Here is a 64,940-nt window from a genome sequence, read left to right on the forward strand (position 1 = left end):
CTATAGTAGTAGTTTGGACTTATAAATATTATCTTTGGTGCACACAACGACAGGCATCAAATTTTGGCGCCGTTGCCGGGGAGGCAATTGTTTAAAATTATTAGTTGTTTTGTTTTTAGTCTTTCTCTTAGTTTAAGGGACATTTATTCCTTAAACTATTCTCATATTCTACTTGTAGTTTCCTCTTCTGCACAGGTCACAGGGTGGTGAATTATTACCGTTCAATCCTGAGATTGAGAAGACTTTGCGTTAGTTGAGACGATCATCTAGAGTATTGCCGACAGAGGAAGAGCTGAGTACTCTGTCTAGTTACTACGAGAACGAGCTGTTTGAGGAGGATCCACCTTCATCACCTATTTCTACTTCTTCAGCAGAGACCGTCACATCTCCGGACATGGCTGAAGAAGCAAGTATAGCCAGTCACTCTGAGCCGACAGCTGAGAATCTCTATAAGGGATTCGCATTACCAGAGACGGATAGAAAATTCGAGCCGAAACCGTCTTATATCAACTTGGTTGAGAGGAACCAATTTGGGGGAGCTGCAAATGAAGATGCAGCTAAACATATGGAGACATTCATTGACTACTGTTGTTCCATACCCCCACCAACCGGTGTGACCCAGGACCAGGTGAAGGAGACGATGTTCATATTCTCTCTTCGTGATGCTGCAAGGGAGTGGTACCGAGACCTGGATCGAGCTGCTAACGGGATCACTGATTGGAAGTCGCTGGCCCTGGTATTCTACAAAAAATATTTCTCTGCCTCGAAGACAAATGCCATTAGAGCTCAGATCACGAGCTTTAAACAAGGTCCTGATGAGAATTTTCATGAGGCATGGGTCCGTTTCAAGAAGCTGGTGCGAACTATTCCGCACCATGGGTTTGAGAAATGGAGTCTATGCAATCAATTTTATAATGGGCTCTATGACGATCAGTGGGCTATCCTGGATGCGGCAGCTAATGGTAGATTCAAGGAGAATGTTGGAGAAACTAAGGGGTGGAAAATTATTGATGATTTGGCCACCCATAAAGCTGATTATGGAAATTCCAGGGGAAATCAAAGGAGAAGTACTGAATCCCCTTCTGTAGCTGCATTAGAGGCTCTTACGGCGAGATTTGATAAGTACGAGTTGGGAGGAGCTTCAAAAGGAGGGATCTATCATGTGAATGCTGTTTCAGACGGTCCTTTCGTCTGCAAGAGATGTGGAGGAGAAGGACATGTTGCATACAACTGCAGCAGTCCCTATGAGTCTTGTGCTGCTTTTCAACATTATAGGCAGACAAACACTTATTTTGAGCCGAATATCCATCCAAACTTGAGGTGGAGCAGCCAGAATGTCCAAAATCCGACTCCACCTCCACAGCAGCAGCAGCAGCAGAATTATGTGCCTCCTCATAAGCAGCAGCAGCCATATCAAAAGCCTCTGTATGTCCCTCAGCAGCAGTACCATGGCTCCAATTTTGCCGAGTTGAAAAATTTGTTGCTGAAAGAGTCTCAAGCTAGAGAGGCCGGGATGAAAATGTTGGAGAGCCAAATCGCTCAATTGGCTAGCAAGAGTGCAACTCGAGCTCCGGGGCATTTACCGTCGCAGACGGATCAAAAAGAGACTCTAAATACCATCACTTTGAGGAGCGGGTCCACCCTTGAGGGGCCCGCTATGGTCGAGGATGTCACTGAAAAAGATGAGGCGGAACCAAGTAAGAAGAAGGCTGTAACGAATAATAGCAAGAAGAAGACGATCAGCAGGTATATCAGTCGATCGACTGACATACCCAGTCGATCGACCAGTTCGCGAAGTGACACAGCTACTGTTCCTGTAGAAGTCAGTCGATTGACTGACATGTATGGTCGATCGACTGACTACGCTGTTGATGCTGAATCTTTTCATCCTCCAATGCCAAATAACTTGAGGGACCACTTGTTTCAGGGTACGACTACTCCGAAAATCTTGAGGCAAGACCCAAATGCTGATGGGTCAGTCCCGGTTCCAAAGTATGACCCGATGACGATTAATGGTTCATTTTTGAGACGGTCTGAAGAAGGGTCAAGCTACAACAAGGAGAAGGTAGTGGATTTTCAGCCTAAATCCACCGATGCCGGTGTAAGAGATCTAGAGGAGAGGGCTAAGTTGCTTCTTACAGCCCTCTATCCGAAGAGATTGGTGTCGACGAAGGAACAAGTATCGTTTAACAAATTTGAAAATGTTATTCGTAGCTTAAATGTACAAGTTCCTTTTCTTGAATTAGTTAATCAAGTGTCTGCTTACATGAAATTTATGAAGCAACTTTTGTCTAAAAATAAGTCACTTGAAACTGTGCAATCTGTCGCACTAACTGAGGAGTCATGTTCCTATTTGACCCATACTGCACCTCATAAGCTAGAAGACTCATGTAGCTTTTCAGTCCCATGTAGTATTGGCACCTTCTCTATTGAGAAGCCCTTGTGTGACCTAGGAGCCAGTATTAGTGTAATGCCTTTGAGTCTTGCTAGGAAGTTGAAATTGACTAGGTTTGCAGTTACTAACATGACAGTACAGATGGCTGATCGCTTTGCGGTCCAGCCTATAGGAGTCTTAGAGGACATTCCTGTGCAAATAGGAAAGTTCTTTTTCCCTGTTGACTTCGTTGTGCTTGATATGCCCGAAGATGCTCACATACCTATCATTCTGGGTAGACCATTTCTGCACACTGCTGGTGCAGTTATAGATGTTGGCTCAGGGACATTGACTTTTAAGGTAGGAAAACATTCCATCGTCTTTGCCCAGACAACTAAGAAGAAAGACCCCATGTGGCGAGTCACTTGTAATACGGTTTCTGAAAAGAAATCTTATTTTGTGCTTTTTGATATGCCTGCCCCTATGCCTATTCCTGTTGTAACACCTCCGCCCCGGATTGGGAGCAAACTGGAGGAAGATTCTTCTGTTTTGGATGTTGCAGGAGCTGGTTTGGGGAAGAAAGAGCCGCATGTTGCTCCAGTTGTGAGGGAGCCAATCGTTTAAAGAGGCGGTTTAGGATGTCTTAGCTATGGCACGGATGAGGAGCCCGATGAGGAGCCAGTCAAAGTGACGGAGTCCGATTTGGATTCTGATGAGCCAGACGAGGTCATTGATTGGGAAGATGTTGAAGCTGTTAATCCGTTGAGTTCTGCGGATGTTGGAGTTGAGAAGAGTGCAGCTGAGAAGATGAGCATTGTAGAGGCTACTTCTTGTAGCCAGGAGCCGAGCAAGTGGGCCATTCCGTGGCCATTCTTGATCAACTATTAGTTGATTAAGACTTTACATTCATTTTATTGCTTTTGAACTTTTTATTGTTTTTGTGTGCGCGAGACTTCGCATTTTAATAAGTTTGCTTAGGATTTTAAATACTTTAGACTGTTGCTTTGGATTTTGCGCAATTTTGGTCACGTTATTATGTGCTTTTACAGGTTTATAGACCATGTTGGCTCAATTTATTGAGCTAGTTCGAAGAAAATAAGAAATTACCGCAGGTTTTCCGGTCGATCGACTGCCTCCTATGGTCGGTCGACTGAGCTGCGAATTCCAGGAGCTTCTGTTCCTGTTCACTCTTGTCGATCGACTGGGTGATGTGGTCGATCGACCACCCAGCACTGTTGTACCTGTTTTCGATCATTCCCCTACTGTGTTTGGTCGATTTGCGAAGTTGAGGGAGTCTTTTCTCCACTTTATTCTCCAGCTCATTTCTGTTTTCTTCCGTTTCTTTATTTTACACATAATTTTGCGTTTAATAAATTGTTTTCTCGGATTTACGTGCGGTACTTTTGCTTCGTTTCAGGTACTTATTGGTAGCACTGCTGGCTACTGAAACCTCCTAGCTCACGCTGGTTTGGGGAGGTTTCCCTTTGCTGCGCTTAAAGTCTTGTGAGTTTCCGAGCTTAATTTCATCTCTTCTTTAGTTATTTATCGCAAAATCCCATTTCCTTTTGCTTCTTTATACATGATTTTGCACAATGGGGACATTGTGCGATTTGGTTTGGGGAAGGGTTTTGCATAGCATTCATATGTTTTTGCATTCACGTTTAATTATTTTGTCTTGCATTGTTATTTATTTCTTATATATACCAAAAAATTCAAAAAATTTAAAAATTTCATAAATTCAAAAAAATGCATGTTTATTTTAGCATATAGGTTGAGTCGGAACGGTAGTATTTCAATGATGACATTGCATTTGCATCTATTTATGTCTAAGCCCTGGTAACTGACGTGTTATTTGTAGAATCATTTGCATAGTCTACGAGTTTTCGTTAAATTCTTGCTGGACTTGAGACTTGACTTAAAATTTTGGCAAACTACATCATTTTCTGAGGTTTAGAGCCTATAACTGGTGTCATCTATGACCAGTTTATCTAGGATTGTGAGTAGTTACTCCTTATGAGACATGTTACATCAATTTGCATAAATATGAACTTAATCTGCTTAATACCTGTATGCATTCGGGTTCGTGGTTAGTTGACACATGTGGAAGAGGTCTCTTTTATTCATTTTGCCCATAAGCTCCACACTGCCAAAAATAGCCTTTTTGTCCCGTTACTACATCCTACATTTAGCCTGCCCTTGTCAAGCTAGTAGTTTATGTTTTCGGGATTGTTACTTCATTTTTGGTAGCTAATGCTCATTTTGAGATGATGTTGGGAAGATGAAAAAGAAAGAAAAAAAAGAGAAGAAAAATGATTCGAAAAAAAGAAAAGAGAAAATGAGTGTTGTACTGTAGAGGGCGGTCGGTCGACTGGCCATCTTGGTCGATCGACTGAAGCCCGAGAAAAGAAAGAAAGAAAAAATCAAAGTCATATGGTTGGAGTTTTGATTAGTTGGTAATTTTATTCCCATGCTTTATTATCATCATTTGGGGAATTACAATTATATCGGAGATTGTGAGATTTGTGCTTGCTATTAGCACCGTTCTATCGTTTAATCTTGAGCAAGAAGATGGATGTTGTTATAATTTGGTTTCCTTAGTTACTAGTGATGCGTGTCTTTTATATGATGTTTTACACCTCATTTTACACGCATTTCAGAGCTCATTTGTGTAGTTTAAGCTACCATTTCCCCTATTTCCGTCTACTTTCGTGTTTTTGTACATTATTGCAGAAATGTGAAGAATTCAACGGAAATTGAGCTAAATCCGTCCCCGAGTATCCTGCATTGCATTTGACGTGAAGAATTCACTTAAGGAACGAGCTTGGTGCGCGTTTCAAGGCCCAAAAGACAAATCCACGAGATTATAGAAGCCAACCATCAGCTACTTCAGTCGATCGACCAATGCCTTCAGTCGATCGACCAACCTGCGGGTTCCAGAAGCTACTGTATACTGCAGCCCAGTCGATCGACCACACCGCTACTTCAGACGAGAATTAAAAGATCGAGAAATAGCAAGCCCATTGTGTTTAGGTTTTGATAATAAGTGTTACGCATATTTTCTATATAATGTAACCTAGAACATCAAGTTATTCATTCGGTTTTTTTATCAGTTTACTTCATAAAATAATTAGGGTTCTAAGTTGTTGGGAATTTTATACAATTTATCTTCGTTCGGTTTCTGATTCTTACTCTGCAATTTCGGTACTCTTCTGCTCTTAATTTAGTTCGCTTTATTATCGTTTGTAGGAGAGAATTGCTAGTTAGTTTCCCGAAGCCGTAATTATCATTTTATGCTAATCGTCTGTTTAATCGTTTCAAGCATGAATTCAGTAGAATTATTAGTCGATTTATTCATTGTTGTTATTCCTAGTATGAGTAGCTAAATTAGTTGTGCTAGGATGTAGGGGAATTATAGTGTAGGCGGCACTAGAATTAGGGAGCCCTAATCGCGTGTTGGTCGATCGACCACCCTACCCGGTCGATCGACTGACCACGTGAGGTTTACCTTCGTTTTAATTGATTTAAATGTTGTATTTGACGAATCGAATGCATGCAACTAGTTGAATGCTTAATATATGACTGACCCATTAGATCGAAAGATAGGGAAAGTTGTTAGATCACCAATTAAAATGACTAAACTATGCTGAGATCGAAAGATAGGTAAAGTTAAGATTATAAGTCACTTTTCAGGACGAGAGTCAGTATTAGTGATATTAGGGACTTGTAGCGAGATCGAAAGATGCTATTTGTTAAGAGTGGACCGAGAGGACCTCTTGTTTTCCCGCCTCACGTGTTTGATTTAGACCTGCTTAGTTTGCTGCCGCCGAAACTATAGTGAACCGACCATCCTTACACCCCTTTAAATATCTGTTTTTATCCGTCTTTTTAGTTTATTATCTTTTATCGCCTTAGCTATAGATCAAATCAACTCAAAAACCCCCCACATTTCTGTTACCCCTAGACCGAAATTAAACAACTAAAAATTACGTCTGCCTCTCTGTGGTTCGACCCGACTGCCGCTAGCTATAGTTTTAGTTGGATATTATAAATTTATTTTTGACACCTCACGACGGGTATCAAATTTTGGCGCCGTTGCCGGGGAGGCAATTGTTCTAATTTTTAGTTGTTGTTTTTTTAGTCTGTTTCTTAGTTTAAGGGACATCCGTTCCTTAAACTTTTCTTATATTCTTTTTGTAGTTTCTTCTTATGCGCAGGTCACAGGGTGGTGAATTAGTACCTTTCAATCCTGAGATTGAGAAGACCTTGCGCGAGTTGAGACGATCATCTAGAGTATTGCCGACAGAGGAAGAGCTGAGTACTCTGTCTAGTTACTACGAGAACGAACTGTTCGAAGAAGACCCACCTACATCTCCTGCTTCCACTTCTTCAGCTGAGACAGTCACATCTCCGGAAATTCCAGTCATGGCTGAAGAAGCAACTATAGCAAGTCATTCTGAGCCGACAGCTGAAAATCTTTACAAGGGGTTCGAATTACCTGGAACTGATAGGAAATTCGAACCGAAGCCTTCCTATATCAACTTAGTTGAGAGGAACCAGTTCGGGGGTGCTGCAAATGAAGATGCAGCCAAGCATATGGAGATATTTATCGATTATTGCTGCTCTATACCCCCACCGACCGGTGTGACCCAGGACCAGATAAAGGAGACTATGTTTATATTCTCACTCCGTGATGCTACAAGGGAGTGGTACAGAGATCTGGATCGAGCTGCTCATGGGATCACCGATTGGAATTCTTTGGCCTTGGCATTCTACAAGAAATACTTCTCTGCCTCGAAGGCGAATGCCATTAGAGCTCAGATCACGAGCTTTAAACAGGGACCTGATGAGAACTTTCATGAAGCATGGGTCCGTTTCAAGAAGCTGGTGCGAACTATTCCACGCCATGGGTTCGAAAAATGGAGTCTTTGCAATCAGTTCTATAACGGGCTGTATGACGATCAGAGGGCTATTTTGGATGCTGCTGCCAATGGCCGATTTGCTGAGAATATGGGAGAGACTAAGGGGTGGAAGATCATTGATGACTTAGCCACCCATAAAGTCGAATATGGGAATTCGAGAGGCAATCGGAGGAGGAGTCTTTGAATCCCCTTCGTAGTCGCATTAGAGGCTCTCACGGCAAGGTTTGACAAATACGAGTTGGGAGGAGCTTCAAAAGGAGGGATATATCATGTGAATGCTGTTTCAGACGGTCCTTTCGTCTGTAGAAGATGTGGAGCTGAGGGACATGTCTCAGAAAATTGTCCTAGTCCCTTCGAGTCTTGTGCTGCCTTTCAATATTACAGGCAGACAAACACGTACTATGAGCCGAATGTCCATCCCAACTTGAGGTGGAGTAGCCAGAATGTCCTGAATCCGACTCAACCTCCTCAGCAGCAGCAGCAGCAAGCTTACGTGCCCCCTCACAAGCAACAACCATATCAAAAACCTCCCTATGTGCCGCAGCAGCAACAATATCAAAATTCTGAGTTTGCTGGGTTGAAGAATATGTTGCAAAAGGAGTCCCAAGCTAGAGAGGCCGGAATGAAACTACTAGAGAGCCAAACTGCTCAATTGGCTAGCAAGAATACCACTCGAGCTCCGGGACACTTACCGACTCAAACCGACCAAAAGGAGACCCTTAATGCCATCACTTTGAGGAGCGGGTCTACCCTGGAGGGGCCTGCTATGATTGAGGATGCCCCTGAAAAAGATAAGCCGGAACCGAGTCAAAACAAAGCTGGAACGGACAAAGGAAAGAAAAAGGCGTCTACCAGGTATGTCAGTCAATCGACTGATACACCCAGTCGATCGACTGAAGTGCGAGTTACAGGAGCTTCTGGTACTGTCGAATCCGGTCGATCGACTGAGCAACATGCTCGATCGACCGAGGGCGCTGCTGATATTGAACAATTTCCTCCTCCAATGCCCAATAATCTGAGGGATCACTTGTTTCGGGGTACGACTGCCCCGAAAATATTGAGGCCAGACCCGACTGTTGATGGGTCAGTCCTGGTTCCGAAGTACGACCCAATGTCGATCAATGGTTCATATTTGAGACAGTATGAAGAGGGGTCAAGCTTCAATAAGGAGAAGGTGGTGGACTTTCCGCCTAAGTCCACTGATGCCGGCATGCGAGATTTAGAGGAGAGGGCTAAGTTACTTCTTACAGATCCGGAGAGATTGGTGCCGACGAAGGAACAGGTATCTTTCAATAAATTTGAAAAAGTTATTCGTAGCTTGAATGTACAAGTTCATTTTCTCGAATTAGTAAACCAAGTACCCGCTTATACTAAATTCATGAAACAACTTTTATCTAAAAAGCGGTCACTTGAAACTGTGCATACTGTCGCACTTACTAAAGAGTCATGTTCTTATCTAACCCACACTGCACCCCACAAGCTAGAAGACCCAGGTAGCTTCTCCGTTCCCACTAGCATTGGTACCTTTTCGATTGAGAAGGCATTATGTGACTTAGGAGCTAGTATAAGTGTAATGCCCTTGAGTCTTGCTAGAAAGCTCAAATTAACTAGGTTCGCAGTGACCGACATGACAAGATGAGATGGTCGACCGATCTGCGGTCCAGCCTATAGGAGTCTTAGAAGACATTCCCATGCAAATAGGAAAGTTCTTCTTCCCTGTAGACTTTGTTGTACTTGATATGCCTGAGGATGCCCATAATCCTATCATACTAGGTAGACCATTTCTCGCACACTTTTGGTGCGTGCGCATAGATGTAGGCTCGGGAACCTTGACCTTCAAAGTAGGGAAGCATTCCATTGTTTTTGCTCAACCTGCTAAGAAGAAAGACCCCATGTGGCATGTGACTTGCAATACGGTTTCTGAAAAGAAATCCTACTTTGTGCTTCCTGATATGCCTGTCTCTATTCCTATTCATGTCGTAACCCCTCCGCCCCAGATTGGGAGCAAATTGGAGGAAGATTTGTCTATTTCTGATATTGCAGGAGTTGGTTTGGGGAAGGGAGAGCTGCAAGTTGCTCCAGCTGTGAAGGAGCCGATCATTTCACGAGGCGGTCTTGGTTGCCTTAGCTATGGCACTGATGAGGAGGTTGAAGATGAGCCGGTCAAAGCAACGGAGTCTGATCTGGATTCCGACGAGTCCGAAGAGGTGATTGCTTGGGATGATGTCCGATATGTTGACCAGTTGAGTCCTGCAGACGATGGAAGTGAGAGTGCAGCTGAGAAGATGAGCACTATTGAGACTACTTCTTGTAGCCAGAAGCCAGTCAAGTGGGTCATCCCATGGCCATTCCTGATCAACTATTAGTTGATTGAGACTTCTTTAAAACATTTACATTTTATTTGCTTTCGTTGAACCTTTTTATTTATTGTTTTGTGTGCGCGAAACTTCGCCGTTTACGTTTGCTTAGGATTTTAAACTCTTTAGATGGTTACTTTGGGTTTTGCGCAATTTTTGGGCGCGTATTATTGTGCAATTGCAGGTTTTTAGACCTCATTAGCTCAAGTAATTGAGCAAATACGAAGAAATCAGAAGTTACAGCAGTATTTCCAGTCGATCGACTGTTCTGTATAGTCGATCGACTGGTCTGCGGTTTCCAGGAGATACTGTTCCTTTCACCTTGGTCGATCGACTGAGTGATGTGGTCGATCGACCGCCTTGGACTGCTGTACCTGTTCACGACCTTTCCCCTGCTGTGTTTGGTCGATTTGCGGAATTGAGGGAGTTTTCTACTCCACTTTATCTTCCGTCATTTTATTTATTTCTTCTATTTTCTCAATTGTGCACATAATACCGCTTCAAAATTGTTTTCTCGAACTTACGCGTGATCCTTTTGTCTTTTCAGGTACTTTTTGGTAGCACTGCTAGCTACTGAAACCTCCTAGCTCACGCTGGTTTGGGGAGGTTTCCTTTTGCTGCGCTTAAAGTCTTGTGAGTTCCCGATTTCTACTTCATGTCATATTTCTTTATTTTCTCGCAAATTCCCGTTTCTCTTTTCTTCATTACATGATTTTGCACAATGGGGACATTGTGCGATTTGGTTTGGGGAAGGGTTTTGCGTCGCATATCATTTGCTTGCATTCACGTTTACATTTTTGTTTTGCATTATTTTTTTTCATTTCTCATATATACAGAAAATTCAAAAAAAATTGAAAAATTCGATAAAAATCCACAAAATGCACGTTTATTTTAGCATATAGATCGAGTCAGAACGGTAGTATTTCAATGATGACATTGCATTTGCATCTGTTTTATGCCTAAGCCGTGCTAATTGACATGTTATTAGTAGAATCGTATAAGTTCATATCCACGAGTTTTCGTTAATTATTTGCTGAACTTGAGACTTGACTTAGAATTTTGGCAAGCTACATCATATTTTCTAAGGTTTAGAGCTTATAACTGGTGACATCTATGACCAGTTTATCTAGGATGTGAGTAGTACTCCTTATGAGGCATGTTACATAAATGTGCATAAATATGAACTTGATCTGCTTAATACCTGTATGCATTCGGTTTGTGGTTTGTTGACACATGTGGTAGAGGTTTCCTTTTATTCGTTTTGCCCATAAGCTTCACACTGCCAAAAATAGCCTTTTTGTCCCATTACTACATCCTACATTTAGCCTGCCCTTGTCAAGCTAGTAGTCTATGTTCTTGGGATTGTACTCGGTTTTTGGTAGCATTTGCTCTTATTGAGATTTTGTTGGATAAAAAGAATGAAGGAGGAAAGAAGTTTAAAGAAAAGAAAAAAAATGATTCGAAAAAGGAAAAAAAAGAGTTCTGTACTGTTTACTTCAGTCGATCGACCACTACATCAAGTCGATCAACTGGGTTCCGAAAGAAATCAATTCGCATAAATTCAAAATCCTTATCTTATGGCGATTTTTGCTCCCATGTTGCATTAGTATCTTATGGGGAGTTGGTTGATTACTGTTATACTGGAGATTGTGAGTTTTGTGCTTGCTATAGCACAATATCGATTGAATTTTGAGCAAGAAGAAGCATGTTGTCATATGGTTCCGTTTTGGTACTAGCTTGATCACATGTACCTCCACTTTCCCGTAAATGTTTTGCCTCTTCTTACCCATACCTCACATATCCATATATACCTCGGCATGTTTCATGGTCTTTTGTTGGTTGGAATGCATATGTACGGTCATAGAGATTACTTTCATATTATATTGCAGGCATGTTCTTATAGGTCGTAGTTAGGTGAGAGTCTTTACAAAATGAATTCTTTCTATCCTCTTACATATATTCACCTGTGCTTATGTGTGATATGAGCGATCCGTGAGAGTCCAATTAGATAGGTCTCTATAGTTGATGGTTCAGCAGTTTTTAACGACTTTATAACTCGTTTGCATGATTCACATTGCTGATTGATTGTTGGTTATTGCATTAAATTGGTTTAGGCTTGACAGTTTTCATTTCGCTCTGATATTGAACTCGTTCCATTAGGTAATTAGATCGAGTCTAGTTCTTGCTTGGGGACAAGCAAGGGTTTGGTTTGGGGAAGTTTGATGCGTGTCTTTTATATGATGTTTTACACCTCATTTTACACGCATTTCAGAGCTCATTTGTGTAGTTTAAGCTACCATTTCCCCTATTTCCGTCTACTTTCGTGTTTTTGTACATTATAGCAGAAATGTGAAGAATTCAACGAAAATTGAGCTAAATCCGTCCCCGAGTATCCTGCATTGCATTTGACGTGAAGAATTCACTTAAGGAACGAGCTTGGTGCGCGTTTCAAGGCCCAAAAGACAAATCCACGAGATTATAGAAGCCAACCATCAGCTACTTCAGTCGATCGACCAATGCCTTCAGTCGATCGACCAACCTGCGGGTTCCAGAAGCTACTGTATACTGCAGCCCAGTCGATCGACCACACCGCTACTTCAGACGAGAATTAAAAGATCGATAAATAGCAAGCCCATTGTGTTTAGGTTTTGATAATAAGTGTTACGCATATTTTCTATATAACGTAACCTAGAACATCAAGTCATTCATTCGGTTTTTTTATCAGTTTACTTCATAAAATAATTAGGGTTCTAAGTTGTTGGGAATTTTATACAATTTATCTTCGTTCGGTTTCTGATTCTTGCTCTGCAATTTTGGTACTCTTCTGCTCTTAATTAGTTCGCTTTATTATCGTTTGTAGGAGAGAATTGCTAGTTAGTTTCCCGAAGCCGTAATTATCATTTTATGCTAATCGTTTGTTTAATCGTTTCAAGCATGAATTCAGTAGAATTATTAGTCGATTTATTCATTGTTGTTATTCCTAGTATGAGTAGCTAAATTAGTTGTGCTAGGATGTAGGGGAATTATAGTGTAGGCGGCACTAGAATTAGGGAGCCCTAATCGCGTGTTGGTCGATCGACCACCCTACCCGGTCGATCGACTGACCACGTGAGGTTTACCTTCGTTTTAATTGATTTAAATGTTGTATTTGACGAATCGAATGCATGCGACTAGTTGAATGCTTAATATATGACTGACCCATTAGATCGAAAGATAGGGAAAGTTGTTAGATCACCAATTAAAATGACTAAACTATGCTGAGATCGAAAGATAGGTAGAGTTTAGATTATAAGTCACTTTTCAGGACGAGAGTCAGTATTAGTGATATTAGGGACTTGTAGCGAGATCGAAAGATGATATTTGTTAAGAGTGGACCGAGAGGACCTCTTGTTTTCCCGCCTCACGTGTTTGATTTAGACCTGCTTAGTTTGCTGCCGCCGAAACTATAGTGAACCGACCATCCTTGCACCCCTTTAACTATCTGTTTTTATCCGTCTTTTTAGTTTATTATCTTTTATCGCCTTAGCTATAGATCAAATCAACTCAAAAACCCCCCACATTTCTGTTACCCTTAGACCGAAATTAAACAACTTAAAATTACGTCTGCCTCTCTGTGGTTCGACCCGACTGCCGCTAGCTATAGTTGTAGTTGGAGATTATAAATTTATTTTTGACACCTCACGACGGGTATCAACTAGCTTGGCTTTTAACTCTGTTTTTATCCAAATTTATTTTAGCCTCTTCTTACCCATACCTCACATATCCATATTTACCTTGGCATGTGTCATGGTCATTTGTTTGGTTGGAATGCATATGTACGGTTGTAGAGATTATTTTCATATTATATTGCAGGCATGTTCTTATAGGTCATAGTTAGGTGAGCGTCATTACATTTACTTCTTTCTATCTTACGTATATTCACCTGTGCTTATGTGTGATATGAGCGACCCGTGAGAGTCCATTATGATAAGTCTCTATAGTTGACGGTTCAGCAGTTTTTTAACGACTTCATAACTCGTTTGCATGATTTATATTGCTAATTGATTGTTAGTTATTGCATTAAATTGGTTTAGGCTATTCGGTTAGCATTTCGCTCTGAGATTGAACTCGTTCCATTAGGTTTTAGGATCGAGTCTAGTTCTTGCTTGGGGACAAGCAAGGGTTTGGTTTGGGGAAGTTTTATGCGTGTCTTTTATATGATGTTTTACATCCTATTTTACATGCATTTCAGAGCTCATTTATGTAGTTTAAGCTACCATTTTCCCCATTTTCGTCTACTTTCGTATTTTCTTGTAATATTGCAGATTATTGCGGAAATGAGTAGATATCGAGCTAAATCCGTCCCCGAGTACTAGGCATTGCATTTGACGTGAAGTGTTCACTCTAGAAACGAACTTGGTGCGCGTATCGAGGCCCGAAAGATTAATTCACGATGCTTTTGGAGCCAAGTACCAGTTAATTCAGTCGATCGACTGGTCTTCATGGTCGATCGACCAGAGCACGACATACAGAAGCTTCTGTTCAGCGCAGTCCGGTCGATCGACCGGTCACAGTGGTCGATCGACCAAGCCGTTATTTTGACGTGAAATAATAGAACGAGGATTAGGAAGCCCATTGTGTTTTAGGTTTTGAGAATAAAGTTACGTGATATTTCTATATAACGTAACCTGCTCATTCAGATACATTCATTCAGTTTTTATGAAGTTTTTATCAGGTCTTAGATCATAAAATTAATTAGGGTTCTTTAGTTTAAATTCTCTATCAATAAAGTTTACTTTTGCATTCGGCTTTGATCCTTTCTCTGCAATTCCTTTTACGGTAACTCTTGTTCCATAATTTCAGTTTTACTGCTTTCATCCGTAGTTTAGAATTGCTAGGTTAGACCTCCCGAAGGCAAATTATTGTTTTATGATACTTACTTGTTCAGTTATTTCAATTATGAATTCTTCTGTTTTATTAGTTGATTTTATTATTGTTATTATTTCCAGTATGAGTAGCTAAACCCCTTGTGCTAGGATGTAGGGAATCTGTAGAAGTAGGCGGCATAGAATAGTAGACCTGAAATCGCGCCATGGTTGACCGACCGGCCTATCTGGTCGATCGACCGGCTCCCGTGAGATTACCTTTGTTTTAATTAATTTAATTGTTATATTTGACGAATCGAGTGCACGCGACTAGTTGAATGCTTAGGACTTGACCGACCCGATAAGATCGAAAGATCGGGGAGGAAAATAGACTACCTAATTAAGACGACTAAATTAATAAGATCGAGAGATAAGTTAATTTAGACCTTTTAGTCACTTTTCAGGACGAAAGTTAACATTAGTGATATTAGGGACCTGTAGCGAGATCGAAAGATGCTACCTGTTAGGAATGGACCGAGAGGACTTCTTATTTTCCCGTCTCATGTGTTTGTTTTAGACCTATCTAGTATACTGCCGCCGAAACTGTAGTGAACCGATCATCTTAGCACCCTTTTAATATTTGATTTCATCTTTTAGCGTAAGTTTACTTTTCATTTATTGCCTTTAGTTATAGAACAACTCAAATCAAATCCCCCTCACATTTGTTACCTTAGAATAGAATTAGACAACTAATAATTGCATCGCCTCTCTGTGGTTCGACCCTGACTGCCACTAGCTATAGTAGTAGTTTGGACTTATAAATATTATCTTTGGTGCACACAACGATAGGCATCAGTCATACCAAGCAATCAAACCCTAGTCTGTGGAGAGGTCCGTGCCAAACATGAGTAAGGCCGGTTCCTAATCCATTCCCTCGAGTAGTAAAAGCCCTTGATACAAACATGAGTATGCACCACGGTATGGTTGACGTCAATCGCTATCTATCTTTAGGCCCAGATAAGAATTTAGACAGTCCAGATGGGATGATTGGTCGAATGGGTTGGGTTGGGCCTAGGAAGGCCGAATAACGACCTAAGAAGGTCGAGTAATGAAAACCGACAACTGTCTCGTATAAACTATTCCCTAACCTTGTTCAAATTTCACCCTTGGCAACACGTAAGTGTATTAATCCCCAGCGGAGTCGCCAAACTGTGGACACGGGCCCACGGGGGCGCTTGGGAACAAGCGTTTGCATTTTTGGAGTCGCCACCGATTTTTATGGGAAATTGGAACCTTTCGAATACCTCGTGTTATGTCAAGACACAAACTAGTGACATGAACACTAAGAACTCGTTATCCTTAGCATTCTATGTCTAGAATGACTCTCGTGGATGCCAATGAACACGGATGTTCACAGAGATCTGGAGTAAGGGGTGAGGGTACGTATTAGGAAGTCCTTTTACCGAACACCTGATCCCGCCCGCCTCGATAGCGGCCTTTACTAATAATTAGGGAAATCGTTCGTATTTGATATGTTGTCGGTTATATGCATGCAATGCAGCATCCATCGTTTTGATCCTAACATGTGAAATTAAACTATGTCGGTGAACATGTAATTTAGCACTCATTATTGTCGAATTAGGGTTTAGAATTAATTACGTGTGAAAACGAATAAACATCCATGACGATAAATACAATAAATAAATGACGATAAATAAATTACAATGATTTAACTGATTCACGTCAAAAAATATACTTAAGACGGACAATTTGAAGAAAAGAAAGGAAAATAAAATATAGACAGATTAGGAGGTGATAATACGGTTATTAGTCAATTAATTACGTAAATAAGAGATTAGGTCAAAGCAAGAACGGAAGTTCAGAGACAGAACTCGTCCCAGAACAGGCGCAGCAATGCTGCGTCTCTTGGAAGAGGCGCAGTGGTCACTGTGTCTGTTCCTGGGTTGAGTTCTGGCTGTGAAGTCAGAACTGCGAGTTGTTTACGTTCGTTGGTATATTTAATGATTGATTATCGATATTTGACTCGGATGAAAGTGATTTAGCATGTTAATTACATATAAAACCGTCATAAAAGCAATAAAACACGAGTTAAAACGGATTAAAACTAATTAAAACGAATTATAAACGAGTTAAAATTAATTAGAACTAATTAAAATGAATTAGGTTAAATTATAAAGACGGAAACGAGTTAGACAAACTGGAAATAAACGGTAAAAAGTATATACAAGGGTGAACTTCAGAAACTTGATATGAACGAATCAAGTCCCTAAAATCCGGGTTTGATTTTAATGGCGAAAACCCGCAAATATTGATTATTAGGGACTTAAGCCGGAAATAAAGCATGATAAATATTTAGAATATGTTAGAAGTATATTATATGAATAAAATTAGAAGAAAATAAGAAAAGACGAAATAAAAGAGATGAACTAACAAAGAAGAAGAAGAAGAAGAAGAAGAAGAAGAAGAAGAAGAAGAAGAAGAAGAAGAAGAAGAAGAAGAAGAAGAAGAAGAAGAAGAAGAAGAGCAGGAACGGCGGCAGCCTCAGGAAGAGGCGCAGCAGATGCTACGACTCTTCGAAGAGGCGCAGCAGTTGCTGCGTTTCTTCTCGACTTCTGGTAACTGCTGTTTCGTAAAAACAGTTTTGAATAAAGGTTTTTAAAAGTCGGTTTGGAATGTGTTTTTGACGTGAACCTTACAATATTTGATACAAAAAATAAAATACAATAAAAAAGATGGGATTTACACCCTCAGACTTACATGTTTGATGAAACGAGATTAACTAAGTTAACGTTTTAGTTATTGCTCGACTCGAATGTATGAAGAAAGTGCCCTCGTGAGAGGATTTAGATTAAATTGATTGATGTGTAGTGGTTAAATTGGTCGGTCATGCAAACGTGACTGGTACTCAGAATAATCTGAGCTTACGTGGTCGATTGATCAAGCACGTAGACGTCAAAAGCTTAGAGCGCGGTCTTAGAATGCAAAGGGAAAAGAGAAGGGCGGACACTCGCGTGAAAAATATGTGGGACGGAGGTCCCTATTTATACTAGAAAATACGAAGAGTTATGGAATGACTCAAAATTTGGAAACAAATCACGGAAAAATCTGAAAATACGAAAAGAGTCAAAAGAGGCGCAGCAAGAATGCTGCGATCCTTCGAAGAGGCGCAGCAGGTGTTGCGTCCTTTCTCCAGAGGTTTCCTCCTGCGGAAGAAAGATTTCTGCGTTTCATTTATGGAATTGCGGTAGATCTCAACTTCCTAATAAGATTTTCGAGATATATTTTGCCAAAAGATATAATTTTAATTTATGGAATAAATATTCGGAATATTCTAGGACATTCCGACTCGGCATTTTAAACGGTTTCTTAGAAAAATGAAGCGGTTTTTTACCCGGACTCCAAATGAACTATAATTACGGTCAAAATGACCGTATCGGTGCGTAGATGACGACCAAGGGGTAGACACAAGTATTTGAGCTATCACTTGACGATAAACTTACAAATTGTCATAAATTGTTCCGCGTACCAAACATGCGGTCCAATCATCATCGGGTGGCTTGCGGGAGGTGCAGAAATGAGGTATCTACAACTATTTTCCATATAATTCATATTTTCATATTTTTATTTTTATTTTTTATTTTCTATTTCATTTAATTTCCTTATTTCTTCTATTTTCTTTTATCTCTTTTTTTTCTTTTCTTTTCAAATTATTTTGAGCATGTTTATGATGTAAATTCAAGTTTATCAATTGTAACTTATATTTATTTATTTGTTTGTTCTTTACTTATTATCCTGTATGATTTATTTACTTAGCATTCGCATGTAATTAATCTAACTTCCAACTTCGACCCAATTGAGTGTTAAATTGTTTGTTCACCGACTTAGTCTAATCTCACATGCTAGGATTAACCTAATGGATGCTGCATTGCATGCATACAAATTGACAACATATCGAGTATAAACCACTTCCCTGATCATTAGTAGAGGCCGCTATCGAGGCGGGCGGGATTAGGTGTTCAAATAAACGAGCTTCCTAATACGTACCATCACCCCTTACTCAAGATCTCTGTGAACATCCGTGTTCACTAGCATCACGAGAGTCATTCTAGACATAGAATGCTAAGGGTAACGAATTTCTTAGTGTTCATGTCACTACTTTGTGTCTTGATATGACGCAAAGTATTCGAACGGTTCCAATTTTCCATAAAAATTGGTGGCGACTCCACAAATGCAGGCTTGTCAAACCTTTCACCGATTTCAATGCCTTATAAATCGGTAACGGCCCATGACACGCCTCGGCCTCGCGCCGGAGTTTCGTGGGAGAGGTGCCGCCGCCTCGAAATCAACGCGCGGGTGCGCGCGGCGCGGGTGGTTCTGTGAGAGGAAGCGGTGAAGGTGGGATATTGTGTTGTGGTGGTGGAAAGTGATTGCTCTCAGGCTATTGAAGCGCTCAAGATGCAGAAGACGGGACATAGCATGTGTTTCTCTTGTACTAGATGATATTTTACGTATTTGTAATTCTTTTCATTATGTTATTTGGTCTTTTACTAGTAGATTTAATAATGAGGTGGCTCATGCGCTTGCACATGTGTTACCTATAGGGTCTGGAAAAACGGTTTGGCATGACAAACTACCCCCATTGATCGTCTGATTGTTTTGAACTAATGCATTTACTTGTATGGGTTCAAAAAAAAGTATATAATTACCATCAGTGGCGGATACACGTTGTCACTTGGGGTGTCAGAGGACACCGAAAAAGCTGCAAAAATATGTTCCAAGTTCACTTGTATGGGTGAGAAGACGCCGTAAAATAGAAGATGGGACACCATAAAAAACTTGTCTCCCCTTTGTTGAGTAAGATTTGCAATAAAAAAAATACTACACTTACTGAAATGTGTGGATATAAATTGACATACTCTATATAGCCAGATTAGCAGGAGTAGTTTTTTACTTTTGTTTTATACGGCTAATCTGCAATTTTAAGATGGATATATTTATCACTTATACAACTATACAAGGGTTAAAATTACTCAAATTCCTCATGCCTTATTCTCTAATATGTCTAACTTAACACGTTAATATCCGTCTTAAACTAAAAACGAATTAATATGCCCCAGGCCCATATATCAAGTTGAATCATTTTGGGTCAAATGACGTATCGGATCAGGTGGATCGTATCGGGTCTAGTTAGTTTATTACATCACTTCATTTTTAACCATTAAAATCAGTTTTTTAACCATTCACTACGCCAAATAATAGGTTCAACAAAGGTTAGATAAGGTGATATACCGTTGTAATACAAAACACGGAACCGTTATTACATCGACCGTTGTTATTTTGTGACCACGGTTGTTAAAAAGGCGGAGCCGTTATGAAATGTAAATAACAGGTTCAAATTACCGTAATACAATATTAAGAACGGTTCAAAAACCGTTGTCTATAATATTGAAACCATGGTAGTATTAGTTGGAATGCTCTACGGAAACCTATGACAACGGTTTTACTGAAACACAACCGTTGTAAAATAGTAAATATGACAAAGGTTTATGCTTATTAAACCGTTTTAAATGTCATGAATTCGACAACGGTTTATGCTTATTAGACTGTTATATTATGGATGAATAGGTCAACAGGTTTCTATTTAAATGCGACCGTTTTCAATAGATTTATTGACTACGGTTTTATTTTTGACCGTAATCGAATTTATAAATATTTTTTTTAAAAAATTGTTTTAGCACGTTCAAAGAAATTCTTTGAAATGCTAATTTTTGCAAGATGGGGGTTTCATTTGAAAGGCTACTTGCAAAATAGCATTTCAAAGAAATTGCAAGATTGCAAAATTTCAATCCTGCAACATCAGAATATTACACAGATCGATCTATTTAACCCAGCATCAAAATATTATAAACAGGGTGACCAAAACTAATTACACATGGCTCTATATACACACACATACATAATGAGCAGACTATTGACCATCCGCTAATGAAAGAAAATAAGTGGCCCACTCATTTCTCATGTCAGTTGATTGAAGGTGGGAACTACAAATCAAAATATACTTAATCAAAATAGACAGAATAAGTGGAATATTACACAGAATTAAACCCAAGTTACGTTTGAAATAATTATTGAAACACACTAACCGGTTACTCTATGTTGATATACTTTCGGGTGATAATCTCCCACGTGGACCGACAACAGAAAAAGGCGCATTCTTTGCTGTCTGGTTGTTGTAGAGGAGACTATTATATAAATCACATACAAATAAGCTAAATTAGATCAACCTCTCGCATAAACATAAATTAAATGATAGGTGTAATTATTAAGAATACACTTACTTTTATCGTGACAAAAGTTGGACTTGATGCTCCAATTTCTTGAAACACACTAATTCATAAATATACACAGGAAATTATAATTAGCATTTGGCTCAATAATACTGATGGGACATTAAAAGGAGCCTAGTCTTCAAAGGTCATACAATAACAATTGACATTATAATGTAAGGTTGTAAACTTACTCAGTCATCATCTTTACATATTTCTCAGTGGGACTATGTCCGCCAGAGTCAATCCAGTACACTATGCTTTTTATCACATTGATTGCCGTTAGCAGCCAATGCTTTCTATGAAATATTGAAAATTGAACTGTTAGTTCATATACATGCATGTAAGCGTGTTAATAAATGAATACTATCGTGATTCATTATAATAAAGTACAATACATACTGATTCTCACTGTATGGGGGCAAACCATAGGCTTTTGGGCGTCCTTAACCGTTCATCAATTTTATCGATGTGGTCTCTGTAATTGTATCCAATCACTTTTTGAGAGAAAAATTCAGGTGACACGAATCCGTAGTCATGAGAAACATAGTTCCCCTCAGCTATGTGTGTACACAGGTACCTATTACGTCAAATGGAATGAAGAATGTTATTTTCATTGATGATTTAAATAAACATCCCTATTCGTAAAACCAAATGCCAATTTTTATTAAAAACCTTACTTCATCCAAATTACAATGTGCATAGCATATAACTCGTCAAGGTCGAGAAACTGACACAGTGATTCCCCATCCATAAGAACAGTTGTACCTTTGCCGAAAACATCCTCTCCGATCTCAATAATGAGTACATCCCCGGTAGCTACCTTCCTTTCAGCCAGTTGGTGCAAAGCTACGAACATTGGAGTATTCAATTGTTGCTTATAATCATCGGTGTGATATCTAGGTTTAAGAGAAACACCAGCATTGTGTGCAGCAAAAGTACATGGCTTATATTGTAAGTCGTCTGATTTAACCCCGGTCTACAATTTAGAAAAAAAAAATATATACATTACACGAGACGTCGTATATAATTTAAAAAACCAAAAAAAAGGAAAAACTCACAATCTATTTTTCAAATTATTACTACCTCTTGAATTTTGGGTGGAGAGGCAGTCGAATCAATGACTTTGGGTGTTGACATAGTAGTCCTAATTTCAGCCATAATGGCTTCGTGTAACTCCTGCAAATGTAAAAATTGAAATACTTACTATATGTTAGATAAGATTACCCTAATAAATTTAAAAGGCGTTCATTATATAAAATGTGTTCGCTTTAGCATAACTACCCCGGAGATGTCAACACTAATGAATGCTTCAGGCTATTGCACAATAGAACCCACGAAATCTTGCAAACGCCTATTATCACTAAGTGGTACTATTATAGTACCATACTCCTCCAGATATAAGTCGGTCACTTCCACTTCCTTCCATTCCTCACGGAGGGCAATGTCATGATTGCCTTCAACCTCAACTTCTTGATTCTGGTCGCAATAGAACGCTACTCCCCTAGCAACATCAATTTTGCCCGATGCTACTGCAGGGGCTTTGTAGTAAAGAACACAAGGCTTCTTGAAAATGACCTTCACATTTTTAATTAATTAGTATATATGCATGTACTACTTTAATTAATAAATTTAATTAATTAGTATATATACAGCAATTATAAACTAGTCGTTGTAGCTAATAACTCGTCAAAAGCCGGATTTGGAGATGATAAGAACATGTCTTCGGCTCCCACCTCCACCTCCTTCTCCTCTGCCTTCATGGCTTCCTCTTCTACCCCATCTTGATCCTTTGCCATGTCTTTCTCACTTCGCATGCCCGATTTTTCCTTCTTCTCCTCTGCTTCCTTTATGACTTGCCGAACCATAACCAACTCTTCTTCAGATGGCTTATCCCCCGTTTCAGCCATTCCGAGTATCAACCTGGCCATTGTTTGTAGCTGTGTAGTAGAAATGAATATGATTAAAATAAATAGTATAATTTCAGCATATTATATATATATATATATATATATATATATATATATATATTATGTTGAATAAAATACAGTATTTATATACCCTATCATCACCACTCATTGTCCTTCGAGTAGTTTTCCCAAAATACTTAGTGATACCAACATGCGTCGATACCCCTCTCACACGACCTGGATGCTCTGCTTTGTCGATTGCTCTAGCAAGAATGTCATCACGTCCTTCAGGCTTCCATTTTCCTTCCTCTACCTCCTTCTCACAGATCCTCTACATACACAAAAAACCATTATGCAACTAAATTTTATTTAAACTCGCAATTATATAACCGACCACCAGTGGTAGGAGTGACATATTTATTCAAACTTACAATTTTCTCTTTGATAGCCTTATCATATGGAGATTCTAACTTTCCATTCTTAGGTGAGTGACCGGCCACCCAAGCGTCGTGACGATTGACAGTTCCAAACTTTGGGTTCTATTCATTCATCACATAGATATCCTCTCAAAATATATATATATATATATATATATATATATATATATATATATATATATATATATATATATATATATATATATATATATATATAAAATTAGGATCACATGAGTCCACCCTATCTTTTTGAGTCCCGTGAGTCCACTTATGTATCACACGCTCTACACAAAAATATCACGTTTTTTTTTACAAAAAAAAAAAAAATTAATTTTTTTTTTTTTTTTGTAAAAAAAAGTTGTGATATTGTTTAGTATAACCTGTGATATTACAATATCACAAAAGTTATACTAAACAATATCACGGATCATACTAAACAATATCACTCTTCCGGACCACTTTCGCTACCACCAAATCTTCAATGTCACCTTCAATGCTCTGGTCATCCTACCTTTTTTGTCGACGACCCCCACGCCGGCGAGATCATTGCCGTTCACTACTCCTGTAGTGTGCCCGCTTCTTCTATTTTCGCTGCCATATCTCTCCCTTCTTCAACCTTCGACCTTCGATTGGTATATAGTGCTTTGGTATATAGTGGTTTGGTGAATCGATTGTGGTGGATCTGGTGGCGTCGATGTTATGTGCTGGTTGTGCTGGATATTTGGGAATGGTATGGGTGGCTGGTGGTTTAAGGTCATTGGTAGGACTTGTCTGTGACAGATTTGGCGGTGGGTGTGTTAGTGAGGGTGGTTGTCGTGGTCGTGAGACGGATTGATGGATGGTAGTGTAGTACTAAGCCAGGGGTGGTGGTGCTGGTGGTCGACAAGGTGTGGCGTTTGGTCATGGGGTGGTTGTCGTCGATGATGACGGGGTCCAGATATATAATATCACAAAATTATACAAAATAATATCACTTGGTTATTAAAAAGTATCACGAAAAAACAAAGAAAAAAACAAGGGTTGAGAATATTGTATGTCGGATCGCTCATTGTCTACGATGACCATCGATCCATCATCGCCGGTGACATCTCCAAGCACCCATATGACACCAAAGAAGAGTCGACTACCATCGACGACAACCACCCCATGACCAATATCGAGCCGCATCATCCGGTCGCTAATCAGGGCTCAAATGGCGGCACAAAACCGTTTATCTTATCCCATATCAGAAGCCAACAGTCTTGATGACGCTCCGTCGTCAGTCGCCTCTTCACCAGTCCGGAGTTGGAACGATGGCGATAATACAATTACAAGAGTGATTCCATTCCGTTCCATATTAGAAGAGTATGATTGATTGAAGCTTTCCTTAACAAAAATGAAAAAATCGATCCAGAAGCAAAATAATGGTTGATTGAGGTTTCAATTTTGTGAGAACTGATTAGAAAATCAAAAATCAAGGCAATTTGGGCGTAGGATCAGAAGAAGCAAAATAAAATTTCCTTTACTGGATAAGCCTTTCACGTGACAAATCAAAGCAAATGGCCTACCTCAACTTCTCAACCCGTCATTTAATCAAGTGTGTCTAATATATTCAGTTTTGAGTACACTCTTAACAATGTTTAAGCAACTCTTAGCGCAACATGCAGCTTCAGAGGTTTAATTTTTTTTAAAAAAAAGAATGGTGATATTCTTGTGTATAGCGTGTGATACATAAGTGGACTCACGGGACTCAAAAATATAGGTGGACTCACCGGATCTTGCCTCTATATATATATATATATATATATATATATATATATATATATATATATATATATATATATATATATCATCGGTATAAAACACCTAATAATGTGTGAATTAAGTACTTGCAAGCTTCTTCTTAATCCATCTATAACCACCTCTGAAGCCATGAAAGACGCTCTCTTTCTTTGAAATGTTCTCTAGGTTCTGCTTACTCATAATCTTCATAAAATGAATTGTATCGAGTAACGTAAGCATATTTCATTACTTATTAAGCGATTACTAATAAAGTGATCCCAATGAGTCGCAGATAAATTACCTTAAACTTGTCAGACTGCCTATAAGCAATAAAGTTATACCAATCTTGCTGGCTGACATACCGATACTGGTGGTTTCTTGTTTATCTCCCCAGTCTTCTTGTTGAACAAGTGGTTTCGAGCAACCTTTAACTTCCATGCTCTGAAAGATTCCCCTATTTTTTTTTTAGGTAACCATTATGTTCTTGGGAGACAGTATAAGCTGCCTGCATATATGGTGAGCATATTTGGTTAGTTTCGGCTAATAGCACATATCGAATACTAAGATAATTTCATCTTACTGCATTTATTATTGTATATACATACCTTTATTCTCCCCCATAGCTTTTCCTTCTGGTCTTTACTCAACTGATCGATACGCGGCAAACCGAGAGGCATATACTCTCTTACACAACAACCAATCCAACTCGCGAATTTTGCAGCAAAGATACCATCTGGCAGCCCCATTAATTTATCTCATTCAAGTTTATTAGGTATCCCTCTCTCTATTGCTTCTAGGGAAACCCTATGGCTCCTTCCCCAGTATCTGATTCCAAATTATTCTCATCACCTGAATCTTCTTCGTTTGACTTTTTCCCATCTTTTATTTTCCGCTTTCCACCCATATCTAAACCAGAAATTAATAAACTACTAACTTTAAGCATTAAGTCGACATAGCAGGAGCACCGTCTCAAATAAATGCTCACACAGTATACCTAAAAATATAGGTGTTGTTTAACACATAATATACTTAAAATAATAGGTGTTTTTTAACACACAATAAACCTAAGATAGTTAGGGGATAATATCACAACTAAAAAAGAAAATAAAGACATTAAGTTAATGAGACGAAGGAGTAGGGTTTATTATTACTCCTTCAAAGAGGAGAAGTCGGCCCCGGTATGGCGATGACGGAGGGGACGAAAGAGGCAACGGGGATGGCGACGGCAACGGAGAACCCTAGTGGTTCTATGGAAACTCAGTATTCGAGGGTTTTAAGTGAGCGAGGAGAAGGTTTGCATGTGTGTTGGTTGAAAAATTATTTAATTGAAACTAATAAACACGGGTTAAGCGAAACCGTCTTCAGTCTTTTGCAATATGACCACGGTTGACTATAAACCCGTAATTGTTTTCATTATAATACATCGGTTGATATATAACCGTTGTCATTTATCTTTCATTGTGTCAAGATTTTCCCGCCAAAAAAAAACATCTTCCATATTTGGTACTCCGTATTAAGTTCAAAGCGTCTTGATTGTGACGGACATTATCCATCACAAGCTTATGACGGGTCAAGCAGCTCCCACTTAGCTTGTGTAGATAAGATAAGTCTAGGGAATCACAAAGTGTTTGTTACCTACTCAAGCGGATAATATTTGACCGTCACAAGCTTGTGACGGATATGTCCGTCACAAATGAAAATTTGTGATCCGCCACAAGCTTGTGACGGATATTGCTCCTCTCACAATAAGGCAACTGGGATAGCAAGTGGGGGAAAATGGAAATTCAAGACTAAATTATACACAACCAATGTAATTAATGCATATATTAAAAACTTCTTTCCTCAATTAGTTTCCTAAATACAACCTAATGAGAAATTAATAAACATAAATTAATTAAATGACCCAAAATACACTACGCCATGGACAATATCTTTTCCCATTAATGATGGTGTAGGAGTCTATTTCAACTCTGGTCTTTTCCTCCAAATCCGACATCGCTTTCGATGACCTAAACCACCATTGACGCCAAGCTTTTGTTGCTTCACTCATGGTAGATACATACCAATCACATCTGGGTAATATATACCCCACCATCAAATCCTCAAAGAACCAACTTCGAAAGCCGATGAATTCTCATCTGTACCTTCAAGAATTATATGTGTAGGGGGAACTTAATGAAATGGAAAAGACATTGTTCCTTTAACCTTTCTCGTAACGCATCCATTTTCTTCTCGCTTTCAATATAGCTCGGTTGAAGACGCAATTCCCTTAATCTTTTATTTTCTGCTTCTTCTGACAACTTACAATCCCTCTGCACCCATGGACTCACAATATTTGTCCTATGGTTAACGACCATAATTTTGGAACAAAATTAAAATTATAGAATCACCCACCAATAATCAAACGATGATTCAAACCCACCAATAATGCAACGTTGATTCAATAAAAAAATAACTGAACAGTTCGTGCATTGGTCAAATCAAGAATAATGAGAAATATTAGCCACGGCTTAAAAAATCCCGTATGGTCAAACAATTATTTTTTTTTTTAATATATTGAGTCGTGTGGTCATATCTTACATGTATTTATTTTTTTAATATATTGAGTCGTATGGTCAAACAATTAATAAACGGTGCACGTTGAAGTTAGAACGTCACGATTGACAACGGTTGTAGGTGAACCGTTGTTAATGAACAAATTTGCAATGGTTGTAGGTGAACCTTTGTTGACGAACAAATTGACAACGGTTGTAGATGAACCGTTGTTGATGAGTATTATGTAGCAACAATTTTGATCTTGATTACTGACTGATCTATGGAGTTCAAAAATTGGAAGCAAATCAAACAAGCATAACTTAACACTTTCAAAATGATCATTTCATTTAATTTTAAACCAAATACATTACAACATTTATCAGAAATCAAAAGATATAATAAGCCGGAACAACCCTGGTTAAGCGTAAAAAGCGCTTCTCAACCTGCCACCAATTACGCCACTCTGGTATACCGCTAACTTCCGGGTCATTGGCTTCATATTTTGCAATAACAGATTGAATATATGTAAGGATACGACTTGCATGTGGAGATAAGGTTGGAAGAGTACAACTCAACATATCTCTGGTTGCAACCAAGTTGCGAGTAATAGGCCGACGAGGGTATGAAGATGATGATGATGATGAGGCTTGGTTGACAAGCCGGACTGCTTCACGCCTCTTAATCCAATAATTCCTTTGATGTTCAAGGGATGCTTTGATTAATGGGTGTTGATCGGCGGGAAGCCCGGTGAGAACCTTCTCATCATCTGCAATCGTTTGTGTAAGTCATTTTTCGTTGTTGATAAAATTAGAGTTCATTGCCATGTTGTTTCAAATTTGTGTAATGGGGATGAAATATTGTAATTTGATTAATGAATGTTAGTAAAGGATAGTTTAATATTTAAAGTCACATTTATAATTTTTTTCAAAACCGTTGGTAATTAATTTAATGTAAAAGTTGACTTATTAACAAATATTTTAAACCTATGTAACTTGCAATAAATAATTAGAAAATAAAATACACTACCACGCATATATTCAAGAAAAACACATACATAACAAGAAATTAAAAGACGTGCGGTTTTAACAACATTAATTAGAATAATAATAATAATTAATCAACATAATCATCTTATAATTTCCCTGCGATTGAGATACATATTGAGAATTCAATATGTGGATTATTAGGAGGCACTTGTTCCGCCTCCCATGAACGAGGCAGAGTGTCAATATAGTGCTGATATGTTCTTAATAGATTAATGTCACAATCGGTTGCAATCCATAAATTTTGCGCTTGTAACACATCATCCGTATAATAATTTTTCTTCCTAGCATCATGATCCTCGTATCTTGTCTGGAGTTTTCTCGCTTGACGAAAATATTCCAGCTTCTTCCCAAAACCTTCAAACTCGATCATTGCGTAACCCAGAAAACCATGAACTTTAGTCCAAGCTGGGTAGACCTTTTTAACGTTCGTATAACCACCTTGACGAAGCATATCTCTCATCCAAGTAAAACTTCTCGAAAAAAGCATTACCATTGTCATCATATTTGATTGGAAGGTTGTGTATAATACAGGTAATAAGATGGACATAGCGGGTATTTGATTGTGATTCGGCGGGTGTAGAAGACGATGACGGCATGGTGATCGAAGTGTAATATTTTTAATTAAATTATAGGCTATGATTAATTGAACTTTGAATGGTGAATATGGTTAATTGATCACATTATAAGTGATATTTATAGGAAAATATGTATGCATGTGTGAATATAATAATGGACAGATAGTAATAATGGTCAAACAAAACAATGCATGCAACGGTTTATTATTTATCATACATGCATCGATTGAATATTAAACATTAAAAAAAGTATATAACGGTTATTTTTAACCCGTAAATGATAAATGACAACGGGTATAGAGGAACCGTTCTTTCATAATAGAAAATGATAACGGTTACAAGAAACCCATAGCTATAACATAACAACGGGTATCAAAAACCGTTGCTGGTGTTAATTTAGTAACGGTTTTTGAAACGCCGTTTTCTTAAACTGGTAAAGGTTGTCTAACAACCGTTGATAAGGGTGATTCTATAACGAATTTTTGAAAGAACGGTTTGTTAAACAACCGTTGTCACATTATAATAACGGTTTTCGACGGAAACCGTTATTCTTATTAGCGCGGTCTAGGTTTCCGCCAATATTTTAAAAACGGTAATCTAAGTGTCGCTATTAAATGCATTAAACCGTTGTGATACGCTCCTTATTGATGCTCAGATTTGGCGTAGTGATTATTTGGTTTACTTACTTCATTATTAAGTCAACATATCAAACTAAACACTAAATCGTTTTCATTTTGGTCAATATTAATCTTAATAATTATCGTGTCGGGTCTAGTCGATTTCGGTTTGCAATATTCTTGGATTCTGTCGGGTCGGGTCAGACTTATCATCTCTAGTTGTTCTAAAAAAATCTATCAATTTTAGAATTTGCGAAATAAAATTAAAATTTTAGTTTAACAAATACGCCCATTTTACCAAAAAAGGAAAAAAAGAAAGCTTTTATGAAGTAAAAAATATGAATTTTTCACCTTTTTTTTTATTATGCGTCGACCAAAATATAAAGGACTCCGTAAATTTTTATTCCCTAAATCCGCCAATGATTACCCTATGTGTTGTTTAAAAATAGAATTACCGTGTATAATTTGAAAAAACACAAGTTACCGTGTAGAAAAACCCTAGTCTAATTTATGCCCTCAATTAAGAAAGAAAAAGTAAAAATTTTAAATTAACTGTTGCCTCCTTCACGGTAACGGTACGTGCAATTCCGCGCCAATTTTGAAGTTCAAAGATATTTGATTTACGCTAAAACTTCCAATTTTAAATTTGTAAGCATACTTGTATTAGAATTTAGTACACTTGCATATTTTGCCAGTAGTGTTATATACGTTTTAGGAATGCAGGTAAGGTGTTCGATAAAATGCCCAAATGAATTCCGAATTGCAATGGTGTTCTTGTATCAGTGTTTCAGTGAGTATGTGGCTTTTGGTTGTGGAGGGACGTATGCAAAAATGGGTGGCTGAGGGGTGAACATGTGGAGCTCGGTGACGCCATGTTTAGCATTTTTGTGTAGCATGATGGTTTTCAGAAGGTCCTCAAGAGTCTCAAGAAGCGTGGACTACAATTTTTTCGATTTCAGAGTCGGAATTGGAGAGTTTCTTGGCAGGAAAAAGAGAATGAAGTGAGTGTTAGTAAGTTTCCGTATTAATATTAGTCCTACTCTTTCCTACACTTATGATGTTGCATTTTTCCTACACTTATCAGTGTTTCAAGATTTGCTGAAAGTTTCTTCTCCGGATAAATAATTTTTCTTCTTTTTCTCCCTTCACTATCCTTTCATTGGTTTTCCACTTAATTCCCTCTCATTGGCGTTCTCAATTGATGTTCGCACTAAGGCTTTGCATTTGTTTGCTTACTCCCAAATAGTTTTGATACCAAGTCAATTTGGCGTTAAGGCTTACCTAGCTGCTACAATGTATGGCTTTGTTGTGCCAAAGAAGCCTGCCTGAAAAAGAAACATAGCGAATTAAATACGTCTTATGTATACTCTCATCTATTAGGTTATTAAACATAGCTCCTAGTTTCGTTAAGCTCATAAACCAACTTGTTGCTGCTGCTTCACTGTTATCCGGCAAAAACTAGCATAAAAGATAGTATTCTTTTTATATCCTGCATTTTGCGCACCCTTTGGAATATACTACAAGCTTTATAGGTAGTTCTGGATTCTATTGGATCTTGTACAATAGTTAAGTTATTTTTAAGATCCTGTATCTTGATTGTGAGGAATCTTATCCCTTTGTAAGATGGCCCTTATTCTGGAGTTCACTACCAGATTTCATGCAAGTTGCTGAAATTTGTACTGGATGATTGGTGAAAACATGTTCTGTCTTATCTTTCGATCCCTCTAGTGATTAATCCAACTTTATTTCCCTGTGAAATTATTAAACATTTCAGATATAATGAGAAGGTTTTACAACAGTGAGGCCCAGAATATTCACTAGCATATTTGATTGAGATACACAATCAGTGAAGTTCCGAATGATTAATTGGTGATATGGTTCTTAATTAATTATTTCTTTCATAAAGACAGCCACTCTCATATGTGCTTAATCCACTAACTTGGTGGAAATTATTAAAAAACTCATTATTCTGGTTGATTGAAACATTCATACATTTCAAGGACAGTGAAGTGTAGCTCAAATAGTTTCCACTTTTTACCAGTCTTGTCTACCTGATACGTTCTTTAATATTATTGCTGTTATAAAATTTTCAACATTATGCTGCATTTTGTTGAAGCACAGATTTCTAAAATATATTGCTCATATGTTTTTCTAATCATGGGATATTTATTGTCATCTTGTAATCTACCGCTCCAAGGCAAGGAAAGGTCTTTGACTGCCCCATTTTTGAAAAAAAAAAGAGATTTAACTGTATTAGATATTTATAAGGAATCATTGCACTAATTTTTCAATTATGAAGTTAACTTCATTTTCACAGCAAGTGTTTAGCCTTTTTTGACAAGTGGCCAGAAGTACGCTTGTCTTCGTCACATGATTCGGATCTCTCTATTTTTTTTTTTTTTAATATGCTTGCATGATTGACCCTCTACCTGGAAAGCTTATCCTTTTGTCTGAAATTCTATTATGGTAGTATGGAGTCAGGAGTATGCAACAAATGTTTGATGATAAAATTATGGATTTAGGAGATTGACTATTGACAAATGACATTGAAGTCCTATTGTTTTGCACAACTTTGAGAGTTGTATATATTGAGGTGCTATATTCTCTTATACGAGGATGTCTAATAAGGTTGCAACTTGTGAATCTATAGCTCCATTTAGTATGAGGGAATTAATTTGTAGTGGAAGTATAGCTTTGAAGAACCTTTCCTTGGTTGGTTGTATAAATTTCATTTTGATGAGGGCTCAGACTCACTATTCTTTGGCTTTGAAATATGACTGGATTAGAAATTGGCTCAACAAAATGTACACATTTTTATATTGAGAAGTAGCGGTTAGTCAATGCAATTCTCAAACACAGTTTCATTGTGGGTCATGTGAAAACAAGCTCTTATTCAACACAAGGGATAAGGCTATGGCACTATGCACATGTGATTCCAAAGCTGCCATAGATGGGCAAGTTTGAGGCAAAGGGTGATATTGTTAATTGTACTAAACAAAATAATTGAAAGGTGGGAGGAGAACGAGGTGAAAATTGGACATAGGTTTTTAGTGTATTATAGTCTTACTGATCGATTGGGAAATTAAAGTCTTACTTCTAACTGCCACCCTTGCTTCCTCATTCGTGGAAAAGATAGTTGCCTCATGGTTAAATCAAGGTCGATGTATTTTGGACTACTAATGGGAGGGCATCGATGGGGCGGGTTGTGTATTCTTCTTTTTGATAACTCGTAATGGTTTAGTTATGGCAGCAAGTTTTGAGCGGAAAGTTCTCTTCAAGCTGAGGCGTTGGTGTTAAGGAACGTCTTAGATGGGTGCTGGATAAAAAGCTTCTTCACATTGTTCATTCTAATTGTCAGTAGTTGATCCTCCAAGTGGTTGAATCAGAAGAACCATAATCATATTAAAGAACCATATCATTGCTAAAGGCTTTTTCACAAATTTCAATACCATGAGCCATGTGGGAGTTACGTTTCAATCATGATAGCCAATGCCTTATATTGGCATTTTATGCTCGCCTACGTATGTGCTAAATACATATTTACTGGTGTACTTTAAGTTCTCTTTCTATATTCGATTCCCAGTCATTGCCTCTGCTCTTGCTGCTATATGAGCAGTTCTTGAATATTTACAGTGATTTATATTTAAGAAAAAAATCACAGGCATTAATATTACTATCATGAGTACTGATAACTACTAGTATGAAAATTGAAGATGCATAAATGAGGTACTGCTTCAAATTTCACAAGTGACCTGTAAATGCTGGACTGTGGCAGGTGCCAGTATTTCTGATAAGTGAGAGTAGCGGATTTTCTACATAATTTTCAAAGATATTAAGTGATAATGCTGCTAACTGCCTGCTCTATCTTTTGTCCTTGTCATTGTATTGTTTTTCTAGTTTATTCATAACATTTCACGGTTAGCGTATTATGAATTAATTACTTTTAGATCTTTTATCTGATGACGCAAACATTTCACCATATAGGGGAGAGAAGCCGAGGATTTGCTTTTTTTTTTCTTTTTTTTTTTTCTTTTCTGTTCTAATGATATAAATCAGAGATTCTAAAAGGTAGTGCAAGATTGGTACTTTTTCCTACCTTTTCTGCTGCTCTTTTTAGCTAAGATACTGGCCCAGAATGGAATATACTAAATATCTTCAGTCTTTTGGCGCAAGCGTCACAAAGTGGATACAGCTAATGGTAGCATGACTTTAGTCATACCAGTTCCTTCCCTTATATAAGGAGCTCACATGTCCTATGATTCTATGTGAAGCTTGAGCTTGTATGAAATAATCAATAAAGATCATCCTTTTGTGAATTTATCCTACTTCTTCTCTGCATGATCATTTGATCACTCCATTTTCCTTATTATAAGAAGGTTCGTTTTCTGTTCATTCGTGCTTATACCAGCAATCATCCTTAATTTTATTTGAAGTTTGATGTTTCATGCAGTGACAGAAAATGAGTAACATCCTTGCACTAACTTTTGACTACAAAGGGTTACCAGTTGACAAGTCTAAAACTGGTGGTTGGATCCCTGCGACGTTCGTTTTAGGTATGTAATGCTCATAATTCCTACTTTGTTTATAAGTTCTGCTCTCTTTTACCGTAAATATAGAGGTGTGACTTGTGAGTAGGCGCTAAGCGGGTCATTTGAGTTGGCTGTAGATCGGCTCATTTTAGGTGTTTTATCATTTCATCTGGTCATTTGGGTCATTCCTGGTCATGTTTATTAATGCTTTATCATTTGTTATGTAGATGAACTTGAGTGTAATTTAAAGTATATTTTGGGTCATTTAAAATTTGGTCATTTTCAGTCGGGTTATTTTGGACAAGCTCAATACCAGGCACAACAAAATACAGGCCATTGTTCAATTCAGCTTTCGAGTCATTCTCGAGTTAGCAGTTTGGGTCTAATACAGATCTTGGGTCAAGTTATTTGGTTTGGGTCCGTTTTAAGTTTTAAGCGATCTACTTGTGAGGGAACTTTGTAGCACAGTTACACTTCTTTCATTTCTTTCATCTTTTGATCTGCCATTATTGTTGTCTTCTTTCACTTGAATTTCATAGGAATTGAGTTGTGTGAGAGGCTTTCAACTATGGGCATAGCAGTGAACCTGGTCACATACTTGACAAGGCAAATGCATTTGCCTAGCTCAACGTCTGCCAACATTATCACTGATTTTATGGGCACAGCTTTTTTCTTATGTTTGCTAGGAGGTTTTCTTGCTGATTCCTACCTGGGCAGATACAGAACTGTCGTCATCTCTGCCATTATCCAGACCATGGTACGCTCTGTTATATGCCCTGATATATTGATTATTTTCTTCGTGTTTTTATTGCTTCAAATTAAAGTAATTATTAAGACGAGTTAGGAGAATCTTTGCTGAATCTCTCAACGAAGATGAAGATATATCGCTGTGTTGCTCAACGATTTTAATGTGCAACGCCTTGTTTTTTTAAAATTTAATGATTTTAAATAGATACTTCGCTCAATCACTAAGCTAAGAACAAACCAAATTGCATGTGGACGCTTTTTTCATAAAATAGTTTCATCTCAAAGCCATATTGATAGTTGCTTTTGTATTGAGCATTCAAATATAAAAGTCTCCTTTGATTCATCAGCTAACAAAGTATATTTTGACCAGGGTACTGCCTTGTTAGCAGTATCAACTAGACTGCCAAGCTTGCACCCACAGCCTTGTCTCGACACCAAAACAAACAAATGTGAACCAGCAACCAGCTTCCAGATGGGAGTTCTCTACCTTTCCCTTTACCTCATTGCACTTGGGACTGGTGGCTTGAAATCAAGTGTTTCAGGGTTTGGAGCTGACCAGTTTGACGAGAGTGATGAGAAGGAAAAGGCTACCTTGGCCTGCTTCTTTAACAGGTTCTTCTTCTTTATTAGCACAGGGAGTTTACTAGCAGTAACGGCCCTTGTCTACATCCAGGATGAAGTCAATCGAAGCTTGGCTTATGGAATTTGCTCGATATCAATGCTTATTGCCATCTTCACTTTCTTATGGGTAGCTAAGAGGTATAGATACAAGAGAAGTTTGGGAAGCCCCATTGCACATATCCTCCAAGTGATTGTAGTTGCTATCAAGAAAAGGAAGGTGAACATTCCTGTCAACATAGATATCCTAAATGAAAACTTGAATGTGGCTTCAAGAATATATCACACCAATCAGTTCAGGTCAGGACTTTTCTATCTATATTTTTCTTTCATATGCTTACGATGACATAAAGCAAAATTGTTTACTAAGCTAGATGCGGTTCATTTTATTAGGATGTACCAGTCATCCAATGCAACTGTCGACCTAATTTTGATTAGGTCTTCAGAAACCACCTCTGCATCCGATCCCCCTTACCTATTGTTTTCGGGAGCCCTTATGGAACTGGTGTACTGTGTTATAAGAAGTTGTTTTGACTTTTTTCAGTGGAGCCAAAATCAAATTGTTATGTTATGAGGCCTGTTATTTTATGAATGGTGTCTACTTCTTATGTTATTAAATTTAGTCAATCAATGCAATTCTTGACGCAGTTTTCAGTATTGGCTATCCGGACACAATCTCCTTGTTTTTTCAACGGGGTAAAGTTGCGTACATCTGACCCTTTGTGGCATTTCAGTTATGCTGATATACTAAGCTGTCTGATCTGTTCCACCTTTTGTTTTCTCTTTCCTTAACTTTTATGCCATGTGAAACATGTGAGGGTCTCTATTGTCTTATCTTGACAAAATTTAGTACTCCCTCCGGCTTGCTGTTTTCTTCCCATTTCATTATAATATTCCTCACATGTATTAGAGAAACGGGAAGAAAAATAAAAGTCGGAGGGAGTATCTACACATTCTGTACGTTTTTCCTTCAAACGGTCTTCTCAGTGATGTACTTCTATCTTTTAAAAAATTGTAACCATTGTGAGAGAAAATAATTTTACCAAGTATGTATTGTGAGATAGGATAAATGAGATGGAGGGAGTAGAAAATAAAAGAAACTCTGGTGCAGAGCGAATGACTACGTAGTCTTCCAAAGTGAAAGGAACAAGAGTTTCATGCCCTCATATGGTCATACCCATATACTCTCTTATCACTATCTATGTTACTCTGACTCCGTGCCTCGAGTCAAAATTTTGGAAGTAAATTAATTGTTATTGTGCTTGCCATTTATACAGATTCTTGGATAAAGCTGCAGTCATTGCTGAAGGAGATTATGTGAAAAATGGTATCTTGGATTGCAATCCATGGAAGCTTTGTACAGTTACAAGCGTGGAGGAAGTAAAGGTGATGATCAGACTAATTCCTATATGGGCTACAACAATTCTATTCTGGACTACATATGCTCAAATGCTTACGTTCTCAATTGAACAAGCATCCACCTTGAAAAGATCAATTAGTGGTTTCCAAATACCAGCAGCTTCGCTTTCGGTTTTCGTTGTGCTAGCTGTGTTAATCACGCTGGCAGTTTATGACCGTATGTTTATTCCAATGTGGAAGAAATGGAAAGGAAAGCCTGGTGAGATATCTTTCTGAATATGATCTCTTCTTCCTGTACTTTTCTTTTTTATTACTTGGCTAATCAAGACGTAGTTGCATTTGTCAAGGAAACAATTCATGGGGTTACATGAGTGGTTGTAGTATGGAGGTGGAAGATGTTAAAAATAGTTCATACAACAATTCATCTTATCTCACCTTCAGCATCGCCTAGTCTAGACACCATCCCACGCACCCAATCCTTACAACTATTCGTCCTACTCTACCCACACTCCCAAACACCTTGGAATTGTGAAGAACCAAGTCACCAACCCCCGGTCTCTCCAACCGAGAGCTTTATCCAGATTTGTCAGTCACTTCCCTTCCCACCCACACAAACCAATACAAAGTGCCTGTTTTCTGATGACCCATGATGAAAATTGAGTTGATAATTGCATCGAATGAGTGCCTACATCTCTAAAAAGAATCATAATCGTTGTAGTGATTCATTTTGATTTATTCTATCATATTACAAAACCAAAGAATTGCGAGTCTTTCTTTGCCGGATACAAACCAAATAAAACCCTAGGGGTGCATGGTGAACCCTTTTAAGGTAGGGGTTAAGTTCTGGTGGTGGTGATCTCTTGGTTCAAATAAGCATGCCTTAGAAGAATCTAAGCCAAAGGCCCAGTGAAACACTGGCCAAAACAGCTCGATGCGCCTTGTAGATTAGGCGCATCAAATATACCTTATTTTGTCCCTATTAGTTCTTTTATTATTCCCTCCACTTGATGTGCGCCTTCGCCTCATCGTTATGGGCCTTTGATGCTTCGGTAGGCCTTGCGCCTTTAAAACTAAGGGTGGGTGTGTAACCTCTTCATGCAAAGAGTTTGCAAGTCACTATTAATATTTTTCTGCGACTGACTGGACAGGCTTGACCAACCTTCAAAGAATAGCAGCGGGTCTAGTCCTATCCACCTTGGGAATGACAGCTGCTGCCATTTCTGAAGTGAAACGTCGATCAGTGGCCAGAGAAGTCGGGGAAGCACCGATTCTTCCATTGAGTGTTTTCATTCTGGTCCCACAGTTCCTCCTGGTGGGTGCAGGGGAAGCATTCACATACACCGGGCAATTAGATTTCTTCACAACCCAGTCTCCCAGAGGGATGAAAGGGCTAAGCACGGGGCTCTTCCTAACGACAATCTCGCTCGGTTTCTTTGCGAGTAGCTTCTTGGTTGTCGTTGTTCAGAGGATCACATCGAAGTTTGGGGGGGAAGGGTGGATTGGTGAGAATATTAACAAAGGTAGACTTGATTACTTTTATGGGCTTCTAGCGACTCTGAGCTTAATGAACTTTGGAATGTATATAGTCTGTGCTAAGTGGTACCAGGCACAGATGCATAAGCCTAGTAGACCGACAAACAATGAGAAATGTTCACCAGAACAAGAGTGCTGAGTATTGGACCTAGCAAATGACTTATTCTGAGTCGATTATTTGCAGCGGAAGAAGAATGTTGGAGACTTGGAGTTTGAATTTAGTTAGTAGTCGGATTTGTCTAGAGTTATGGAGTACACAACTGTATCATAGTACAAGTAGTATTTTCATAGCCTACTGCCTACTCAATGAGATTTGAGATTGATAAATTTTGTTTTTTGTTTTTTGTTTTTTAGGGCTTGCTTGGATTGAGGGTAATAGGAGGGGAATGAATAGGGGAGTAATATGTGAGGTGTATTTCTCGTGTTTGGTATGCGGGTAATTATTCACCTCCTGGAATTATTACCCTTGTGAAGGGGTAATACATTACCCACCCTCCCCCCTGGGTAATGATTAAGGGAGTAAAAGATCTACTCAGTAATCATTACTCTTATGCCAAACATATCATCAAGGAACTCATTACCCCACTAATTAATTTCTCCAGTAATTATCGCCCAATAAAACTTACCCCCTTAATAATTCCATGGATTCCAGGCAAGCCCTAAAGATGATGATGCAGTCTTTGTTCGAAATTTATACATCTATGTAAAAATCATTCCAGATAATCTACCGAAATTAAGCCTTAATGTTAAGGTCTACTTTTTTTTTTTTTTTTGGCAGCAGTAAAAAAAGATATTACATTCTCATAGCCCTCTTAGCTAAGCTATGAGCGCGCTTATTAAGGTTTCTAGGAACAAAACTAAAACATAAACAACGGAAAGACGGAAGCAAGAAAGAAATATCTCCAAGCACTCCCTTAGTGAGATGGTGTGTCCTCTCGATCCCCGCAATTAGAAAAAGTACTTGTAGACAAGCAGACGAAATCTCCAGATGGAAAATCCTATTTTAGGATGCCCACTCCAGAGATACCAAGCGCTTCAGCTTGACTAGCCGACTCAGCCTTGAACTTGCTTCCTCCTTCAAAAACAAACTTCTCTTCATTTGTTATATACAACCCATCCTACAGAAGCCTTCAAATTAGCAAACTAGCTAGCATCAACCTTAACGCGAAAAGTAAAGCACGACGATTCCTGCCCAACCAGATAAAAAGGAGAGCTATTTTGACTTCGATCCTTAAGATCATCCCTTAAACATAACTCCTTCCGCCAGGCTCCATCATGGTTCACAATTTCCTTACGACTCGCTTCAAAAGCATAAAAGTACGACTATGACGCCATCCTAAAGAAAACTGTCCGAACGAATTTGGCCCCTCTAAAAATAATATTATTTCTAAGCACCCAAATATTCCATATAATGACCAAATGATTCTATTGTCCGCTTTCTCCATTTTCTCAAGATAGTTAATCCAACCTATGATCCAGTCCCAATATGACAATGTGCAGCATTTGTAGCATTAATACCCATAATTGATCATGCCCAAATCCTAGATATAAAACATTACAATCCCGAAATAAATGCTCCAGCGATTCCACTTCCTTATATTCCATTTCACATAAAGGGCAATGTTGGTCCACATTAATGTTCCTTCTCATAAATTCGTATCCGGCCGGAAGTGTTCCTGTAGTAAGTTTCCAAACTAAATCCCCCATATATGTGGTCCTGGAAGATGCCAAAGCTTGGATTTACAGAACTTTTTACCTATCAGATTAATGCGCAACGAATCCTTCGCCGAGCTCTTCTCCTTAATAAAAGCGTTGTATGCAACCCCATAACCACTTTTAATTGAGAAATCCCCACTAGTAGTATGTTTCCAGAAAATATAGTCTGTTTCTTGTGAGAAACATACAAGTATGGCCAAAATTTTATTTGCCCATTCCTCGGCGAAAATATCTCTAATATACGCTTCATTTCACAATCCATTCCCATGTCGCAGGTCGCTAACCTTGAAATTTGCCAAATGATTATTTGAAGAGTCAATCAAATCTACATTTGGACACACTAAGGATCCTCTATCTCAATTTTGTGTCCCATTGTGTGTCACTTCACTCACCTTTTGACACATCACTTGCTACAAAATAAAATATTGCAATAATTATATTAATTTGTTGATGTGTTAGAAGGTGATTGGAGTGACACACACATTGGGATACCAAATGGGACAGAGGATCCCCACTCATTTGGACAAGGAATTTCGCCATTGACCCAAGGGAAAAATTAAGTCTGATTTAATTACTGGTTTCCATCCTAAATTCTGTCGAATCAACTACATACCATGATAAATACTTCGTATTCCCCATGACCAATTACATTCTTTATTGATTATAGGAGCGTCAGTCCATCTTTTGTTTCCAATAATTTTATCCCGAAAAATTTGACCATAGAAAGATTTATCTCCCAACATAACCTCCATGCATTTTTTTTGCCAACATTGCCTGATTTAGACATTCTAAATTTCTAATTCTTCCACCAGATCTCTTAGGTAAGCTGAGAAAATTCTTGCTACACCAGTGTATACATCTAGTTGATCTACTCCCTGGCTCCCTGCCCACCAAAAATGTGACAACAAAGAATTAATCCTAACTGCCACACTTGCTGGTATTTTAAACACCGATAGAAAGAAATTTGATAAGTGTGATAGAACATAGGAGATCAACGTGAGTCTACCCGCTGAAGACAAAAATAACCCATTCCACGAAGAAATACGCTTCATGACATCATCAACTAAACCTTTAAAAAAGCTCTTCTTTGGAGACTGTCAGTAGAGATACCCAAATACTTTCCAATACCTTTATTGTGTTTAATTTTCAGCACCTAAAGAAATTTACGGGCCTTAGCAAGTCTAGTGCTCGGACTAAACAGAATACCCGACTTATTCTCATTTAAAACTTACCCAGATGCCATACAATACCGTACAAAAATATCTTTCAACTGCTCCACCGAATTGTTCTTATCATGTAGGAAGAAAATTGAATCATCCGCAAAGAACAGATGGGTCAAGGCCTCCGAACGTCTACTTAACTTGATTCCTTTTAATAGTCCCATTTGTTGTGCCTTACAAACATTAGCAGACAGAACTTCCATGCATAAAATAAATAGATGTGGTGATAAAGGATCTCCCTGACGAAGTTCACACCGAGGGCGAAATTGCTCCAGAGGAGCTCCATTAAAAAGAACCTCATAGAAAACAGTATTGACGCAATTCATAACGAGCTTAATAATTTTCCCAGGAAATCCGAAACCCTGCAGATACGCTCTCAAAAAATCTCAACGTATCCTATCGTACGCCTTACTCATATCCGCTTTAAACGCAAACCTCCCATTTACACCCTTTTTATGTGAGTTAATATTGTGAATGGCTTCATGAGCAAGAAGGATATTATCGGTTATCTGCCTTCTTGGAATAAAAGCGTTCTGAAAGTTCCCAACCAAATATTCCATAACTCGCGATAATCTATTAGTGATGCATTTTTTAATAATTCTCATAATAACATTACATAAGCTAATTAGACGATAATCACACCCCTTCCGTATTCTCGCACTTTGGAATGAGCGTGATAAAAGTCCTATTCAGCTCCTTCAATACCACTCCCGAGTTCAAAATCAAAAGGACTGCTTTTGTAACATCATTTTTAACCATATACCAACACTTATGAAAAAAACACAGCTGGAATTCCATTCGGACCTTGCGATTTTAGTGTCCCCATTTGAAATGTAGCACGTCTAACCTCCTTAGCAGTAAACAGTCTTTCTAGAAAATCCACATCATCACTTTTAATAGAACTTCTGAGATTATGTACCATCTCAATAAAGGGTACACCACCCCTACTAGAGCCACCATCTTCATCCACCCCATGCGGATTATATAACTCATAAAAGCTCTTATGAAAAAAAAAACCCACCTTCTTGACATCGAAAATCCGGGAGTTATCATTCCCCTTAATTCCATAAATAAAATTCCTATCAGCTCGTCCTTTAAACCAATTAAAGAAGTATTTTGTACATGTGTCCCCGTCAATATTCCATTTTATTTTCGCTCTTTGCTTCCAAAAAAAATTGTTGCAGCCTCCGCAAATGTCATAGTATAAGTGAGCATTCATAAATCACTTTGCATAGTATAAGTCTTTGTTGGCAAATGTCATGTTGAGGAGATTTTAATTTCGGCATTTTATACATCTATGTTATCCCTTTCTCTCCAATTGTGTTCCTAGTATAGGTAAACAACGAAGAAAATATACCACCTTTCTATTCCTCAAAATGGTTCCATTTAAACATGGATAAATGATAGATTAGTAGAGTTTTTTTTTTGTTAAGATTTACCGTTGCAAAAATATGAGTTGGGTTTTTTTGGTGAGTTACCCCTCTAAATCTGAACCACTAATCTAATCTAAGATGGATAGCTGAGATTAGATCTTACTCAACCTACAAATACCCACTTTTCCCTCAATCTCCCCTGATACCCGTCGTTGTGAGTACCAAAAATAATATTTATAAAACCTATTAAAACTAACAAAAGCTAGTGGTAACAGGGTCGAACCACAGAGAGGCAGATGTAATTATTAGATGTCTAATTTCAGTCTAAGGTAACAGTATGTGGGAATTGAGTTGATTTGGTCTATAGCTAAAGGTAAATAAAAGACAGTAAACTAAATAAACGGATAAAATCAAGAATTAAAAGGGTGCAAGGATGGTCGGTTCACTATAGTTTCGGCGGCAGCAAACTAGGTAGGTCTAAAACAATCACGTGAGACGGGAAAATAAGAGGTCCTCTCGGTCCACTCTCACAGGTAGCATCTTTCGATCTCGCTACAGGTCCCTAATACCACTAATACTGACTTTCGTCCTGAAAAGTGACTAAAGGTCTAAATTAATCTATCTTTCGATCTAATTAATCTAGTCTTCTTAATTAAGTAGGCTATCTCCCTTCCCTATCTTTCGATCTTTATTGGGTTGGTCAAATCCTAGGTATTCGACTGGTCGCGTGCACTCGATTCGTCAAACACAACAATTAAAACAATTAAAACGAAACAATCTCAGCGTGGCCAGTCGATCGACCGGGGAACCCAGTCGATCGACCGGCATGCGATTTCAGGCCGTGTTAAATCTAATGCCGCCTAACCTACAGTTCCCCTACATCCTAGCACAATTAATTTAGCTACTCATACTTGGAATGATAATAACAATGAAATTAACGAAATTAACTACTGAATTCATGCTTAAATTAACGGAATAAAAGGCTAGCATAAAACGATAATTATGGTTTCGGGAAACTAACTAACAATTCTATACTATAAACGATAAAGTAATGAAACTGAAAATAGGCAGAGGAGTACCGAATGAATTTGCAGAAGAAAGATCCGAAAACCGAATTGTATTGAATACCCAACAATATTAAGAACCCTAATGAATTAACAAAGCTAATGAAAACTGAATGAAATTGAATGTATAAAACTCTGGATAAAAGCTGGATGAGTATTCTGAAAAGCTAGCCTACGTTATATAGAATATAACGTAGTTCTTATTCCAAAACCTAATGTATCATGGGCTTCAAGTTTCTCGACCTATTAATTCACGTCTGAAGTAGCGGTTTGGTCGATCGACCACTGTGACCGGTCGATCGACTGAGCTGCAGTGTACAGTAACCTCTGCTTATCGTGTGTTGGTCGATCGACTAAGGGGGCCAGTCGATCGACTGCTTTAGCTGGTACTTGACTTCAAATTCTCGTGGATTTGTCTTTCGGGCCTCGAAATGCGCACCAAGCTCGTTCCTTGAGTGAATACTTTACGTCAAATGCAGTGCAAGGTACTCGGGGATGGATTTGGCTCAATATCTACTCATTTCCGCATAAATCTGCAATATTACATAAAAATACGAAAGTAGACGAAATGGGGCAAATAGTAGCATAAAACTACACAATTGAGCTCTGAAATGCGTGTAAAACGAGGTGTAAAACATCATATAAAAGACACGCATCAAACTTCCCCAAACCAAACCCTTGCTTGTCCCCAAGCAAGAACTAGACTCGATCTATAGGAACGAGTTCAATCTCAGAGCGAAATGCAATTGAATAGCCTAAACCAATTTAATGCATAATTAACAATCAATCAGTAACGTGAATCATGCAAACGAGTTATGGAGTCGTTAAAAACTGCTGAACTGTCAACTGTAGAGACTCATCAAATTGGACTCTCACGGGTCGCTCAAATCACTCGAATAAACACAAGGTGAAAAATGTATAAGATAGAAAGAAGTTAGTGACACTCACCTAACTACGACCTATAAGAACATGCCTGCAATCTAATATGAAAATAATCTCTACAACCGTACATATGCATTCCAACCAAACAAATGACCATGACACATGCCGAGGTATATATGGGATATGTGAGGAAATGGGCAGGAAAGGCAAAACATTGATGGGAATGTGGGGGTACAGGTGATCAAGCTAGTACCGTAACAAAACCATATGACAACATCCACTTCTTGCTCAAACTTCAAATCGAAAAGGTGCTATAGCAAGCACAAAACTCACAATCTCCGAAATAATCAACTCCCCATAAGATATAAATGAAACATGGGAGCAAAAATCGCCATTTGAATAAAGACTTGAATCATGCGAATTGATTTTTCTCTTTCTCTTCTCGGGTCCCAGTCGATCGACCGATGATGCCAGTCGATCGACTGCCTCTACAGTACAGCACTCTTTTCTTCTTTTTCGAATCATTTTTCTTCTCTTTTCTTTTTTTTTTTCTTCTTTCTTTGTTTCCTTCTTCCAATTTCCCAACTTCATCTCAAAATGAGCATATGCTACCAAAAACGAAGTAACAATCCCAAAAACATAAACTACTAGCTTGACAAAGGCAGGCTAAGTGTAGGATGTAGTAACGGGACAAAAAGGCTATTTTTGGCAGTGTGGAGTTCATGGGTAAAATGAATAAAGGAAAACCTCTTCCACATGTGTCAACAAACCACGAACCGAATGCATACAGGTATTAAGCAGATCAAATTCATATTTATGCATATTTATGTAACATGTCTCATAAGGAGTAACTACTCACATACCTAGATAAACCGGTCATAGATGTCACCAGTTATAGGCTCTAAACCTCAGAAAATGATGTAGTTTGCCAAAAATCTAAGTCAAGTCTCAAGTTTCAGCGAGGAATTTAATGAAAACTCGTAGACTATGCAAATAATTCTACTAATAACATGCCAATCAGCAAGGCTTAGGCGAAAACATATGCAAATGCAATGTCATCATTGAAATACTACCGTTCCGACTCAACCTATATGCTAAAATAAACGTGCATTTTTGAATTTTTTGAAATTTTGGAAATTTTTTCAAATTTTTTTGAATTTTTGTGTATAAATGAGAAAGTAAACAACAATGCAAGACAAAATGTAAACGTGAATGCAAAAACATATGAAATGCAACGCAAAACCCTTCCCCAAAGCAAATCGCACAATGTCCCCATTGTGCAAAATCATGTAATGAAGAAAAGGAAAACGGGAAATTGCGAGAAAATTAAGGAAACAAGACATGAAGTGAAGACAAGGAGACTCACAAGACTTTAAGCGCAGCAAGAGGAAACCTCCCAAACCAAATGTGAGCTAGGAGGTTTCGAAGAACAAAGAGCATGCTACCAATAAGTACCTGAAAAGACAACATATACCACGCATAAAACCGAGAAAGCAATGTTGAAGCGGTAATTATGTGCCAAATTAAGAAAATGGAAGAAATCAGATATATGACGGAAAATAAAGTGGAGTAGAAAACTCCCTTAATTCCGTAAATCGACCAAACACAGCAGGGGAGTGATCGTAAACAGTGCAAGAATATCCTCGGTCGATCGACCACATTACTCGGTCGGTCGACCAATGTGTCGAGAACGAAGCTCCTGAACTGCGGCTTCGATCGATCGACCATAAGTCGATCGACCATAAGGGTCAGTCGATCGACTGGAATAACTGCTGTAACTTTCTGATTTCTTCGAATTAGCTCAATAACTTGAGCTAATGAGGTCTAAAAACCTGCAAATGCACAATAATACGCGCCCAAAATTGCGCAAAACCCAAAGTAACCGACTAAAGTGTTTAAAATCCTAAGCAACCGAAATAAAATGCGAAGTCTCGCGCACACAAAAGCAATAAATAAAAAGGTTCAACGAAAGCAAATAAAATGTCTTGTTTGTGAAAAAGTCTCAATCAACTAATAGTTGATCAAGAATGGCCATGGAATGGCCCACTTGACTGGCTTCTGGCTACAAGGGGTAGCCTCAACAGTGCTCATCTTCTCAGCGGCAATCATCTCAACTTCATCATCCGTCAAGCTCAACGGATCAACATGTCGGACATCTTCCCACTCAATGACCTCCTCTGACTCGTCGGAATCCAAATCAGACTCCGTTCCTTTGACTGGCTCATCTTCAGGCTCCTCATCAGTGCCATAGCTAAGGCATCCTAGACCACTTCTTTGAATGATCGGCTCCTTCACAGCTGGAGCAACATGTGGCTCTTCCTTCCCCAAACCAGCTCCTGCAATGTCTAAAACAGAAGAATCTTCCTCCACTTTGCTCCCAATCTGGGGCGGAGGTGTCACAACAGGAGTAGGAATAGAGACAGGCATATCAGAAAGTATAAAATAAGATTTATTTTCAGAAACCGTATTGCAAGTGACGGGCCACATGGGGTCTTTCTTCCTAGCTGTATGGGCAAAGACAATGGAATGCTTGCCTACCTTAAAGGTCAAAGTTCCCGAACCAACATCAATAACTGCACCAGCAGTGTGCAAGAATGGTCTACCCAAAATGATAGGGATGTGGGCATCTTCGGGCATATCGAGCACCACGAAGTCAACAGGGAAGAAAAACTTCCCTATTTGCACGGGGATGTCCTCTAAGACTCCTATTGGTTGGACCGCAGAGCGATCAGCCATCTGTACTGTCATGTTGGTTACTGCAAACCTAGTCAATTTGAGCTTCCTAGCAAGACTCAAGGGCATTACACTAATACTGGTTCCTAGGTCACATAAGGCTTTCTCAATAGGAAAGGTGCCAATATTACATGGGACATAAAAACTACCCGGGTCTTCTAGCTTAAGGGGTGCAGTATGGGTCAAATAAGAACATGACTCCTCAGTGAGTGCGACAGTGTGCACAGTTTCAAGTGACTTCTTTTTGGATAAGAGTTGTTTCATGAATTTCGTGTAAGCAGGCACTTGATTGACTAATTCAAGGAAAGGAACTTGCACATTTAAACTACGAATAACCTTTTCAAACTTATTAAATGATACCTGTTCCTTTGTCGGCACCAATCTCTCTGGATAAGGGGCTAAAAGTAGCAACTTAGCCCTCTCCTCTAAATCTCTCATGCCGGCATCGGTGGATTTAGGCTGAAAATCCACCACCTTCTCCTTGTTGTAGCTTGACCCTTCTTCAGACCGTCTCAAATGTGAACCATTAATTAACAAAGGGTCGTACTTCGGAACCGGAACAGACCCATCAGCATTCGGGTCTTGACTCAATACTTTCGGAGTTGTCGTACTCCGAAACAAGTGATCCCTCAAGTTGTTAGGCATTGGAGGACGAAAAGAATCACCTTCAACAGCAATCTCAGTCGATCGACCAAGTTGGTCAGTCGATCGACTGACTTCAACAGGACCAGAAGCTACTGTTTGTCGTACTTCAGTCGATCGACCGGATATGTCAGTCGATCGACTGACATACCTGCTGATCGTCTTTTTCTTGTTTTTATTCGCCACTGCCTTCTTCTTGCTTATTTCCGCCTCATCTTTTTCAGTGACATCCTCAACCATAATGGGCCCATCAAGGGTAGACCCACTCCTCAAGGTAATGGCATTAAGGGTCTCCTTTTGATCAGTTTGAGTCGGTAAATGTCCCGGAGCTCGAGTTGTATTCTTGCTAGCCAATTGGGCAATTTGGCTCTCCAACATCTTCATCCCGGCCTCTCTAGCACAGGGATTCCTTCAAAGAAACAAATTCTTCAACTCATTGAAATCGGAACCTTGGGCTTGTTCTTTCTTTCTTTGTGGGGACATACGGAGGCTTTTGGAACTGTTGTTGCTTATGAGGGGGCACATAGTTCTGCTGCTGCTGCTGCTGTGGAGGTTGAGTCGGATTCAAGACATTTTGGCTACTCCACCTCAAATTTGGGTGGACATTCGGCTCATAGTAAGTGTTTGTCTGCCTATAATGTTGAAAGGCAGCACAAGACTCAAAGGGACTAGGACAATTGTCTCAAAACATGTCCCTCGGCTCCACATCTTTTACGAGATTTAAAGGACCGTCTGCAAACAAACATTCACATGGTAAATCCCTCCTTTTGAAGCTCCTCCCAACTCGTACTTGTCAAATCTCGCCGTGAGAGCTTCTAATGCAGCTACAGAAGGAGATTCAGCAGCTCTCCTTTGATTTCCCCGGGAATTCCCATACTCAGCTTTGTGGGTGGCCAAGTCATCAATGATCTTCCACCCCTTAGTCTCCCCGTATTCTCCTGGAATCGCCATTTCTTTGTCGCGTCCAGGATAGCCCTCTGATCGTCATAGAGCCCATTGTAGAACTGATTGCATAGGCTCCACTTCTCAAACCCATGATGCGGAATGGTTCGCACCAGCTTCTTGAAACGGACCCATGCCTCATGAAAGTTCTCATCAGGCCCCTGTTTAAAGCTCGTGATTTGAGCTCTAATAGCTTTCGTCTTCGAGGCAGAAAAGTACTTCTTGTAGAATGCCAAGGCTAAAGAATTCCAGTCGGTGATCCCATTAGCAGCTCAGTCCAGATCTCTGTACCACTCCCTTGCAGCATCGCGGAGTGAAAATATAAACATAGTCTCCTTTATCTGGTCCTGGGTCACACCGGTCGGCGGGGGTATAGAGCAGCAATAATCAATAAATATCTCCATATGCTTGGCTGCATCTTCATTTGCAGCTCCTCCGAATTGGTTTCTCTCAACCAAGTTGATATAAGAAGGCTTCGGTTCGAATTTCCTATCAGCTCCCGGTAGTTCGAACCCCTTGTATAGATTTGCAGCTGTCGGCTTAGAGTGACTTGCTATAGTTGCTTCTTCAGCCATGACTGGAATTTCCGGAGATGTGACTGTCTCAGCTGAAGAAGTGGAAATGGGTGATGAAGGTGGATCCTCCTCGTATAGCTCGTTCTCGTAGTAACTAGACAGAGTACTCAGCTCTTCCTCTGTCGGCAATATCCTAGATGATCGTCTCAACTCACGCAAGGTCTTCTCAATATCAGGATTAAAAGGTACTAATTCACCTCCCTGTGACCTGAGCATAAGAAGAAACTACAAAAAGAATATGTGAATAGTTTAAGGAACGAATGTCCCTTAAACTAAGAAACAGATTAAAATAAAACAACTAAAAATTAGAACAAATGCCTCCCCGACAACGGCGCCAAAATTTGATACCCGTCGTTGTGAGTACCAAAAATAATATTTATAAAACCTATTAAAACTAACAAAAGCTAGTGGTAACAAGGTCGAACCACAGAGAGGCAGATGTAATTATTAGATGTCTAATTTCAGTCTAAGGTAACAGTATGTGGGAATTGAGTTGATTTGGTCTATAGCTAAAGGTAAATAAAAGACAGTAAACTAAATAAACGGATAAAATCAAGAATTAAAAGGGTGCAAGGATGGTCGGTTCACTATAGTTTCGGCGGCAGCAAACTAGGTAGGTCTAAAACAATCACGTGAGACGGGAAAATAAGAGGTCTTCTCGGTCCACTCTCACAGGTAGCATCTTTCGATCTCGCTACAGGTCCCTAATACCACTAATACTGACTTTCGTCCTGAAAAGTGACTAAAGGTCTAAATTAATCTATCTTTCGATCTAATTAATCTAGTCTTCTTAATTAAGTAGGCTATCTCCCTTCCCTATCTTTCGATCTTTATTGGGTTGGTCAAATCCTAGGTATTCGACTGGTCGCGTGCACTCGATTCGTCAAACACAACAATTAAAACAATTAAAATGAAACAATCTCAGCGTGGCCAGTCGATCGACCGGGGAACCCAGTCGATCGACCGGCATGCGATTTCAGGCCGTGTTAAATCTAATGCCGCCTAACCTACAGTTCCCCTACATCCTAGCACAATTAATTTAGCTACTCATACTTGGAATGATAACAACAATGAAATTAACGAAATTAACTACTGAATTCATGCTTAAATTAACGGAATAAAAGGCTAGCATAAAACGATAATTATGGCTTCGGGAAACTAACTAACAATTCTATACTATAAACGATAAAGTAATGAAACTGAAAATAGGCAAAGGAGTACCGAATGAATTTGCAGAAGAAAGATCCGAAAACCGAATTGTATTGAATACCCAACAATATTAAGAACCCTAATGAATTAACAAAGCTAATGAAAACTGAATGAAACTGAATGTATAAAACTCTGGATAAAAGCTGGATGAGTATTCTGAAAAGCTAGCCTACGTTATATAGAATACAACGTAGTTCTTATTCCAAAACCTAATGTATCATGGGCTTCAAGTTTCTCGACCTATTAATTCACGTCTGAAGTAGCGGTTTGGTCGATCGACCACTGTGACCGGTCGATCGACTGAGCTGCAGTGTACAGTAACCTCTGCTTATCGTGTGTTGGTCGATCGACTAAGGGGGCCAGTCGATCGACTGCTTTAGCTGGTACTTGACTTCTAATTCTCGTGGATTTGTCTTTCGGGCCTCAAAATGCGCACCAAGCTCGTTCCTTGAGTGAATACTTTACGTCAAATGCAGTGCAAGGTACTCGTGGACGGATTTGGCTCAATATCTACTCATTTCCGCATAAATCTGCAATATTACATAAAAATACGAAAGTAGACGAAATGGGGCAAATAGTAGCATAAAACTACACAATTGAGCTCTGAAATGCGTGTAAAACGAGGTGTAAAACATCATATAAAAGACACGCATCATCCTCCATTATTAGAAAAAAATTACTCTCTATCCTCCTTCAACCTCTAAAAAACCAGAACAAAAAAAAAGAATCGATACAAGTTATGAAATTCAATCTTCATCAATTTCGTTCAAGTTGCAGCTACAAACTTAGTGTTCATCATACTCGTTCAAATTCATCATCAGTTAAGGATATTTCGTCGTCACTTTCGCTTCATCTTCGTATTTCACTTCAATTTCACTTCAATTTCACTATAGGTAAGTACTAATTTTATTTGTCTAGATCTGATTTGTGCATTTTCATTATCGTTCTTATCTAATATTCGTTTCATTTTCATTGATTCGTTGTATATCCGTTTGTTCTTATGTCTTTGTTGTTAAATTAATTGTTCTCTCATTGTTTTTGCCAATAATTTATAAGGTTTTGAGTTTGAGATGAGAATTCTAAATGATTTGTGCATTTTCATGTTGTTTGTAAGGTGTTTGAGTAGTTTTTTTTGTTATTCAATTGTGTTTCTGTATCTTTGATAATATCTCGGATTTTGTGGTTAATCTGTTAATAGCAGTTATTGTATTACTTTAACCGAGTTATTGTATTATTCAAACTCAGTTATTGTATTTTGTAGTTACTTCTTGTTTGCTATGTTTGAATATATTATGTTAATAATAGTTATTGTATTGCTTTAACCGAGTTATTATATTATTCAAACTTAGTTATTGTATTGTTTTAACTTGTTGTTTCAAATTAGAGTTGCTGTAAGATGGCGTATTCTTATATAATCTGTTTAAGTTGGTTATAATAATATTACATCTCAATTATTGTATTGTTTTAACTTAGTTATTTCAATTTGGAGTTACTATTGTGGTCTCATATAATATGCTTATAGTCTGTTATAATAATATGCTTTATTTCTCTAAAATATCCATTTATTTTATAGTGGTTTTACGGTTATTTCAATACTTATAGGTGGTTATTGTATATCAGTCGCAAAGTTATTTATAACTTACCCCCTTTTTGTTTTTATTTCTTTCAGTGAGCTTCTGTTGTCTGCTGGTTCAACCATCATCAATCGGCAAGACATGGTTCTCGTTGGGAAGAAATACTGGTGGAAGGAACGTGGAAACAACAGCAAGACACAGTTCTCGTTGGAAGAAATATTTTAGACGTTGTGTTGTAGATAAATATATATAATATTTTTTTTTTTTGGTAAAAGGTAAGATATATATAAAAAATAAAAGCGAGACCATACACGGGTTTATGGGTCATCATATTGGACAACCCATACAACCCAACAAAGGACAACAACCATTATACCAACTACCGACATCAAAAACAAATTCAGGCCTACTTCCACCTACCAACATCAAATCTAAAACAAAAAACAAATAGGCAACAGACCGCAGGTTTCCTTGAGATCCAACCATGGAGATCAATCATCAACCTCATCTTCAGGTATCCTTCTAATTTTTGTGTTTGTCACTTTCAAATTCCAGTGATTCGTCGCACAAAGCTGCGATCTTTTCCTTTTACTGGCAGAGAAACAATACTCGAGACCCGTTTCTTCATCTCCTCCGTAATTAATTGGACCAATTTCGAGGGATGCAGCAAAATTAACTCCGTTCTACTCTGATTCCTTTGTTTCCATAGGTGGTAGAGGCAAGCATTGATGACAACATGAACTACCCCCTTCTGAAGCTTGGATCCCTTGAACCCCAGGCGCCATGTGAGCAGATCCTGGTAAGGTAAGACGATTCCAAGCCAATCGCCCACCCGTGAGAGAACCTCTCTACTGTAAGAGCATTGGAAAAAGAGATGATCCACAGTTTCTGTGCTTATCTTGCATATACAGCAGGAATATATATAATATTTGTGATGCTACTATTGTTATATGTATTATTTGAAATGCATAGATGTAATTAAGATGATGCTTAGATATAATTTGTTGGAGATGTTTAAATGTAATGTGTTGGAAACAAAATAGTTATATAATGAAAGTAAGTGGTTTTTTTTAACCTTGTTATATATATATATATATATATATATATATATATATATATATATATATATATATATATATATATATATATATTATTTCATTTTTCAGATTTTGCTATTGCATTAACCAATCTCAATTATTGATTGAATAAAATGACTAGTTATGCAATTAAACAAGATAAACAAACACAAGATAGAAATTTGAGTATATTTGAATTTCATCTCAATACAATAACGCGGTTTACTCATTACAATAACTGACTTTCTACATTACAGTAACTACAAATACCAAGATTTTACATTACAATAACTGAGTTTCTACATTACAATAAATGAGTTTCTACATTGGAATAACTACAAATACTAGAGTTTCTACATTACAATAACTGAGTTTCTACATTATAATAAATACAAATAACAGAGTCTATACATTACAATAAACTCGGATTTCTACATTACAATAACTATAACTACCAGAAAAGATTATTCACAGTAAACAACTAAGTTAACTATAAAATAACTACATTTCTTCATTAAAATGATCAAGTATAGACATCAATTTTTCCATTAAATGTCAATTATCCGCATCTATCGTGATTCCACCTGCAAATCACCAAAAAAAGAGACTATAACTTACCAGAACACTCATGAAGCAACTACAAAATACAATACATGAGTTTTGATGATACAATAACTGGATTAAAGTAATACAATAATCGAGATGTAATGTTACGACAAGTAACGAGTGAATATGAAATTTGAACATATTTGAGTTTCATTTCAATACAATAACACAATAACTGAGTTTGTACATTACAATAACTACAAATACCAGAGATTCTCCATTACAATAACCGAGTTTCTACATTACAATAACCGAGTTTCTACATTACAATAACTGTGTTTCTGCATTTGAATAACAATTAAATAACCACGTTTTATCATTACAATAACTGAGTTTCTAAATTTAACTAGACATTTTAACAAACAGTTGGTGTGCTAATCTAGACTATCAACAAATTTTCAGGATTATGATAATAAATCATCAATCAAATGTCAAATGTATGATAAACAAGCATACTAACGGAGTAGAAATTGAAATAACTCGCAAAATAACACTATATCGACTTATATAATCTACGATTACCTTAATTTTTTCGATTTCCGCTAGGGTTTCTACAAATTTTGGGCAAAAATTGACGATTGATGCGTGTATCGATCAAATTGAACAAAGATAATGAATTAGTTTTGTGTTTTCGACTTGGATTACTCCAATTTTGTGAAAATTTGATTGGAGTATGCCACGATTTTGAAGAAAATAGAAAAAAAAAACATGAAGAATCGATGAATGCTGATAGATTTTGAAGAATTTTTGTGCAAATTTTGGATCGTAATAGAGTAACAGCAGTAGAGAGAGAGAGAGAGAGAGAGAGAGAGAGAGAGAGAGAGAGAGAGAGAGAGAGAGAGAGAGAGAGAGAAAAAAAAAAAAGAGAGAGAGAAAAAAGAGAGAGGGGGGGGGGGAGAGAAGAGTTTAGTTTGTGTTGTGTGACATATGATTGTGAGATTGTGAGTAATTGGTTTTATTAGGTCAATTGTATATATATGCGGGGGTAACTCACGAAAAGTGGCAAACTCACTGGATCTTGCTTATATATATATATATATATATATATATATATATATATATATATATATATATATATATATATATATATATATATATATATATATATATAGAAATAGAAATAGGATCAAATGAGTGAGGTCACTTTTGGTGAGTTACCCCTCTGAATCTGGACCATTCATCTAACATAAGATATGTGGCTGAGATTTAATTTTACATCTCATATATAAACCAAATTTTGATAGTTCAACTTCTTTTTTCCCCCATTTTCTCGTCAGTTCCTACTCTCTCTCTCTCTCTCTCTCTCTCTCTCTCTCTCTCTCTCTCTCTCTCTCTCTCTCTCTCTCTCTCTCTCTCTCTCTCTCATATTTTGCCTCTTAAAATTGCACTGCGTTCTCCATTTTCGTTCGTTGTTCTTCATCTTCGCTGTCGTCAGTTATTGTGCTCAATTTATTCGTCCTTCTACTTCATTATCGTCGTTTTCTCTCATAAATCGTTGTTCTCAATTCGTTCGTACTTCTCAACAGGTAATCAATGAGTTGAACTAAATTTTTCCGCTGATTTTGCATTTGTCCTCTTCTTGTTTTCTACTTGATTTTCTTGTGTTTTCTGTGTTTATTCTTCATTTTGTTTAGTATATAGTTTAATTTGTTGTGTTTTTGTTGTTAAATTAAATTTTTTCATTGTCTTCGCATAATTTAGGGTTTCGTAATTCATTTTTTCATTTTTGTATCTTTTGTTGAGGTTTTTCTTTTTGTCGTGAATTCCTGTACATTCTAATGATCATAATGTGTGTGTGTGTTTGGAATTATTTTTGTTATTGTAATATATTGATGTTGTTATTGTAATGTATTTGTGGTAATTATTGTAATTTAGAAAATCAGTTATTGTAATGAGTATTATTTTATTTATTGATCTTTGGTTAGTGTTTTAAAGTCAGCTTTTAGTCAAGTCCAGTTATTTTAATATGAAAAGTTTGTTATTGTAATATATTGATGTTGTTATTGTAATATAGTGATGTTTATTATTGTAATGTATTGGGATAGTTATTGTAATTTAGTAATTTAGTTATTCTATACGTAGTATTATTTAGTTATCATTTTATTCAAGTCCAATTATTGTATTACTTTATCCTGATTATTGTATTATTAAAACTCAGTTATTGTATTAGTTGTTGTCATATTTTTTTGTGTTTATTCTGATAATTTTATATTCTGTTGCTCAATGATAAAAACAAATGGGTCCTAAACGTAACAGGAAGCCTGAAGATGGTAATAAAGCTGATTTAAAACGCTCAAAAGTAAATTTTCCAAAAAAGAAGCTCAGTAAGGTTCCTGGAACTCCAAGATTGAACATGTGAGTATATGTGTCCTGCCCCCTGTTATGAGTTTCTGTTTATTTCTCCTTTGTTTTGATGTGTCACTCTTTTTATATTTTGCTTGATTTTCCATTTCATTGCTGCAAACATTAAAGTGAGATGTCGTCCTAATGGTTTGGTTAATCTGGTAAAACAACTTGGTCCAAATCAGCGAAAGGCTGTCATTGAGATCGGATTTGGTGGTTTGCTTGATTTTAAGTGAACAGTTTGCAATTGGGTGTTATACCATTGTTTATAAAACATTTTAATGCAACTGCTCATATTTTTCAAGCAAGAGATGTCAAATTTTTTCTGTCAAAAGATAATGTGTATGATGTTTTTGGATTTCCAAACGATGGTGATAAGGTTGAGGTTGTTTACACTGGACATAGTTTATTGTCTTCACAAGAAACGTTGAAAGCTGAGTTCCGGAAGAAGTTTAATGTAGAAGGGACAAATTATGTTACTATCCCTGCTGTTTATAATGCAATTACTGCTATGGGGGATGATGGGGGAGATGAATTTCGGAGGCTGTTTGTGCTTTATGCTATGTCCATTGTCCTTGCTCCCCCTTCAAATTATGGAATTTACTTTTCAATTCTTAAAGCGGTGCAAGATGTTTCACGTATCCACCATTTGGATTGGTGTGGGTATGTGTTTGATAAATTAGTCGAAGGTGTTGAGTGGTGTAGAACTGGGTCGTCTACTTTGCGTGGTTGCATACTTGTTGTTATGGTGGCATACTTCCATCATATGCGTTTTAAGGAATATACAATGTCTTCTGATACTCCTCTTATCAAGCACTAGGATGAGAAGTCTTTTATTAGTAGGGGTACTTTAGAGCTCAATTCTGGTTCGTTAGGGAATGGGGAAATATATCAATGGTGTCTATCCTGTCTGCAAACGCTTAAGAGAAGCAAAAGCTGCTGAGGTATGTGCAGTCGTTGTTGATAAACCTGAACCTGAGAAAAAATATCTGGAACTACCTAACTGTTTTGATACTGATGATGTTATTCGAGCAAAGGCTGTTGATGTAAGTTCCAATCATTCTTCCCATCATTTTTGTAGTTATTGTAAAGGTGTAGTGTAGTTATTTTAAAACTTTGTAGCAGTTATTTTTTTCAATTATTGTAAAGACTTAGTATAATTATTGTAAAGGCTTAGTATAATTATTCTTTCATTCTTTTTGTTTTTCTTAGGTTTCCCAAGCACATCTTTTGATGATGAAGAGGGATGTTGAGATATTTCTCCATTTGTACACGCAACGGAAGGAAGTGATGGGAAAGGAGTGTGGTTCTTCAACACTTGAAGATTCTTCGACAGCCACTTCAGTTTCTTTGACTCCTGCTTTCATTAGTGACGACGATTCTTTGTTCACTAAATATTTCAATTTTATTTGTGAAAAAGCTGAGGAAATGAAACAGGCAGGAAGTAAACTGCCGTTGTATGAAAGTTTTTGCAAGGAGCATGAAAAGAGGAAAGATGAAAGGAATGGGGGTTTAGCGTTTGATCCAGAAAAATATAAGGTGGTTTATTCTCGGGAGAAAGATAAAAATAAGATCCCTGATGTAGCGGTTAAGAAACTGAATAAGGAGGTGCCAACTAATGACGGCATTGATAATATTGATGTTGAGTGTGAAGTTGTGCACTTGTGTAATATGGATGACGTTGTTTACAAAGTTGTCAATGAGGCTTTTGTTGGGGCTAGAATGCAAGATAGTTCTGTTATAAATACTTACCTGCTGCATTCAGACGTTATGCCTGAGCATACGTTTTTTGGGAATTGTTGTATAGGGTGTGATTTAGATTGTGAATCAGCCGATCCTGATGCAGTTGTAGTGTCTGCTTTTTTGTGCGAGTACAAGGAGCTTTTCGTTCCTATTTTAATGCGGAGGAAGACTGTACTTGATTACTGTTTTCTGCACGATCATGACCTACGAATTGGGTAAGCATTATATGTTTTTCGTTTCCTCTTTTTTTTTTTTTTTTTGCTATTATATCTATTTTTTAAAAGCTTTTATTGTTGTTTGTGTTTTTGTTTTTACTATATAATTTGTTTCAATGTGGCAGGGAGGATTTGGTTGTGTTTTCATTTCACAATATGTTAACTCGAGATGACATTATTTCATTGTCTGCTAAGACTATGATCACATCGAACGTGATTGATTGCTGGTCATTTTTACTTAATGACATGCTGGTCAAGGCTGGGAAAGGGTTATCCCCCATAAGAAGTTTTTTTTGTACAAGTCATTCGGTATGTGGAATTTTTTTTATATATTTCTGTATCAGTAAATTTACAATGGTTATGACAGTTATTTTATTGTAGTTACTTGATTATTGTAAAGCATGTTAGCTGTTATTTTATTCAGCTAAACAAGTTTTCCTATTCTTCAATTTTTGTTATTTTATTTTTATTATTTCAATATATTAGTGTGGTTATTGTATTATAATGAAGCTAATATTGTGTTTTTATTTTTGTGATTTGTTATTTTAAATTTTATAGAGGTTATTGTATTGTATAATGATAGTTATTGTAAAGCAGAATAGTTGTTATTGTATTCAGTTAACCAAGTTTTTTCAATTGTGATACTTCATTTTCTCTTATAGTGTGGTAATATTTTTTCATAGGCTTCTTTGTTTAACCTTATCAAAGCTGCCGATGATGAGAAAGATTTATACAGAAAAGAAATTTGTAATGCTTGGGAAACCGTCATTGAGAACAGCCAAGGTTCTCTTGACATTGGTGCCGATTTGGTAATTTTTCCAATCCTTTCTCTTCTTTTTTCTTCTGTTGATTTTTTTATCGTTGAGAACAGCAAAGGTTTATGTACGCCTGTTTTATCATGCCAGGTTTTTATCCCTGTTCATTTTGGAGATCATTTTTTCTGTGTTGTTAATTTTGTGGGGAAGACTGTGGACTATCTTGACAATCGTGTATATGATGATTTTGAAGATAGTAACTGGGTGTTGGCTACCAACTCTATTGTATGTACCTTATTATAAGTTTTTGTTTTCATCTACTTCTTTTAGTTATGTTTTTTGTTCTTGAGTGATGAATTTTTATTTAAAAATGTAACCAGGTTGAAATATTTGGTAGTTTTCTTGTCGAGAAAGGTTTTGAAAGAGGCAGTGAGGTCTGCAATTTCAAATTTGTAAATGTGGCTTTTGGGTGGAAATCGAAAGGGTCCCAGAATTTGGATTGTGGTATTTTTGTCATGATTCATATGATGTTTTATGTTGGGAAGTTGTTCAAATCAGAGTTGCATGACCCATTGAAAAGGATCATATATAGAGCTGAGATAGCTGTCATCTTGGTTTTAGCTGATATCAAAAAAATGAGGAAACAATTGTTGGATTTGGTTGATGATTTTACAAAGGCAAAGGCACCTTTGCTGCCTGTTTTGCTTGAGAAGTGTAAGCTAGCTGAGTTGGAAGCGGCGAGGGCTGAAGTAGATGCTTTGGAAGCTGCTAGGGTTATGGCTGAGGAACTGGATGATGGTGTAATTACTCCGGGGCCTGGGAAAAAGTGTATGCCTGATACACCTATGAGTGCTGGGATGATTAGATCAGGCCGAGGTAGTAGACCGAACTCTGATGGTCTTGGCTGCTCAATAAACTGTGGCAAGGCAGATACAAATCTTGTTATTGTTTCAAAAGTTATGAGGGCTAACAGCAGATATACACGTGCTATGCCAAGCAAGAAGAAACAAGTTATTGATTATTGTTTCTTGGATGATTACAATCTTGCAAATGAGTATGTTCTTTTTTCTCCAAACTCAATGAGAAACAAGTTTGTGTGATTATTCTAATACTGTATTGCAGTTATTGTATTATACAAGTTCAATTATTCTATCTTTTTTACAAATTACAATAACTGAGTTTTCATAATACAATAACTATGTTAATGTAATACAATAATCGATTATTGTATTACATTAACATAGTTATTGTATTATGAAAAACTCAGTTATTGTAGCTGGTAGTTATTTTTTTTTATATTGTTTTAAAATATTACTAAGCTTTTTTTTACTCCTTTGCAGTGAACTTTTATTTTCTGCGGGCAATGCTATCTTGGATAGGTCTGATATTCTTTCTACAAAGCTCGAAAATTACACTGAGTTGCGCATAATAGCTGCCTGGTTAGTTGTCTTGAATTTCATGGAGGTTAAAGAGAAAGGAGCGCCAGTGATGATATTCCTTGGGACACAACATATGGTATGATCTGTTTTTCATTGTGCAGTTACTGTAGAATGCTTAATCATTTATCTTCAATTTTCTTCACACTTTTATGGTATTTATAGGGAATCTTTGAAGACATGCTAGAGCAAGGAGGGGATAGTGATGATGTATCTGACAGCCAGAAAGACAAGGTTGTGCGGTTTTGGTCCTATTTTTTAGGTGAAAATGTTGTAAACTCTAAGATCGATGTGGACCTTCTCTTCATCCCGTTGTCTTTAGAGGAGTACTACTTTTGTGTTTGTGTGAACTTTATGAATAAGACGGTTGATGTGCTGGACCATACGTCGCATAAAGACTGGGAAAAATCCAATTTTTACAGACTTGCAAAGATTGCAGTACGTTTTTCTAACTCCTGATCATATACAAATTCTATTTTCAGTCAGAATTATTGTATTGCTGTAACAAAGTTATTGTATTGTTTTTAAACCTGTTATTGTATACTCATGCTTTCTAATTCTTTTTTTTGTACATGTTGTAGGTTGATTGTTTTTCTGACTTTTTGGATACAAGGAAAACAGCAAAAGAAGGAGTTCTCATTAACACATTTACATTCGTGAATGTTGATTTTGAATGGAAAGCGAATGTCAAGTATGATAAGGAATCGGGATTTTTCACCATGTTTCACATGCTCACATATGAAGGGAAGCACGAGAAGGGATTGTATTCGGTTAAGAAGAGAGTTGAGAGGATTCCTATATGGCTTGAGATGGTGGCTATTTTGTTGATGTCAGATGCCAACGAGTCAAGAGCGTCTCTTTTGGAGCAAGTGGAAATTTTGAGGGGGAGTATATTGGAAGTAGAGAAAGATCTTTTAAAAGACAGAAGATTGGGGACGAAAAGGGTTAAAACAGCAGCCGTTAAAGGTTCTTCTCGGCGGAAAACATAAAAGAACAATTGATTGATTCTAGATGGATTTAGCGAACAATTCTAGATGGATTTGTCGGATAATCTAATGTTTAGATAGCTGTTATTGATTGATTGAACAATTTTTTTCAGATAGCGTTTTTGTAATGCCTATAAGCTGTTATTGTAATAATTCCAGACATTTATTCAAATGAACAAATGCAATTATTTTAAAGCTCTCATGTAGCTGATTATTATAAAGCTTTTGCCCAATTATTTTAAAGCATATCTCTAATTATTTTAACGGAAAATTCACGTGGTACCCTTGAACTTTTCCATTTTGCACATGGTACCCAACTTTTTAAGTTTCTGTACACTATACCCTCCATGTTTGATTTTTATGCACAACATACCCTTTTTGTCGCTATAAAAAAATTCAATTGCGCATAACTCCTAGAGCGGAATTCAGAATCGGCCAATTTTTTTTTTCTAAAATGATTATCTTGTCATAATCTACGATTTGTGAAAAAAAAATTTGTCGCCTGACATTTTATAGGGTTTTTTTTAACGAAAATCTCAAATCAACCATATCTTCGATCTTAAATTTCCGAATGACCATTTTCGTTTTATCAATTTATAGATCTCGAAGAGGTAATCAATTTGAAAAAAAAAATTAGTCAATTTCGATTTATGGTCTATAATTTATGACCAATTGAAAATTTTAAAGACGATAAAAAGGGCACGTTGTGCTTGAAAATCAAATTTCAAGGATATTATGTGCACAAACTTAAAAAGTTGGGTACCACGTGAAAAATGGAAAAGTTTGAGGGTACCACGTGAATTTTCCGTTATTTTAAAGCTCTCATGTAGCTGATTATTGTAAAGCTCTTCCCCAATTATTTTAAAGCATATCTTTGATTATTGTAACAAATTCTGAGACGTAATAAGCTTTTACCGTGTCAAGTTACAACTCATCAGATTAATATATTTATGGAATTTTGGTATGTCTCTTATGTTTGTTTACATGATTCTTGTCGTCATAATTTGAAACTAGCCAGTACGCCAAGTAACCCGGAACAACATCTGTTTTAAGATGCAATAGAGAACCAAATCCCATTTCTTGTATAGCTTCAATCTGCTTATCTGATGGTGGATTCTCCTTATTGTTGAGAAAGTGGTAAAGCCCAGCAGGAGACATCCGAGTCCTCAACACAGGCAGTCTCTCTTTGTAAATTCTTGTCTTTTTTGGAGGTGGCTTAGAGATCGGTTCAAAGAGCTTGATGAGGTGCTTCAAGAGAGTGGTGCGGTAGCTTCGATGACGTCGTCGACGTCGCTTCATCCTGGCTTGGCTTGCTTTCTACAACTCAGTAAAACCTATTATTCACAAAGCAAAGGGAAATAAGTTCACAAAATAAAGAAACTTGGTCAGTAAGGTTTAGATTCTCAAACCTTGTTTTGTGAATCTCAGACCTTGTTCAGTGAATCTAAGGGCTTGTTTTGTGAAACTTGGTCATTATAAGTGGTTAAAATCATCTATTTTGTTCATACCTTTAATTGGTGAATTCACAGACCTTGTTTTGTGAATCTTAGACCTTGTTCAGTGAATCTAAGGGCTTGTTTTGTGAAACTTGGTCATTATAAGTGGTTAAAATCATCTATTTTGCTCATACCTTTATTTGGTGAATTCACAGACCTTGTTTTGTGAATCTCGGACCTTATTCAGTGAATCTAAGTGCTTGTTTTGTGAAACTTGGTCAGTATAAGTTGTTAAAGAACATTACATTATAACAATAAGTTGTGGTCAATTAACTCAATTAACTGAATTTAAAGGTCTCAGATTCACTAAACAAGGACTAAGCTTCACAAAATAAGTTCACAAAATAAGTTCCAAGATTCACAAAATAAGTTGGTCATTATAAGTGCATGGAAGAATATGTAAGAAAACAAATACAAAATTAAATAGAAAGTCAGAAGTAAAGAACATTGCATTATACATAGAAAAGTGATCCATGCAAATATTTAAAACAAAAGTATAACATTACATGATAATTTATGTTATCCAAAATGTTAAACTAAGACGTACGTAATTATACAGAAAGGTTGACACTACTACGAAATTATACAAAATAACAAAAGGGCAAAGTTAAAACCTTAAAGTGCAAAGCCCTAGTTACACAGATAGTACATTACAAACAAGGGACAACTCTAGGCTATATATACATCATCATCAGAGGTAAGTCAAGAAAAGATATATCTCTACGAGTGACTAGTAAGTCAGCAGCAATGCCAATAGCTATAGCTCGTTCTTCACTCGGCGTAGCTTTTAAAACATGCAATGACTCATTAACTGCATTGCGTGCAGCATCATCAAGAGCATTGAGATGAGTACTCTGAGATGGAATTTTTGCTTGCTTATAATGCAGTAAGAATTTGGCAATCATATCCTCCGTCATGAAACATTTGCATGTTTGAAAGACTATTCTAGGACCCCTACAAATAGTCCGAATACCATTCATATCATTTATGTCTACAGAAAGCCAATATGCCAAGGTGACCCCAGGTGCACTTTTGTGTATCAGAAATAGTTGAGCCCAATTTCGACAAACGAGCGCCATATTTGCTTTATCTTCATTATGATTAATTTTTGAGAAGATTTTTTGCATAAGATCTTCATTATTGAAAACAGAATGACATGCTTGATAGTGACGGCCAGGCACTATAACTTCCTTTAACGGCGAAAAAGAGAAATCCATAGCTGTTTGTTTTTCAGTGACATAAAGTGCGCGAAATGACTCTTGATCTTCGTTAAGAAGATTAACAACACAACCATTGCACCAATGTGTCATACTTGTCTATGAAACAAGTGAAATACAAATATTAGTTAAACAAAACAAATGTGAAAATACAAAACACAAATTCCTAGGTAGTTGGACTAACAAGCTGGGAAAATAAACAAAGGTGAAGGAGATTCTCAGACCTAGGAAGCACAAATTCCTCACAAAATTAGATCTAGGAAGCACAAAAACCGGGAAAATAAAAAGGTTTAGATTCTCAGACTTTGTTTGGTGAATCTCAGACCTTGTTTTGTGAATCTCAGACCTTGTTTTGTGAAACTTGGTTATTATAAGTGGTTAAAATCATCTGTTTTGTTCATTCCTTTATTTGGTGAATTCACAGACCCTGTTTTGTGAATCTCGGGCCTTATTCAAAGTGAATCTAAGAGCTTTTTTTGTGAAACTTGGTCATTATAAGTGGTTAAAATCATCTATTTTGCTCTTTTCTTCTTAATTTGTTTCTCTGCTTCTTTGTAATCGCAGACCTTATTCAATTAACACTCAACCAACAATAGCAGAAGACAAACAGTAGCTAGTGTAATTTATGA

General features: G+C 37.6%; 1 protein-coding gene and 2 non-coding genes across 4 annotated transcripts; 1 reads left to right on the top strand and 2 right to left on the bottom strand.

Moving 5' to 3' along the window:
• Window positions 1–775: 775 nt before the first annotated feature.
• On the bottom strand, window positions 776–882 carry LOC141609887 (small nucleolar RNA R71). The gene has a single exon (XR_012527793.1). It is a non-coding gene; the product is annotated as a small nucleolar RNA R71 (small nucleolar RNA).
• A 6,295-nt stretch (window positions 883–7,177) lies between these two features.
• Window positions 7,178–7,284, bottom strand: LOC141609839 (small nucleolar RNA R71). The gene has a single exon (XR_012527746.1). It is a non-coding gene; the product is annotated as a small nucleolar RNA R71 (small nucleolar RNA).
• Window positions 7,285–30,092: 22,808 nt separating this feature from the next.
• Window positions 30,093–39,252, top strand: LOC141605585 (protein NRT1/ PTR FAMILY 6.2-like). 2 transcript variants are annotated; one of them, XM_074424420.1, is made up of 7 exons: window positions 30,094–34,098; window positions 34,173–34,275; window positions 34,791–35,008; window positions 35,369–35,916; window positions 36,894–37,234; window positions 38,124–38,863; window positions 39,174–39,252. In XM_074424420.1, exons 2-6 carry the CDS (start codon window positions 34,182–34,184, stop codon window positions 38,645–38,647), a joined length of 1,725 nt encoding a protein of 574 aa, XP_074280521.1. In that variant the 5' UTR covers window positions 30,094–34,098; window positions 34,173–34,181; the 3' UTR covers window positions 38,648–38,863; window positions 39,174–39,252. The 2 variants fall into 2 exon arrangements, with proteins under 2 accessions (XP_074280522.1, XP_074280521.1); XM_074424421.1 differs by having other exon boundaries at window positions 30,093–34,098; window positions 34,917–35,008; window positions 38,124–39,252.
• The last annotated feature ends 25,688 nt before the right edge of the window (window positions 39,253–64,940 follow it).

The sequence above is a fragment of the Silene latifolia genome, chromosome 10, assembly GCF_048544455.1.
Source record: "Silene latifolia isolate original U9 population chromosome 10, ASM4854445v1, whole genome shotgun sequence".
NCBI lineage: Eukaryota > Viridiplantae > Streptophyta > Magnoliopsida > Caryophyllales > Caryophyllaceae > Silene > Silene latifolia.

Excerpts from the sequence above, each read along its gene's own strand:
- LOC141605585 (XM_074424420.1), top strand. The coding sequence starts at position 34,182 with ATGAGTAACATCCTTGCACTAACTTTTGACTACAAAGGGTTACCAGTT. Across the intron at positions 35,009-35,368 it reads CTGCCATTATCCAGACCATG|GGTACTGCCTTGTTAGCAGT; the intron begins GTACGCTCTGTT and ends TATTTTGACCAG. Across the intron at positions 37,235-38,123 it reads GAAATGGAAAGGAAAGCCTG|GCTTGACCAACCTTCAAAGA; the intron begins GTGAGATATCTT and ends CTGACTGGACAG.